Source organism: Nicotiana tabacum, chromosome 19 (assembly GCF_000715075.1).
Source record: "Nicotiana tabacum cultivar K326 chromosome 19, ASM71507v2, whole genome shotgun sequence".
In the NCBI taxonomy this organism is placed as follows: Eukaryota; Viridiplantae; Streptophyta; class Magnoliopsida; order Solanales; family Solanaceae; genus Nicotiana; species Nicotiana tabacum.
In genome coordinates, this window is record NC_134098.1 from 37207729 (window position 1) to 37279817 (window position 72089).

At 38.2% G+C, this 72089-nt stretch overlaps 1 protein-coding gene across 1 annotated transcript; it reads right to left on the reverse strand.

Annotated features, from left to right (window-relative positions):
- Positions 1 to 4039: 4039 nt before the first annotated feature.
- Positions 4040 to 29986, reverse strand: LOC142173430 (uncharacterized). Its single transcript, XM_075239017.1, has 2 exons — positions 29885 to 29986; positions 4040 to 4450 (listed from the first exon to the last, which is right to left on the reverse strand). Exons 1-2 carry the CDS (start codon positions 29984 to 29986, stop codon positions 4040 to 4042), a joined length of 513 nt encoding a protein of 170 aa, XP_075095118.1.
- Positions 29987 to 72089: the final 42103 nt, after the last annotated feature.

Below are 72089 nucleotides of genomic sequence, written 5' to 3' on the forward strand. Positions count from 1 at the left end.
TTGACAAGTTTTTATTAGATGTTAGAACTTGTTGGAATGATTGAACCGGGTCCCAGGGTCTCGGGTGTGATTCGGGGTAGTTTTTGATCATTTTCCCCTTTATTTGGAGTTACTGGTTTTCTGCAGTTTAGCAGTGCTTTGTGATCAGGGAGAAGGGGGAGCTGGCAGGCGGATTTTCTTTTTCATGTTCACGAGGAAGGAGTCTGGTTCACGGAGGGATGGAAGCAGAAGCTTCGTGTTTGCATGCAAGGGCCGCGTTCACGATGAAGTAGCACCATGCATAAGGTTTGACTTTGCGGATAGCGTCTCGCATTTGCGTAGGATTATCTCGGCATGGACCGCATTTGCGAGTGTGTCTTTTCATTCGCAAAGAGGAGTTTTCAGCTGGGCAGATTTTGGCTTTCACGATCGCGATGTGTATACCTGGGCAGATTATTTAAGTTAAGATTTCAGGCCTATTTATCTATTGTATCATATTTTGAGTCATAGACTTCGAGAGTGGGAGATTTTAAAGAGCAAATTCACTACATCATTGGAGGTAAGCGATCTACACTTGGATTTGACTTCATATCATGTTTTTCCATGGATTTCTACACCTAAATACTTGGATTTTAAAGTACAATTTGTGGGGGGGGGGGTAATTGAGATTTGAACCCTGATTTAGAATCGGTTTTGAATGAAACTTGTATATTTGGACTCGTATTCAAATGCGTATTTGGGATTTGTGATTTTCATCGGATTTCGGAATGCGGGATCGGGTTGACTTTTTGCTTGACTTTGTGTATTTGATTAAAAATTTGAACTTTATCGTTTGGGATTGATTTTATGGCTTTGTTTGACGATATTGAGTTGTATATTACTAGATTCGAGCTGTTTGGAGCTGGATATCTAACGATTTGGCATCTTTGGTGATTTTTAGCTTATCGGGCGGAGGTAAGTCTTTTGACTAAACTTGCTAAGAGGGAAACCCTTAGAATTTGACTTGATTGCTACGTGTTTTAGTGTCATGACCCAAAATTCCACCTCGAGGTCGTGATGGCGCTTAGCCGAACATGCTAAGCAAGCCAACTCACAATCACTCAAAGTTCATTTCCTATAATTAACAAAAACATATTTCATAAATTAAGACAATAATGGTCCACAACAGTAGTAATATCCGATAAAATCCCAAAAAAGGACGAAACATGTCCAATACAGCACGCCCCTAAGAATAGGTGGCACAAGTATACTAGCAAACTACGAAAATGAGAACATGTCTGTATACATAACATTTGTCTGAAATACAGTAGACAGAAATAAAAGAAAAGAATAAAGACTCAGGAACTGCGCAATAAAACCATGAAGTGTAGCTCTCCCTAAGTCTCTATATAGTCTCCAAGCTCAAATCTGGAAGCTTTGCTAGGACCCACCCGAGGATTTGCACAAAAAGATATGCAGAAGCGTAGTATGAGTACACCACAATCGGTATCCAGTGAGTATCAAATCTAACCTCGAAGAAGTAGTGGCGAGGCTAGATGCTTCCGAATACTTGCCACACATATGTAATACTAGATTAAGAATTGAAGCAATAAATAATATCATGAATATCAAGGAATCACAAATATCCGCAATTGAAAAGGTACTAAGTATGCTTTTCTAGCACAGAAATAACCCTATCACTGCTAAGATATAATAATAAAAGATAACATGCTCAAATAACCGAATCAGAACTCCCAATTAGTATATAAAAATGTGAAGTAACAATTTTCGGTGAAATAAATACTTCAAAACAATTAAATTATAAGAATGCATGCTCAATCAGTACAAGGTCCATGTACCCTGATACACAATCCATGTATCACATAACCCAATAAAAAATCCATATATCGACCTAGTACAAAATTCATATACCGACCACGCTCACAGGGCCCAAATTAACATGGCTTATCACCTGACTCTGGAGGAATGGATCCAAATCCAAGCACAAAGAGGGGTTTATCCAATATGCCACAATTGTATCTCATCCGCACGCTTATCCTTCGTGCCAAATCCTCAGCCCAAATCACGTATACAATATTCAAAATGTATAAATATGCTCAAGAATTATAGATGAAAGGTGCACATAGACTTAATAATTATGATATGGATATGTGCTCAGGAGTTCTCTATGTGACTACGGGCAATTAAGCAATTTAACATATCCAGAATGAGTTCTCATGCATTTACAATTGATCATAAGCCTAGGCATATTTCTAGAATGAATAAGAGAGCATCACATAAGCTAAATAAATTATGAATCAAATGAGCATATAGTCAAACAAAGCATAAGATATCCCAAATTCTACCCCGGTCATGATATAAACTTGGTAAATGCATATATGCTCTCCATCACATATATACTACCCCAAATACCCTAAACATATAGCAAACAAGTCAATTCCTAGAGGTTTCCCTTTTAACAAGGTTAACCAAGAGACTTACCTCCTCTTGGTAGCCTCTAATCTCCCAAAAAAACCTTTCCTCTCAAATCAACCTACGAACGTGCCGAATCTAGCCAAGTACAACACAATAACGTCAAATAAAGCCATATGAATCGAACCCAAACAATAAAGATTGAATCTTTAATCAATTGCACAAAGTCAACCAAAACGTTAACTCAGGTTCGCCTCCCGGACCTGACAAAAGTCACAAATCCTGAACACATATTCCAATACGAGTCTAAATACATAAGTTTCATCCAAAACGACTCCAAATCGGGATCTAAATCTCTATTGTTTCACTTTAGACAAGTTTTGCCAAAACTCATGATTTCTCTTTTAGATGTCATCAACCAAAGGCCAAAATCAAAGATGGAATCATGAAATCAAATCAAATCTGAGTCAAGAACACTTACCCCAATCCAAGTGGTAAAAAATGCCTCAAAATTGCCACAATCCGAGCTCCCAATCTCAAAATATGATAAAATAAACTAAACCCTCGCAAAGATTACTCTGCCTAGCAATTCCGCTTTTGTGGACAAAAAGCTCACTTTTGCGGTACTGCATCAGCGGAAAATACCTCGCAGATGCGGATTCCCCTTAAGTTCTGCCCTTTCGCTTCTGCGGGCAAACCTCCGCTTCTGTGGACCAAGTAGTGCACCTACGCATTCGCTTCTATGACTAGGCCTCCCGCATCCGCGGACTCCTCCTACCCTAGCCTTTCTCCGCACATGTGACCCCACTATCTGCTTCTGTGGACTCGCACCTGCAGACCCAACCTCGTAGGTACGAAAATACCTACATAATACCAAACAATCTGAAATCAATTGAAAACACACACGAGGCCCTAGAGACCGTCCAATCACACCTACAAGTCCCAAAACCTAACACGAACCTACTCGAGGTCTCAAATCACACAAAATAACATCAAAATCATAAATCGCACCTTAATTCAAGCTTAATAAACTAATCTAACTTCCATGTCTAATTAACTCGGAATCACCTTAAATTTTGCACACATGTTCCAAATTACATAACGAACCTATTTCAGCTCCCGGATAAATAATTCAAACCCGATAATACCAAAGTCAACTCCCGATGAAACCTATCAACCTTCCAAACCTTCAAATTTTCAAGTTTTCCCAGATAGAATTAAATCAACCTAGGGACCTCCAAATCCAAATCTGGACATACACCTAAGTTGGAAATCACCATATAAACCAATTTGAACCATCAAATACCATTCAGGGGTTGTTTACACAAAAGTAAAGCATCGGTAAACTCTTATAACTTAAGCTCCCAACATTGGAACTAAGTTTTTCAATTCAATCTAAGACTCTCTGAAACATAACCAACCATCCCCCCAAGTTACAAAGAAAAACAAATGCGCGAAGCATCAAATAGGGGAACGTGGCTCAAATATACAAAACGACCGGCCGGATTGTTCCATTCCCACTCTTAAACAAGCGATCGTCCTCGAATGAGTTTAGAAACATACCTGGAATGCTAAAAATATGAGGATATCTACTCTGCATATCATGCTCGGTCTCCCAAGTTACCTTCTCGGTCGGTTGACCTCTCCACTAGACCTTCATCGATGCAGTATCCTTTGACCTCAGCTTCCATACTTGTCTATCCACAATAGCCACTGGTTCCTCCTCATAAGCCACGTTCGCATCCAATTGCACTGAACTAAAATCCAACACATATAACTGATCCTCATGATACTTTCGAAGCATGGAAACATGAAACACAGGATGAACTCCCGACAGGCTGGGGGAAAAAGTAAGCATGTAAGCCACCTCACCTACTCTCTCCAAAACCTCAAATAGAGCAATGTACCGAGGGCTCAACTTGCCCTTCTTCCCAAACCTCATCATGCCTTTCATAGGCAAAACTTTGAGAAGCACCCTCTCACCCTCCATGAAAGCTACATTGCAAACCTTCCTATCAGCATAACTCTTCTGTCTGGACAAGGCTGTACGAAGCTGCTCCTAAATCAATTTCACTTTCTTCAAAGCATCACGAGCTAGATAGGTGCCCAATTACCTAACCTCCCTAGACTAAAACCAACTAACAGGAGAATACATTGCCTCCCATTTATGTCCTCATACGGGTCCATCTGAGTACTCAACTAGTAGTTGTTATTGTAGGTGAACTCTGCTAACGGTAGAAACTGATCCCACTAATCCCCAAAATCAATGACACATGCCTTCCACATAATCTCCAAGATCTAAATGGTCTGTTCAGACTCCCCGTCCATTTTTAGATGAAATGCCATAATCAACTCAGCCTGCGTGCCCAGCTCACATTGCACTACTCTCCAAATATGTGATGTAAACTGTGTGCCTCGATTCGAGATGATAGACACATGCACACCATGTAGGAAAACAATCTCTCTAAGATAAATCCGAGCCAACTACTCAGAGGTGTAGGAAGTCATGACCGGAATGAGATATGCAGACTTGGTGAATCTGTCCACAATAACCCATACAACATCAAATCTCCTCAACGCTCATGGTAACCTAATCACGTCCAATTCACACCCTAATTATAGGAATATGAAATAGTCGTTACAATAATAACACCCAACGCGACTCGGAATCGAATACATAAGGAGTTTAGATTGGGTGTTAAGGTCAATATTTAAGAGAGCAACTCAAAATAACTAAATTTAAATTCCAAATAAAAATTGTGTATCAATATTTGCTAATTAAACTACTAAGGATTTTTGACTAAGCTAACAAACGAGTAATAATTGAAATATTTTTGAAGTTTTATCAAATAGAGAAAAGCCTAGGGTTGTAACCTTAACCTAAGTATATGTCATCATCCAAACCGATGGACTATGATGAGTGCCTGAGTCCTACCTGTCGAACACTCCTAAGCATGCGCTTAAATATAAACATGAATTAAGGGTAGGTCATGAATAACATTTGTCAATAAACTGTTGAATCACGTGAATAACATACTTGAGGAAAACATGTCCAAAAAATATATATACATATACATGCAAAATATGGTAGGGCGAGCCGACAAGGCTGCTATAGACAACTATATATCCAAAACTAGAAGCCGACAAGGCCACATATTTTCCAACTATACATGACTATCTACAGACCTCTAATAGAGTGTACAACTGTATGAAGGACAGGACTGGACCCCGTCGTATCCATATCTACATACAAAAATAGCGTACCAAAATCAATAACAACTTCGGATCAAGTGGAGCACACCAACTCTCGCTGATCAAGGATCCTAAAAAGGTGAACCGTCAGTCTGTCAACCAGCACGTGCATGTTACTCCCCATATTTTCGTACGTGAAAGTATGCCATAAGTAAATTGATATAAGCTCAGAAATGAGATGTTACATCCAATATTTTTGTACATTAAAGTTTCGTCGTAAGTTAATTGACGTAAGCTCGGTAATGAGATTATAAGTATTACGCTATTTCAAACAAGTGATAAGCAAATTCGTGAAGGTGATAGGGTAAGCGAATCAAAGAAATGAGTTTTGTCAAAATTTGATAATTTGGGATAAAATATGGTCCAAGCTATAATACCCGGTATTTAAGGACTAGTGCCATACAAAGTACCACATGACCATGATAGTGAGGTGTATAAAGTGTGTTAAAAGTGAGTAGTATTGTAAGTAATTTGAGATAATTCTTAATTATGTGAATAATTAGGTAATTATAAATTTTTAACTGGGAGATTAACTTGTAAATTTAATTTTGTGGATAATTATTTAAATGAGATTTGGATCATTGTTAGGGGGGACAGCATCGACGTGGGATTTATGGAAACTTGGCAGCAAATTACCACCAATTCATAACCTTAAGTAGGTGGTGACAATATTTAAAGTTATGTGCACCTTTATATCATTCTTGTTGAAGAATGCCATCTCTAATCCATAAGGTTAGGTAAATAGTGTATCAAATGGTGTTACACTTTGAGAATAACAAGGTACAGATGAAGCTAGAACAAGAATCCATACAGGATTGCATTATGCATTAGCAACGTGAGTTGCTTCAACCTTTCAAAATCACTTAAGAGAGATACTTGTATCTCAACAAGATAATGAAGGGAAACATCATCAAATTCATACGAAGATGTTATTATGTAATGGCAACATTATTATGTAATGGCATCATCAAATTCATACGAAGAGGTTTTATCGCGATTGACGTACGTTAGAGGGATTGTCAAGAGAATCGACTCAGGTATGTTAAGGCTATCCCTTCTTTCTTTTTGGCATGATCCATACGATACAAATGAAACGAGTAAACACACCATTTTCATAAATGACTCTATAGGGGTGTCTATATTCTTGATTCCCCATGTGAATTATTATCATATATTCTGTTCATGGGTCTCAGAAAAATACGTAGTTGATAAAGTTTATCTGACAGGCATATTGATTTTATGACATTCCGAGAAATCTCATTAACGTATTTCATATGCATTTCATGCATTTATACATGCACATTGACCCATGACTAGATAATGTTATATACGTGTATATATATGTGTATATATATGTAATATGGGATATGGGAAAGGTTACGGCGTTATATACGCACCACCACCTGATCAGTTGGTATACGTTGATGATTTGCCCACAGTGGCCGAGATGATATGATGGGATGCCCTCAGAGGCTTGATGATGTTATGAATGCATATACCTATGCATGGTATGGCATTTATACGCATATGCATGGCATTATAAATATGAAATGATTCATAGAGCTATTCAGACTTACATGTTGAGTCTTTTACTCCATGTTTCTCTCATGTCTATTGTTTACTGATTTTTATTCCTTACATACTCGGTACATTATTTGTACTGACATCCCTTTTGCCTGGGGACACTGCGTTTCATGCTCGCAAGTCCCGATAGACAAGTTGAGAGTCCTCCAAGTACGCTATCAGCTCAGTGGAAGATATTAGTGCGCTCCATTTGCTCCGGATTTGCCTATTTGGTCAGTATGCATTGGACACGTATTGATTGGTATGTCGGGGTCCTATCCCGACTTATGACGTTTATGTACTCTCAGAGGCTTGTAGATATATGTTATGTATATGAAAGATTGTATGGCCTTGTCGGCCTATATTTTGAATGTACACATGATCAAGTCGGCCTTATAGGCCTGTATGTTATGTGCATAAAATTCTATATCATGTTGGATCGTCATACGAAATATACATTACGTTGGTACTCGGTTGAGTAAGGTGCCGGGTGTCCATCGTGGCCCATTGGTTTGGGTCGTGATAAAAGTGGTATCAGAGCAGTTCTATCCTAGGGAGTCTACAAGCCGTGTCTAGTAGAGTCTTGTTTATGGGTGTGTTGTGCACCACGCATATAAGCAGGAGGCTACAAGGAATTTAGGACTGTCACTCTTTATTCTTACTCTATATCATGTGGTAGAGCTCAGTTGTAAGAACTCAATTTCCTAAACTCTATCTTATTCATAATACGATGATGCATGCATCCAAAAAGACAGTTGGTAAGGGATTGCATGTGGTCGTGGAAGAGTTAAGTCAGAGGAACTCGATTTTGCATCATGTTTATGATGAGTAAATGTGAGGTCTTCAGCAGAACATGTGTGCATTAAGACGTGTAAGCTTCTTGATAAGGAGCCTTAAAGTAAGAATACCTATCCACCCATATGGTGAAAAGTAATGAGAGATTCAGAAGGTGGATACAAGTTTCAACAAATAAAAGAAGCAAGGTGAAGAAGGGTACGAGGCGCCCAGTCAATGGAGATTATCAGTATTTACAATTCAGGTAGAAAAATATAAGCCTTTTGAGTTACCTTCAATAATAACAGATGTATGTACAATCGGCCACACCCATCTCAGATATACCCTATGGGAGCTAACATATATGGTTTAAAAGGAGGACGGGATATCAGGATCCGGCTGGCGTTAGAGTAACCCAAAATGATGGATGGATTGTATGCGTTAGTTGACATTTCCGAAGGATATTGCAAATGTACTAATACATCTCCTTGTGAGACACCTAGATGGTGCACTCTAGAATAGTACAGCTAGATATGAATACTAGGATGTTCAAAGATAGGCACTGGAATCCTGAGGGGATAAATATTATCTTAGTATGGCTCCCGTCCCTAGTAGAGAGAGAATGTTAGGCAACCCGAAGAGCCAGTGGATGGAGCAAGGGGAGCTAAAAGCAAAAACATGTCTTGTTGAAGTTTTCAGAATAAGGTGATAGACAGAAATGTTAGCAGGGAAATCAGAAGAGAGTTAATGAAGCATTATGAGTAAGATGTGATACATGGATGACAACGGTAGATCAAAAACAAAATTGAAATTGAAATTGATAGTATTACAGAGTCTATAGTCAAGGGAAGAAAATATGAGAGGTGTCAGGCCTTGAGACAACAAAAGAGTATATGCCATAATTTCATATCCTCATTTCGAAAAATAAGTTCGTGACTCTAACGTGATTACCAGAAGGAAAAGTTAGAACCCCAGAATAATAGAAATCAGTATGGGCTGGTGAACAAGATAAACTAAACATGAATTAGGGACTGAGTTATTTGATAATAGTCGGCATCATGAGAATTTCAGAGATTTCATTTCAGTGATAATAGAATGGACGACATAAGAATAACCCTTAAAGGTCATTCAGGAAGACGCTTCCCTAAAGCAAGCAATGTGAGCAAAGTTAAGCTTAAGGGACTATGTGTGCCAGTTACACTAACTGTCACCCTTGTAAGGAAGGAATTTTGTTATCCTTGGTAAAGAAGGATTACCGCAAGGTGGGTAAGGGTCATCGATGATGACGCCAAAGATGAAGAGGTAAAACATCTATACGTAGATCATCGTAGTACTAAATCTTAGTACTCCCCTAAAGGGGGGAATATGGAGTGATGTGGCATTAAGTCAGAATTAAGTGATTCTAGTAACTATGGAATGGTAAAGGAAGAATGCGATAAAAATGAGAAAAGGGATGAGATTACACTTATTCAAATCCTACAGATTTGCTACATTATGCAAACACGACGTCAAGGAGAGGAAGTAAGGGTTCCTGCCCAGGATGTTATTGATAGATAAGGAGCCAGTGCGAGACGTAAGTTAAGACAAAGGAAAGAACCTAAGAAAGATTACGCGAAATATTGATATGAGAATGGGCCAACAAATAGTAAGCAGTTGATTCAGGAAGAGCCTAGTTATGGGTAGACAAAAGATTACCGACAAATCAGCAGATCGCACAAGATAAACATAGTGAACCCCAACGTAGTGAATCCAGTCTCGCAGATAATGATATCGTGATCCTTGAGAAATATTTAGATAAGGGTTGGGGTAGTTAAAGGTACCATATGAGTGTTATGGAAATAAAAGAGAGTTCCACTAGGAAGACAGTCAAAATATCAGTTAAGAAGCAACCCTACAAGCACAAGGGCGTGAAGGTAAGTAACTACGGATAATTATAGGCGAGGAAGGACATCAAATATTCCGTTGGGTATACGATGTAATAAGCTCGCAACTTTACAAGGGTCAAGGGGTCTTCCCTAAGTACTACAACGAAAGACTAGCTGAGGAAATAAGGAAGAAGGCTTCAACCTAAGCACAGTAACCTAAAGAGGAAATGGTTTTGTGACAACAATCTCACTACAACATTGTATGTACTCCATAAGAAAGTGGCACCTACTGTGGCTAATGAACGGGAAGTAAAATCAAAAGTAATATTTGAGATCATATGAGTTGCACAAAAACTCCGGCATGCGTGAAAACTAAGATAAGCTAAGTATGCATGCAACAAGGGGGCAGCAAAACTAGGAAAGGTAATAGCTTATGTTTAAAGAAAGCTGAGAAGGAATGAAAGGAATTATTCGACCTATGATCCAGAGTTAGTTACGTTATGAACGCACTTAAGAGTTCGAAGTATTATCCATGCAGCATATATGTTGATAATCATACAAAGGATTGAATTGTTAAAAGATTGTATCATGTATATTCCATAGCGCCCATGAAAGGCTAAAGTAATAGCTAATACCAAAAGCCGCAGATCAGGAGATAGCTTAAGCCTACATAAAAGCCGATCAAAAGGAAGAGGAAACTAAAGAGTTACATCAACTAAGTAAATTAGGTGTCTGATTATTGGACCAGAAAGTTATAGACATCATGATTGAGAATATTGCAAAATTACTCTTAATATCAGAGGTACAAGAGAGATAGTACAACAACCATATTTTATGACGGCTTTACGACAAAGCCAGTTAGAAGAGTACCGGCCTCATAAGAAGTTAGTATGAAGCTCTTACCAGATTGTGTATACACCAGAGGTGCAAGTATTATAATAGGGCTTCAAGCTGTGGATATAAATTATACCTGTGTGGAAGGGAGGTCATGAAAGAGATAGAAGATGTCATGCGAGATTTTAAGGTAAGTAAGGTAAAGGTGAACAACGTACGAGATACTCATGTGTAGAAGGTTGTGAATAATCCATACTTCAGATAGAGGGTTAGAAGCGTTGGGATTCAGTATCCAGGAATGATAACGGTGTCATTGGTACCGAGAGGTCTGGTTAAAAGAGTAAAGAAGAGTTTGAGGCGATGTGATGTCTCGCTTGATGTTCCAGAATAACATAAGGCAATCATGGGGCAATCAAGTTTGAAGGAAGGTTGCAAGTAGTATAAATAGATATGTATAGGTCGCGAGCTAAAGTATGGTAGAGCGACAAGGTTTTAGGAAGACAGGAGTAAGGATTAGAAAATGTGAGTGAGAAGGTGACGAGAATGGATAAGTTCTCGGTATTAAGCCCATGAAAACAAGAGAGCTGATGGGTTCTCTAAGTTATAGAAAGCTCAGTATAGCTTGAATGAACTCAAAGGAGTCTAAGACTAGTAGCATTTAGAAGAAATGGAATGCTGCCCTGGTAGTAGAATAAGGGTGTAATTGTGGTAGATAAAGGATGGCGTTTGGGCCTTCGATTGAGTTATGATTTGAAGAAAAAATGGGGATTTCATGAGTTGTACGGGATTAAAATAACCCCCATAGGATGAATCACGTTGGGATGCTATGAAATACGGTGATGGAAGCATGGTATTGCCCCCAAGCGGATCAGTCTAATCATTTCAAATGTTCCACGATGCAACGTGAGCTTTAGTGATTACATAAAAGGTCAAGTTATCAATAGTAGATTATAGATCAATATTGAGGTGAATCAACAATGGATGGATAAAAGTTACAAAGTATGATAAGTGCATCAGTCAATATTCGAGGACGAATTTTCCAAAGGGGGAAATGGTGTTACACCCCATGTTTTCGTACGTGAAAGTATGCCACAAGTAAATCGATATAAGCTCAGAAATGAGATGTTACATCCCGCATTTTTGTACGTTAAAGTTTCGTCGTAAGTTAATTGACATAAGCTCGGGAATGAGATTATTTTGAGATTATAAGTATTACGCTATTTCAAATAAGTGATAAGTAAATTCGTGAAGGTGAGGTAAGCGAATCGAAGAAATGAGTTTCGTCAAAATTTGACAATTTGGGATAAAATACGGTCCAAGCTATAATACCTGGTATTTATGTACTAGTGCCATACAAGGTACCACATGACCATGATAGTGAGGTGTATAATGTTTGTTAAAAGTGAGTAGTATTTTAAGTAATTTTAGATAATTCTTAATTATGTAGATAATTGGGTAATTATGGATTTTTAAGTGGGAGATTAACTTGTAAATTAAATTTTATGGATAATTATTTAAATGAGATTTGGATAATTGTTAGGGGGGACAACATCCACGTGGGATTTATGGAAACTTGGCAGCAAATTGCCACCAATTCATAACCTTAAGTAGGTTGTGGCAACATTTGATGTTATGTGCACCTTTATATCATTCTTGTTGAAGAATGCCATCTCTAATCCACAAGGTTAGGTAAATAGTGTATCAAATGGTGTTACACTTTGAGAACAACAAGGTACGGATGAAGCTACAACAAGAATCCATATGGGATTGCATTATGCATTAGCAACGTGAGTTGCTTCAACCTTTCAAAATCACTTAAGAGAGATACTTGTATATCTACAAGATAATGAAGGTAAACATCATAAAATTCATAAGAAGATGTTATTATGTAATGGCAGCGTGAATTTGCAAATTCCAAGGGAGCCCGGTACAGTCTTTCTCAAGAATATCATACGGATTTTGCACTATTCCGATCTCGCCGTTACGTATTTTATCGCGATTGACGTGTGTTAGAGGGATTATCAAGAGAATCGGCTCAGGTATGTTAAGGCTATCCCTTCAGTCTATATTCTTAATTCCCCATGTGAATTATTATTATATCTTCTGTTCATGGGTTTCAGAAAAATATGTAGTTTATAAAGTTTATCCGAAAGGTATATTGATTTTATGATATTCCGAGAAATCTTATTAACGTATTTCATATGCATTTCATGCATTTGTACATGCACATTGACCCATGACCAGATGACGTTATATACGCGTATATATATATATATATATATATATATATATATATATATATATATGTATGTATATGGGATATGGAAAAGGTTACGACGTTATATACGCACCACCACCTGATCAACTTGTATACATTGATGATTTGCCCACAGTGGCCGAGATTATATGATGGGATGCCCTCAGAGGCTTGATGATATTATGAACACATATACCTATGCGTGGTATGCCATTTATACGTATATGCATGACATTATAAATATGAAATGATTTACAGAGCTATTCAGACTTACATGTTGAGTCTTTTACTCCATATTTCTCTCATGTCTATTGTTTACTGATTTTCATTCCTTACATACTCGGTATATTATTTGTACTGACGTCCCTTTTGCCTGGGGATGCTGCGTTTCATGCCCGCATGTCTCGATAGATAGGTCGAGAGTCCTCAAAGTAGGCTATCAACTCAGTGGAAGATATTGGTGCGCTCCATTTGCTCCGGAGTTGCCTATTTGGTTATTATGCATTGGACATGTATTTATTGGTATGTCGGGGCCCTGTCTGGGCCTTATGATGTTTAGGTACTCTAAGAAGCTTGTAGACATATGTCATGTATATGAAAGATTGTATGGCCTTGTCGGCCTATGTTTTGAATGTACAAGTGATCATGTCAGTATTATAGGCCCGTATGTCATGTGCATAAAATTCTATATCATGTTGGGTCGTCATACGAAATATACGTTACGTTGGTACTCGATAGAGTAAGGTGCCGGGTGCCCGTCGTGGCCCATCGATTTGGGTCGTCACATTGTGGGCATGAAACGCAGGCCCTAGGAAATAGAGGCGTCAGTACGAATAATATACTGAGTATGTAAGGCATGAAAATCAGTACATAAAAGAAATATGGAGTAAAAGAATCTGCATGTAAGTGTGAATAACTTTGTGAGTCCTGAAATATTTATAAAGTCATGCATGTGTGTATAAATGTCATATCATGCGTAGGTCTATATGTAAATAACATCATCAAGCCTATTAGGGCATTCCATTATATCATCTCGGCCTCTGTAGGTGAAATCATCAACGTAAACCAACTGATCAGGTGGCGGTGCGTATACAACTCCATAACCTTTACTCATATCCCATATACATAAAATATATGCGTATATAACGCCATCTGGTTATGGGTCAATGTACATGTATAAATGAATGAAATGCATAAGAAGTAAGTTAATAAGATTTCTCGGAACAACATAAGATCAATATGTCTTCGGATAAACTTTATCAATTACGCATTTTTCTGAGACCTATGAATAAAAGATATAATAATAAGACACATAGGAATTCAAGAACATAGGCACCCCTAGTGCTTCTACGAATAGAGACATTTATGAAAGTTGTGCGTTTGCTCATTTCGTTTGTATCATATGGATCATGCCAAAATAAAAGAAGGGATAGCCTTAACATACCTGAGCCGATTCTCCTGACAATCCCTCTAACACATGTCAATCGCGACAAAATACGTAACGACGAGATCGAAGTAGGAAAAAACCCATATGATATTCTTGAAAAAGATTATACCGAGCTCCCTTAGAATTGTAAGTCACGTTGATGTTGCATTAGATATTTTCGTATGAATTTTTGTTGAAGCTCTCATCCGTTACTTTTGTTGAAGCTCTCATCCATCTCACTTTAATTAATTAGAGAGGTTTCTTATTATAGTGGTTGTGGGCCCCACTTGATAAAGATTAATTTGCAAATATCCCCCAAATAATTCCACCTAGCCACCTAGCCAAAGACTCACCATTAGGTTTTTGATCCATATTTTCACTTGCTGCCACGTAGGGGTAGTGTTTCCACCAAATATTTATCCACTAATTTCTAATTAATTTGTTATTTCCCACTCAAATCAATAATTAACCCATTACCAACATAATTAAGTAATATCTTAATTTACTTAAAATACTAATCATTTTTAACATACTTTATATACCTTACTATCATGGTCATGTGGTACCTTGTATGGTACTAGTCCATAAACATGGGGTATTATAGCTTGGACCGTATTTTATCCCAAACTGAAAACTTTCAACGAAACTCATTTTCTTTGATTTGTTTACCCTCTAACCTTCACGGCGCTTACTTATCACCTGTTATAAATAAAATAATACTTATAACCTCAAAAATAATCTTATTCCCGAGCCTACGTCGATTAACTTACGACGAAACTTTAACGTACAAAAACGCGAAATGTAACATCCTTCCCCCCTTAGAAACATTCGTCCTCGAATTTTTAACTCCCCGGGATCTATATAGATTTTGGTAGAGTCACCTTTGTAATAGTACTACTACCAACCCTTACTGTAGCAAACTCCATAATTCAATGCCACATATTGCCACAATCATCAATAACGATAATAGCCTCACACGACCAATGACAATAACTAACACAAGAATCTATACACGTACCTTAAGGCTGTGATGTCTCAGTCGGATCTTCCTCTAGAAGAGGAAAAAGTGGGGATAGCTAGACTTCATGTCTTCTTCGGCTTCCCAAGTCATTTCTTCCACATTATTGTATCTACAAAGTACTTTCACCGAAGCTACGTCTTTAGTCCTCAATCTCCGAACCTGTCTACCTAGTATAGTAGTGGGAGTTTCCTCATATGATAGCTGCTCTGTGACCTGAACATCATCAACTGACACGACTCTGGAAGGACCTCCGATACATTTACAGAGCATAGACACATGATAGACTGGATGTATAAACTCTAAGTCAGAAGGCAAGTCTAACTCATATGCTACCTGGCCTACCTTGCATATGATCTTATATGGTCCAATGTACCGAGGGCTAAGTTTTCTTTTCTTACCGAACCTCATAACGCCTTTCATTGGTGATACCTTTAGGAATACCAAGTCGTCAACCTGAAACTCCAAGTCTCATCGTCGATTATCCGCATAAGACTTATGACGGCTTTGAGCTGCTAATAACCTTTCCTATATAAGCTTAATCTTCTCGATTGCCTGTTGTACCAACTCTAGTCCTACTAACTTAATTTCCCCAACATCAAACCATCCTATAGGCAACCTACACTTTCGTCCGTGAAGAGCTTCGTATGGAGCCATCTGAATACTGGAATGATAGTTATTATTATATGCGAACTCAATAAGTGGCAGATGATCATCACAACTACCCTTGAAGTCTATCACACAAGCCCGTAACATATCTTCCAGTGTCTGAATAGTACGCTTAGCCTGTCCGTCTGTCCGTGAAGACTGTTTTGAGTCCCCAATCCTTTTTGGAAGGACCTCCAGAAATTAGCTGTAAACTGAGCTCCTCTATCCGAGATAATAGATATAGGGACACCATGAAGTCGTACTTTTTCCTTAATATAAAGCCTTGCATAATCCTCTACGGAATACGTAGTCCTAATAGGCAGAAAATGGGCTGATTTTGTAAGTCTATCAATAATCACCCATATAGAATCGAACTTATGCTGGGTACAAGGTAAGCCTATGACGAAATCCATAGTAATCACTTTCCACTTCCAAGTTGGAATCTCTATAGCCTGCAATAATCCACCGGGTTTTTGATGCTCAATCTTAACCTGTTGACAGTTAGGGCACTGAGCAACAAACTCTGATATATCCTTTTTCATTCTATCCCACCAATATATTTCTCTGATACCATGATACATCTTTGTTGCTTCTGGATGGATAGAATAACTAGAATAGTGAGTCTTTCCCATAACCTGTCGGCACATCCCCTGCAACATTAGGGACACATAATCGTCCTCGATATCTAAAAACTCCATCTCCTATAATCTCAAATGGTGTCTTCTCCTTCTGAGGGGTTGTATCCCTGTAATGAGCTAACACTGGATCCTTGTACTGGAGTTCCTTCACTTCAATTACTAAAGAGGATGTTGTCGTGTCCTGAATAGTAACTCTGGTATCACCTGAGTCCAGTAATCGAACTCCAAGATTAGCTAGCTGATGAATGTTATGGGCTATCCCACTCTTCTCTGGTTGTAAATATGACATGCTACCCATAGATCTACGGCTGAGGGCGTCGGCTACTACATTCGCCTTCCCCGGATGGTATAAAATATCAATGTCATAGTCTTTTAATAGCTCCAACCATCTCCTCTAACATAAATTCAATTCTTTTTGCTTGAAGATATGCTGAAAGATCTTATGATCCGTATAAATATCAACATGAATTCCATACAAATAGTGCCTCCACATCTTTAGTGCATGAATCATCACGGCTAACTCTAAATCGTGGGTTGGGTAATTCTTCTCATGCTTTCTTATTTGTCTAGAAGCATAAGCTACAACCTTACCGTGATTCATCAGTACACAACCCAATCTAACGCCCGAAGCATCACAATAGATAGCATAACCATCGGTTCCCTCTAGGAGTTTAGAACCGGTGCTGAAGTTAATCTGTCCTTCAATGCCTGGAAACTATGCTCGCAAGCATCAGTCCATTAAAACTTATTTCCCTTCTGAGTCAACTTTATCAATGGTGGTGAAAGAGAAGAAAATCCCTCTACGAATCTCCTATAATAACCTGCCAATCCGAGGAAGCTACGAACCTCTGTCGATGTAGTGGGTCTAGCCAAGTCTTTATTGAACCAAGTTCTAACTTGCACTTTCCAAGTCTTTTCTTCTTCTAAACACATCAACCACAATAGAAATATTATTCTTACATTATTTCAACTGATTTCTAACCATAAAATATAAAGAATTCAACTCCAAAATTATCCAGTAACTACAATACTTCAATCATGAAGTTCAACTTACTTCACAAGTTTCCTTTATCAAATCAACTAAATATACACGGATGATCTTAAATACATATAGGAGAAGTTAAACCTTACCTTGGCAGCAAGAATACTCATCCAACTAAGCTTTACTTCAAGCTCAAATAAGCTTTTTACCCCAAACCACAAAGTAGAGAGATAACTAGGTGATCTTGATCTTCCAAGAGAAATCATCTTACCAACTTGTGGATTTGGTCTTGAACCCTAGGATAACTTTGAGAGAGATCTTGGGCTGATATTTTGGAGCTTCTTCACGTTGCAATAGAGAGAGATGGATTATGAATTGTTTTCTAAGTGCAATTGAGATATATTTATGTTTATATGGCCCCACTAATGGACTTGGGTAGATGGGTCTTAGGAAAGCTACATAATTCAACCAGTTTTCACATTTAGAGAATTTTGCATACAACTTCCCCTTTTTTTTAGAACTCTGAGCACAGTACGCAAATGATCTGCATGCTCAGTCTCTGAACGGGAATAACCCAATATATCTTCGATAAATACAATCACGAAACTCAAAGTGCATGTATCTGGTCCTGAATGCTGTATTTGAAATATCTTTCTCCTTAACTCTTACCTAATGGTATCCGGACCTCAAGTCTATCTTCGAGATACATTTGGCACCTTGCAACTGATCAAATAAATAATCGATCCTCAGGAGCCGGTACTTATTTTTGATCGTCACCTTATTCACCTATCTACTCAACTGAGCGCCACGTACCTTATCCTTATTTATTATCAAACTTATCACAGGCCACATATATATATAAGTAACAATATTAGAATTTAACTCGCATAACTAATTCAAAAAAGGTTTATTTAGATACATAGGGGCCGATAAGGTTGTAAACATGGCATACCCAAAACTATACATATGATACTGTCTGCAAAACCTCTAAGAAAGCATGACCATAATATATATAAGTCGGGACAGGGCTTTCGACGTCCTCATAAAACAACATAACATATACATAACCCTGACTTGGTAATACTTAAGGAAGAAGTGGAGCTCACTAACCAAAAGTTGATATCTGGAGGCAACCTACAGTATAGGGTCCTCGCCTCGTCCTATATGAGAGCCTCGATCGGACATACTTCGAAGCGGAATCTTCATATCCTTATCAGCTACCTTCCTCATTTTGGCTCGACTACTCTCCTCTTCCTCTACATAGCCCATGACATACATAGACGAACCTTGAATGGCGGACTCCCAAGACTGTGGACTATCTAGAACCTCCGAATAGCTGGTGTCTGTAAATATCTTGACATAGTTTTGAGCCTGAGGGAAATCCGGTTGTTCCAATCCGTGTACCACTCCTATTATACCCTGATCAACGGGCCCTGATAATGAAACTAAGGGCCTTGGTGAGGTTGGAACTCCTCTCACCCCATCTGCTATCGGCAAAATCGAAACTACTCGAACGGATGACTCATATGGATCATAGGAAGGAAGGATCCTCCTCAATATAACCCATGATCTTCGATGGGTATGACTCCATAGTGTAGCTTATATCTCCTTTTATCTTCGATGGCGCCTGTCGTCTAGTAGTAATAAATAAGGTAAATATTAGGAGTGAATAATTACGACTCAGTTCTATTGCACAATCTAGATTAAAAAGAAAATTAACCATCCTAAATATCATGTAGCCTCCTGTCTATAAGTGTAGTTCACAACACACCCATAGGCAAGACTCTACTAGACAAGGTCTGTAGACAATCCTAGGATAGAACTGCTCTGATACCACTTTTGTCACGACCCAAACCGATGGACCATGATGAGTGCCTGAGTCCTACCAGTCGAACACTCATAAGCATGCGTCTAAGATGTAAACATGAATTAAGGGTAGGTCATGAATAACATCTGTCAATAAACTACTGAATCACGTGAATAACATACTTGAGGAAAACATGTCCAAAAGACATATATACATATTCACGCGAAATACGGTTGGGCGAGCCGACAAGGCTACTATAGATAACTATATATCCAAAACTAGAAGCCGACAAGGCCACATATTTTCCAACTATACATGACTATCTACAGACCTCTAATAGAGTGTACAATTGTATGAAGGACGAGACTGGGCCCTGTCATACCCATATCCACATACAAAAATAGCGTACCAAAATCAATAATAACTCCGGATCAAGTGGAGCACACCAACTCTCGCTGATCAAAGATCCTAAAAAGGGGAACCGTCAGCTTGTCTACCAGCACCTGCGGGCATGAAATGCAGGCCCCAGGAAATAGGGGCATCAGTACGAATAATGTACTGAGTATGTAAGGCATGAAAATCAGTACATAAAAGACATAAAAGAAACATGTAGTAAAAGAATCCGCTTGTATGTCTAAATAACTTTGTGAATCCTGAAATATTTATAAAGTCATGCATGTGTGTATAAATGTCATATCATGCATTGGTATATGTGTACATAGCATCATCAAGACTCTGAGGGCATTCCATCATATCATCTCGGCCTCTGTGGGCGAAATCATCAACATAAACCAACTGATCAGGTGGTGGAGCGTATATAACGTCGTAACCCTTTCCCATATCCCATATACATATAATATACATGTATATAACACCAACTGGTCATGGGTCAATGTACATGTATAAATAAATGAAATGCATAAGAAGTAAGTTAATAATATTTCTCGAAACATCATAAGATCAATAGGTCTTCGGATACACTTTACCAATTACGCATTTTTCAAAGACCCATGAACATAAGATATAATAATAAGACACATGAGAATTCAAGAACATAGGCACCCCTAGTGCTTCTACGAATAGAGACATTTATGAAAGTTGTGCGTTTGCTCGTTTCGTTTGTATCATATGGATCATGCCAAAAGGAAAGAAGGGATAGCCTTAACATACCTGAGCCGATTCTCTTGACAATTCCTCTAACACACGTCAATCGCAACAAAACACGTAACGGTGAGATCGAAGTAGCAAAAATTCGTATGATATTCTTGAGAAAGGTTATACCGGGCTCCCTTAGAATTGTAAGTCACGTTGTTGTTGCATTAGATAGTTTTGTATGAATTTTTGTTGAAGCTCTCATCCGTTACTTTTGTTGAAGCTCTCATCCATCTCCTTTTAATGAATTAGCGAGGTTTTTTATTATAGTGGTTGTGGGCCCCACTTGATAAAGATTAATTTGCCAACATCCCCCAAATAATGCCACCTAGCCACCTAGCCAAAGAGTCACCATTAGGTTTTTGATCTATATTTTCACTTGCTGCCATATAGGGGTAGTGCTTCCACCAAATACTTATCCACAAATTTCTATTTAATTTCTTAACTTTCCACTCAAATCAATAGTTAACCCATTACAAACATAATTAGGTAATATCTTAATTTACTTAAAATGCTAATAACTTTTAACATACTTTATACACTTTACTATCATGGTCATGTAGTACCTTGTATGATACTAGTCATAAACACGGCGTATTATAGCTTGGACCGTATTTTATCCCAAATTGAAAACCTTCAACGAAACTCATTTTCTTTGATTTGTTTACCCTCTAAACTTCATGGCGCTTACTTATCACATGTTATAAATAGCATAAATACTTATAACCTCAAAAATAATCTCATTTCCGAGCCTATGTCGATTAACTTACGACGAAATTTTAACGTACAAAAACCCGAAATGTAACAGTATAAACCTAATAGGTAAAGTAAATTTATGCTTACTCGGTATATCGGGGTTGCTATGGCTCTCAATACTCAAGTACTCACTCAATAACTCCCGGTTAAGGAGTGATTATGCGCAATTTAGCTCTTTCGAGACCAAATGGGTAGCTATAAATGCAATTGAAAATGTGTCCAAGTTAGATTATCCCTATATCGGGTTCAAATCCTTTAATTAAACTAATCAATAACTTTACTAGTTTAATTTCTTGTTAGCCAAGTTTACCTAGACTAGATTCCTCTTTCTCAAGTAAGAACAAAGTCAAATAGGCATGAATCAATATTTGCAATCATCAATTCTAACTTTAAAGTATAAAAAAGGTTAAATAACACTAACCCAATCAATAGAAAGCTTAATATTAAACACCCATAAGTTTTACACACTAGAGTTAGATCACAATCCTAGATAAAAATCTAGCTACTCATGTTAATAGACATGGAAAAATGAAAAGAAGAAGAAATTAAAGACACAAAACTAAAATAACTGGAAAGAGTAGATGATCCTCTCTAACTGTAGCTCAAAATTATTCCAAATGGCTAAAAATAACGAACTACCAGCTGCTACAATGAAACGATGCCCTAAAAAAGTCATAAAGTCCTATTTATAGGGCTCCCGAAATCTCTAATAAAATTTCCCTTCGAAAGGTTCTGCAGCCGCACTTCAACTTCTGCAGTCCGCACTTTACTGGGTTAATATTGCATGCGCTTTCAATCGGAGACGTTCTGCGGCCGCGCTTTAGCTTCTACGACCGCACTTGAATTTCTGCGAGCTACATTTGAGGAGGCTTCAAACTTGTTCGATTGCTCATTCTTTGATCATTCAAGCTTATTGGTGCGAACCTGTTTTGCGGACCAAGTGTGACCGTATATTTTAGTCTGCGGACTACACTTCTACCAAAAATCCTGGAAGCTTCAGTTCTTCTTCTGCGGCCGCATTTCATCTTCTTTAGATTGTACTTGCTTTTGTTGCCGCAAATGGAATTTTGTGGACCGCACTTCTCTTAGCACTTCTTTACTTTGTTGAACTTGGTTAGAACATCTCCTTTTTGAGTCATATTTCTTTATTGAGCTTACATTCTCCAGCACACCTGTACTTCAACCATCTTTATTAGATTCGGAGACAAAAATCAGTACTTTCGGACTAAAAACTATAGCAAGAAGGTACTAATAAGTGGTTAAAATCTACATTTATCAACTCCACCAAACTTAAATCTTTGCTTGTCCTCAAGCAACTAGATTAATGCCCTCCTCCACACATTGTATGATCATTTTAAGGAGTCACCCACAAGTCATTTATACTCAGTTGGGGCCAATAATTACCTACAACACTCATGCATTCTAAACAAGGTGTCAAATTTTTCAAAAAGGTGAAACTTGCTCATCTTGTGTAACATTTGAGCCTCATGAGTTAACTTCATTCATCAAGGATTCTTTTTCTTTCATGTAAATCATGGTGGAATCCAAACCCTTCCTCTTCTACCTTCCATTTGCATTGGTCACTTCAAATTTCAACACTCAATTTCTAATGCAACAAAAGTTCACTCTTCTCTCACAAAGGAATGTCACAAGTTAAGCTTCAAGTACCATAGGCTTGCCCCTCATGAAAATCTCCATTAATGTAAGCATACTCAGTTCAAAATCAAGTAGTACTTCATATGGGTTTTAATGAAGGCTTTTGGTCCGGGGTAGGATACCATATGGGATACAAGTGGTTACACCCTTCCGTAAGCACTTAACATCTCATTTCTTGGCTCACATTTGTCAAACCCTTGGAGGTATTCCTTATTCTTGGAGGCTAGAGAGACTTGCCATCACTCTTTGTTGACAATTCCATTATTTTTCTCCCTTGATTTTTATACTAGATATACTTGGCTTACTCTATCTTGATCAATCTCCCTTTTTGGGCTTCTTTTTGTTCACATTACTTTCTTTTCTTTCTTTCTCTTATCATTTCTTTTCTCTGTTTCTATTGCTTTGGTACCTCATTTAGATTTCTCAGCTTTTCCCCCCAAGCTTAAGGTTTGAGCCACATACTACATATGAGTGCTTAGAAGGCTTCGAGTGCCAGGAGAAGATCATGTTCAAATGGTGAAAGACTTATAGCAAGGTTACCAAAAGAGAAAGGCTAAAGGCTCAAAGGGGGTTGATTAGGGATAAAAAATGTAGAGTGGCAATTGAAAGCTCAAATGATCCAAGGAAAGCCTACAATCATCTTTCAAAACAAGAAAAATCAAATTTTTGCCTTGAAGCACATTCAGTGCATGTTCTAGACTATTCACTCAAGCATTTGGACTAACAATTTTTTTTTATCTCACCTCTAATGCAAATAGATCGTAAAAGAAGATAGAGTCTAAAATCTACAATAACCACAATCGAGTCAAAAATCTCTATGATTTACACAACCACCTAATTATTACCAAAAAATAACTCAAGAGCCTCAAAGTCACTTTACTAGAGTTACTTTTCTAAAAAATGATTCACAACAACCTTGTCTCAAACCATAAGCATGCGGTTAAGTATGTTAGTACCACATGAAGCATAAATAACCCGTTTTTATAGAAGAACTTGATTGGGACTTTTATTTATTACTACTTACGACTACTATTACCTAAATATGTAACAGACTTATTCCATTAAGAAAGTTGTCACACTATCCATCATCTGAAAAAAGTCACACAGTTTACACAAGAAACTACCTTTGGAAAGAACCGTGGCATTAAGAAAACCAAAGGCTTTTTACCAATAACAAGAAAGAAAAGCATAATATTTACACAGCCAAAACAAACAAAATTATAGATTACTACTAAATGTATCAAACTACTAAAATAAAAAAAATAAGTCATCCAATTATTACATCCCGGTATCATCAAATGTATCAATTAATCAAATTCTTCACCCCCCCAATAAAAATAAGCATTTCCCCCAATGCTTAACAAGACAAAATCAAAGAGTAGAGAGGGGCGAAGAAACTTCCTAAGCATCCTCAGTCATCATGGTATCACCAGTAGGGTCAGTCCGAGCCGGATCAGCTACCTGGATGGTATCATCATCGTCCATGGGAGCTACCTAAGATATGAACATGTCACGCACTGTTACATCTCGCGTTTTGTAGGTTAAAGTTTCATCTTCAGTTAATCGACGTAGACTCGGGGATAAGATTATCTTGAGGTTAACGTATTTATGCTATTTATAACAAGCGATAAGTAAGTGCCATGAAGGATATAGGATACACGAATTAAAGACAACGAATTTCGTTAAAGGTTGTCGATTTGGGATAAAATACGGTCCGAGCTATAATACCCGATATTTATGGACTAGTGCCATACAAGGTACCATATGACCACGATAGTATGATGTGTAAAGTATATAAAAAATGAGTAGTATTTTAAGTAGTTTGAGATAATTCCTAATTATGTGGGTAATTAGTTAATTATCCGTTAATGGGACATTACCTAGTTAATTAATAAAAATCATAAGATAAGATTACCCCCCCCCAAAAAAAAAAAAAGAAAGATGTGGCAGCAAGCCACATATTAAAAGAATGACTCTTAGTCATTTTTGGATTAGGTTGCACCTAATTAACAACTAGAAGACACTTCATTCTCACTTTTTGAATAACAAGTCTTGTAAAAGTATTTTGGATACAACACTTCATAACAAGAACGTTAGCACTTCCTACAATCAAAAGATTAGCCATTCCTACAAACAAAATATTAGACATTCTTACAATCAAAAACGTTAGCCAGTACTGGATAATTAAAGAACACTACAATCAGAATCCACACCATATGATTGTCCAAACCTAGATAATCAAATCATTGCATTTTATCTTTTTGTAAGCTACACTGTAAAAGGGAGTAGTACTCTTGTACTTAATTTTCTGCAAAAGTTTTGGTGACGCTAACTGTACAGAGGAGTCATCCTCCTTAATTATAACGTGACATTTCTGCTTCAACGAGAATTCGAGAAAGAATAGCATACAAATATTTTTCTACTCCAGGTATGTTAAGGCTAAGCCCTCTTTTCTTTTGGCATGATCCATACGATATAAATGAAACGAGCAAATGCACAACTTCCATAAATGATTCTATTCATAAGAGTATTAGAGGTGCCTATGTTCTTGAATTCCCATGTATGTTATTATCACATCTTCTGTTCATGGGTCCCAGAAAAATACGTAGTTGATAAAATTTATCCGAAAGGTATATTGATCATGAACATCCAACAATGAAAGATAATGTCATGAACATACATAACATGGGACGACAAGAATGTCAAGAAACTATATATAAGGTACGAGCTACCATGCTGCCATGAAAGACTATACAACAAAAATTAGTCGACAAGGCATTCTAAACCATACATAAGTCGACACCTGTCTATGAGCCTCTAAAGGAACATAAGTGCTACAACATTGCCGGAACAGGGCCCCGACATACCCATAATGTCTATAACAAAAATGCATACCAAGACCATGGCAATTCCGGAGAAGGGATCTCGCCAATAACCGCTGAACTGGACAACCTACTGTGGTGGGGGAGCTGCGTCTACCCGTCTATCAGGACCTACAACACGACATGCAGTGTCCACAAATAAAAAGGACGTCAGTACGAATAAAGTACTGAGTATGTAAGGCAGGAAAGCATAAGTGAGAACAGTAATGTAAACAGGGATAGAGAATATACAACCTGTGACATCTGGGTACCTCTGAGGGCTACTGACATGAAATACATGATACATACATATATATATACATAAAATTTTAAAACATACGTCTTTGTGGGCATCACCATCATCATATCGTACCCGACCGTAATAGGCTCGGTAAAATGTACCCGGCCATCATAGGGCTTGGTAGAATCGTACCCGGCCACATGGAGCTCGGTAAAACCCAACTGATCAATGGTTGCACAATAGGTGCCATACCCGGCCGACTATAGTGTGGCTCGGCAGAGTAAAATAGATACATATATATGATGCATGCTGGACTCATTGGAATCATATTTTGAACCTTTCGGAGTGACGTAAGGTCGGTATCCTTTGTACACGTTATTAGGATTAACTCTTCATCAAGAATCTTATAAGAATAAGGAACTACCAACAACATTGATAATATAAGAATAAGAGAAGTAACATCAATATCAATCGTTTCATAAGAAGGGCAGCAATGTAAGTACTGCTAGCTTCTAAGAGTAGAGTATCTTTGGGAGCTCGTTCATTACATTATGTACAATCGGAGTCGTGCAAAAGAATGAAGGGGATAGCCTCACATACCTTGTATATACTGCCCAACCTCAAGCTATGCAAATGTCACGACTCCTTAGTCTACAATAAGAGAAATGACACTATCATTATCGTTTAAGCGTCGTAACTATTATGTATCGACCGCAACCTATTTTACGATGAAACGGACAGAACCTCCCCTATTTATATGACTTCCCACAAGTCAATACAATCACCAAACAGCCCAAACAACATCATTAATAATCATATTGAGCCTCCAAAATAGTCTACCAACTAACAACATTACTACCAAGCCTTTCGATATATATTTCACAAGTTCTAGCTTCAACGACTTAGCCACAACTTGGATAATCTTAAATATATATAGAGTAAGAGGTTCCTTACCTTTAAACAGAAAGAACAACTCCAATTTGACCTTAATTTTCCACGAAATATCCCTTCAATTCTACCACAAGAACAAGGAAGCGAAACTAGCAATTAATTCGGGTTTTTCGGCACTAGAATTACTTTAGAAGACTTGAAATTACCTAGGGTTGATATTAAAAACTTGAAGGTGTATTCACATAACATAAAATACTTAAAACAACCTCCCACACGAGCTGGAACAATACAAAAATCAGCAACACAAAAATCCCATATATATATATATATGGGATATGGGAAAAGGTTACGGCGTTATATACGCACCACCACCTGATCAGTTAGTATATGTTGATGATGTTTCCCACAGTGGCCGAGACGATATGATGGGATGACCTTAGAGGCTTGATGATGTTATGTACACCTATACCTATGCATTACATGACATTTATATGCACGTGCATGACGTTATAAATATTTCAGACTATTCAACAAAAATCAGCCGACAAGGCATTCCAAACCATACATGAGTCGACACCTGTCTATGAGCCTCTAAAAGAACATAAGTGCTACAACATTGCCGGAACAGGGCCCCGACATACCCATAATGTCTATAACAAAAATGCATACCAAGACCACGGCAAGTCCGGAGAAGGGATCTCGCCAATAACCGCTGAACCGGATAGCCTACTGTGATGGGGGAGCTGCGTCTACCCGTCTATCAGGACCTGCAGCACGACATGCAGCGTCCACAAATAAAAAGGACGTCAGTACGAATAAAGTACTGAGTATGTAAGGCAGGAAAGCATAAGTGAGAACAGTAATGTAAACAGGGATAGAGAATATACAACCTGTGACATCTGGGTACCTCTGAGGGCTACTGACATGAAATACATGATACATACATATATATACATAAACTTTTAAAACATACGTCTTTGTGGGCATTACCATCATCATATCGTACCCGGCCGTAATAGGCTCGGTAAAACGTACCCGGCCATCATAGGGCTCGGTAGAATCGTACCCGGCCACGTGGAGCTCGGTAAAACCCAACTGATCAATGGTTGCACAATAGGTGCCATACCCGGCCAACTATAGCGCGGCTCGGTAGAGTAAAATAGATACATATATATGATGCATGCTGGACTCATTGGAATCACATTTTGAACTTTTCGGAGTGACGTAAGGTCGGTATCCTTCGTACACGTTATTAGGATTAACTCTTCTTCAAGAATCTTATAAGAATAAGGAACTACCAACAACATTGATAATATAAGAATAAGAGAAGTAACATCAATATCAATCGTTTCATAAGAAGGGCAGCAATGTAAGTACTGCTAGCTTCTAAGAGTAGAGTATCTTTGGGAGCTCGTTCATTACATTATGTACAATCAGAGTCGTGCAAAAGAATGAAGGGGATAGCCTCACATACCTTGTATATACTGCCCAACCTCAAGCTATGCAAATGTCACGACTCCTTAGTCTACAATAAGAGAAATGACACTATCATTATCGTTTAAGCATCGTAACTATTATGTATCGACCGCAACCTATTTTACGATGAAACGGACAGAACCTCCCCTATTTATATGACTTCCCACAAGTCAATACAATCACCAAACAGCCCAAACAACATCATTAATAATCATATTGAGCCTCCAAAATAGTCTACCAACTAACAACATTACTACCAAGCCTTTCGATATATATTTCACAAGTTCTAGCTTCAACGACTTAGCCACAACTTGGATAATCTTAAATATATATAGAGTAAGAGGTTCCTTACCTTTAAACAGAAAGAACAACTCCAATTTGACCTTAATTTTCCACAAAATATCCCTTCAATTCTGCCACAAGAACAAGGAAGCGAAACTAGCAATTAATTCGGGTTTTTCGGCACTAGAATTACTTTAGAAGACTTGAAATTACCTAGGGTTGATATTAAAAACTTGAAGGTGTATTTACAGAACATAAAACACTTAAAACAGCCTCCCACACGAGCTGGAACAACACAAAAATCAGCAACAACAAGAAGAACTATATATGTATATGGGATATGGGAAAAGGTTACGACGTTATATACGCACCACCACCTGATCAGTTGGTATATGTTGATGATGTTTCCCACAGTGGCCGAGACGATATGATGGGATGACCTTAGAGGCTTGATGATGTTATGTACACCTATACCTATGCATGACACGACATTTATATGCACGTGCATGACGTTACAAATATTTCAGAATTCACAAAGTTATTCAGACTTACAGATGGATTTCTTTACTCCATGTTTCATCTATGTCTTTCATGTATTGATTTTCATGCCTTACATACTCAGTACATTATTCGTACTACCGCCCTATTTCCTGGGACCTGCGTTTCATGCCCGCAGGTGCAGGTAGGCAAGCTGACCCCTTCTTAGGATCCTTGATCAGCGAGAGTTGGCGTGCTCCACTTGATCCGGAGCTGCTTTTGATTTTGGTACGATATGCTTGTATACATATATGGGTATGACGTGGCTCAGTCCCGTCTTTGTACAGTTGTATTTATATTAGAGGTCTATAGACAGTTATGTATAATTGGATAGTATGTGGCCTTGTCGGCTTTCAATTTTGGGTATATAGTTGTCTATAGCAGCCTTGCCGGCTTGCCCACTGTATTCCGCATGTATATGTATATATATCTTTTGGACAGATTTTCCTCACGCATGTTATTCTCGTAATTCAGCGGATATTATTCATGTTTATATCTTAGTCGCATGCTTAAGGGTGTTCGACAGGTAGGACTCGGGCACTCGTAGTGGCCCATCGGTTTGGGTCGTGACACGCACCACAGTAGTAGTGTTAAATGCAAGGCAATGATCCTCAGCCTGAGCGGTAGTGGCATCCTTAGAAGTCTGAGATGGGTGAGGCTGGGCACGTTCAATCAACATGTTAAATGGCAAGTTGTCTGCCTCAGCTATCCTAGTCACTTCAGCCAGCAACAACTCAACTAACTTGTTGCTGGCTTGCGTTTCTTCATCTTCTTCTTCACCTGCTTGGTCAACTTCTCAATCACTGCACCATGATGAACAAGTGTGTCCCTAATCACCTTCTAATAGTCCAAGACCTTAGTGAGCTTCCTATCAATGTCATAGGAGTCTGGCAGAGTAGAGGGCTTCCCCGCAACTGCACTAGATAGCTCAGACAACTTTGACGTAGCTGTTTGCATTAAGTTGTTGAAACTCACCAATGTCTGAGAAACCCATAAGGCAGATAGTGGTCCAATAGGCATAGAAATCGGCCATAGAGCTGGTATAGGCAATCGAGCAGGGGATGATGATGGCTCAAGAGAAGTGTCTCTGGCAAGGGTAGAAGGCTCAGCTGAAAAGGAAGGGATATCAGAGGGATCGAGAACTGCTACTACAGGCTCATCAGACTGGCTAGTAGTAGTGGAAGGCTGGCAGGTCTTCTTTGGGTTCCTGGGGTCTTCCAACTTGTACAGATCAAAGGGGACGGTTGGCTTAATTTTTGTATAAAATGGTATGTACTCCACTTTGGCATATGTCTGGTACTCCATGATGGTGTTAGGTTAGGGGTAGGAAGAGTTACCATGTTGTGTTACTAAAGTGATATTGGCCAACATTATGGCACCCACATTGATTGGGTACCCGACCATGATAGAATCCACTAGCAATGCTCTCTCCAAAAATAAGTTATTTTCATATTTGTTACACCCCATACTTTTGACGTCGATTGCATCGTTAGTTAGCTAACGTAAGCCCAGAGAGTTTAATATCCATCCAAATGTTTAAGAGAGTTTTATTGAGGTGATAATTAAGTTTCGTAAGAATTCATGGTTATACAAATTAAAAAAAAATACTTTTCGACGAAGTTCGCCAAAGGGAAGTGGATTGACATAGACGTACTTTTGGGGTATGAATAAGGGTGCTTAATATGATAATAATATTTTGTTATAAGGTATTTGAATATTACAATATCCGAATGTTAAGCTTTGAAGACAAGTAAGTTTATAAACAAAAAATTGCTAAAGTTGTCGCAAGATACGTTCATAATCTTGGTGAATTTTGGGTCTAATGTTACTAAGATTTTCTCTCAATTTACTCAGAGTTATGGGGTGATTCACCCATCAAATTAAATCTCTACGAGTCTAGTTTCCAACGCATTAAATCGTTAGTCAATATGATATTGGAATAGAGAGATATTCATGTTTTTGTGAGACTGCACATGCAGCTCCCTATGGGACCCACTTTGGACGGTGGAAATATTCAGATATATTTATCAAACGCCTACAGCCCATTTTCATTCTTATTTTTCACTATTTCTAGACTCAAAATACTCCCAAACCCTCTCTAAGAGTTCTCATATGATCCGAGGCCAAAATCAAAGGCAAACCAAGTAAATCCAACGTGAATAATCACGTGGTCGTCGACTTATCGCTTTTCTCCTTGTTGTGCTGATTTTGAAGACTCCTTGGAAGTGAAGTGATCTCTAAATTTAAGGGATTCTTGTTCTTGTAGGTAAGTTCCATCTTCTCCTTCTTGTTCTTAAGTTTATACAAGTTTTAGGAGTGTTATTACTAAGAGGTTGTAAAGCAAATTCTTGGAGGAACTTGGAATTTAGTTGTTTATTTGTGAGTTTCTCGTTTGAGACTGTATGTTGGTGTTACATTTCTAGATTTTGTTGGTTGTGTTGCTAAAATGTGATATACCTAGACGACTTTTAGGACACGTTAGGGTCATTGTGAGGTTTTGGTGATGTCATTTGGTTTGACTAATTCTCCAGCGATATTCATGGATTTAATGAACCAGGTGATAAAGCCTTATTTGGAATTTTTTGTGATAGTGTTTATTGAGGACATCTTAGTGTACTCTCGTAGTAGAGAAGAACATGAGAAACATTTGAGGATCGTGCTTCAGACCTTGAAGGAGAAAAAGCTTTATGCTAAGTTTTCTAAGTGTGAGTTTTGGTTGGACTCAGTTGCATTCTTGGGTCACGTACTATTTGGTGATGGTATCAAGGTTGATCCTATGAAGATTGAAATAGTTCAGAGTAGGACCATACCTACTACACCTACAAAGATCAGAAGTTTCTTGGTTTTGGCAGGATACTATTTTTAGTTTGTAGAGGGGTTTTCATCCACTGCATCTCTATGACTAAGTTGACTCAGAGGCGTGTTCTTTTTAGACGGTCTGATGAATATGATGATAGTTATCAGAAGCCCAAGGTTCTTTGACTACAACCCAGTGTTGGTGTTGCCCACATATTCAGGTCCGTGCATGGTGTATTGTGATGCTTCATGCATTGGTCTTGATGCAATGTTGGTGCATGATGGTAGGGTGCTTGCTTATGCGTCATGACAACTGAAGCTCCATGAGAAGAATAATCCAATTCATGATTTGGTGTGGGCGGTGATTATTCATGCACTCAAGATTTTGAGGCATTACTTGTATGGTGTGTCAAGTGAGGTCTATACGGATCATCAATGTCTTCAAAATTTGTTCAAGTAGAAGGATTTAAATTTGAGGCAGTGGAGGTGACTTGAGTTGCTTAAGGTTATGATATCACTATCTAGTATCATCTGGGCAAAGCAAGTGTAGTTGCATATGCCTTGAGTAGAAAGACGGAGAGTATGGGTAGTTTAATATTTATTCCAGCTGAGAAGAGACATTTGGCAAGCCTTGGCCAATAGATTTGTGAGATTGGATATTTCTGAGCCTAATAGAGTTCTTGCTTGTATTGTTGAGTAGTCGTTCTTATTTGAGCGCATTAAGGCTGTCAGTATGATGATCCTCATTTTTTAGTTCTTAAGGATACAATGCAACAAGGTGGTGCTAAGAAGTTGGTTATTGGAGATGATAGGGCTATGCGACTTCAGGGTCAACTTTGTGTTCATTGATGGTTTAAGGGAGTTAACACTTTAGGAGGCTCACAGTTCGTGGTATTCTATTCATCTAGGTGCTATGATGATGTATCGTAATTTGAAGCAACACTCTTGGTAGTGAAAGATGAAGAAGGAAATCGTTGGTCATGTTTCACGGTGCTTGAATCGCCAGTAGGTTAAGTATAAATATCAAAAACGAGGTGGTTTGACTCAGGAGATGGTTATACTGGAGTAAACGTAGGAGCGTATCACTATGAACTTTGTGGTAGGGTTACCACATTTCTTGAGATAGTTTGATACTATTTGGATCATTGTGGATAGGTTGACCAAGTTTGTACACTACATACTAGTGTTGACTACTTATACTTCGGAGAAGTTAGCTCAGATTTACAACCGAGAGATAGTTCATTTACATGGTGCCTATTTCTATCATTTTAGATCATAGTACTTAATTTACATCTCACTTTTGGAGATCAGTACGATGGGAGTTAGGTATGCAGGTTGAGCTAAGCATAACGTTTTACCTGCAGACTGATGGTCAGTCCGAGCGGACTATTCAGATTCTTAAGGACATGTTGTGAGCTTGTGTGATTAACTTTGGAGGTCATTTGGGATTATGTTTTTCCTATGGCAGAGTTTTCTTACAATAACAACTATTAGTCCAGCATTCAGATGGCTCTATATGAGGCTTTATATGGTCGACGATGCCATTTTTCTATTGGTTTCTTTGAGCTTGGTGAGGCTAGGTTATTGGGTACATACTTGGTACGTGATGCTTTGGAGAAAGTGAAGTTAATTCAAGAATGATGTAGCATTCATGGAGGGTGAGAAGGTCCTTCTAAAAGTTTCACCTATGAAGCGCGTGATGAGGTTTGAGAAGAAGTGCAATTTGAGTTCAAAGTATATTGGACCATTTGAGGTGTTGGAGAGAGTTGGTAAGGTTGCTTATAGGCTTGCTTTGCCTCCTATCCTAGCAGAGGTACATCGAGTATTTTATTTTTTTATGCTCTGGAGCTATAATGAATATAAGACACATGTTTTGGACTTCCGCACAACGTATATAGATGAGAATTTAGACTACATAGAAGTGTCGGTAGCTATTTTAGACAAGCATGTTCGGAAGTTAAGGTCAAATGAGACTGCTTCAGTGGAGGTACTTTGGAAAGGGCTACCGAGAGAGGAGGCTACTTGGGGGACCGAGTCTATTATGTGGAGCAGATATTCATACCTTTTTTTTGCAGACTAGGTATATTTCTAAACTCGTTCAACGACAAATATTTGTTTAAGAGGTGGAGAATGCAACGACCCGATAGGTCGTTTTGAGTTCTAGAATCTCATTCTCCCATTTGATGCTTCATGTAGGTTGATTTGATATTTTAAGACATCCCTGTATGTATGATTTGTTTTTTGAAAGGTTTGGGAGTGCTTTGGAACACTTAGTTCCTAACTAGAGGCTTAAGATTGAAAGAGTACCAAAGTCAATATTGTTGTCAAATGACCCTAGATTGGTGATTTAAAAGTTTCAATAGGTTCATATGATAATTTTGACTTGTACGTATATTTGGTTCAAGTCTCGGTTGGCCTGAGGTTGATTCAATACTTCTAGTTGAAAGTTGTAATTTTGAACTAAAGAGAATTTGAGAATTTTGGTTTGATGCTTGATTCTTTGTTTTGATGCTGTTTGTGGTATTTTGATCCTTTGGACAAGTTTGTATAATGTATATGGACTTGTTAGGATGATTGGACGAGTCTCGGGAGGCTCGGATGAGTTTTCAGGTGGTTTCGGATCATTTTGATCTAAGTTGGAAATTTCTGGTGCAATCGCACCTACGATGCTATGTTTGCACCACTGGTCATGGTTTCGCAGCTGCGGAAAGGGATAGGGCTGGCCAAGGTTTCACATGAGGTGCTATGTTCGCACCTGCACTATTGGGTTCATACCTTGCAAGCTTCGCACCTACGGTGCTGGATTTGCTCCAGCCGTGGTCGCCTGTCAGATTCACTTATTGATTTCCCAAGTCAGGATTTTGCCCATTTGTACTATTTTTGAGACCTAGACTTCGAGAACATGCGGAATTTAAGGATATTTTTACCCTAATCTTGAGGGTAATTAATTCTTACATGGATTTGATTATATATCTTGATTTCCCATGAAATTCTACACTAAAATGAGTAATCAAAGAGTGAAATTTGGGGGCTTTGTCTAAAACTTAAGAGAGTGTATTTTGAGGTTTTGAATACCGTTTGGACTCATATTTGAAAATTAATCATATATTTAGACTCTTGGAGTTATGGGTCAACTGGATCTAGCCCAAGACTTGGGTTTCGACCATGTGGGCCCGGGTTGACTTTTGAGATTTGATTAAAGATTGAAGCTTTAATATTTTGAATTTGTTTTATGACTTTATTTGACCTTGTTAAGTATTATTTGGCTAGATTTGAGTATTTGGAGGTCATGGATAGAGGAAAATGGATGATTGGAGGCTAAATCTCGTTGGGAAAAGGTAACTATCTTGCGTAATCTTGAATTGAGAGAGAATACCTTAGTATATATACTAGTGCCATATTCTATTCATGCTCAGGTAGAGTATAGGCTTCTTATTGCCTTGTTTATTTGTGTGTTCTTTAAGCCTAATTATTTAAGCTAGGGTTCATGTTTAGGCTTATGATATCTTTATTTGGCATGATGGTCTATTCTTGAGATGTTGATATATTTGATTTAGCCGTAGTCATAACTTTCATCTTGAGCATACATCTGCACCTCTATTTATTATGTCCTTGTACATATTTGTTATCTATTGAGCATATGAATATATCCTTGGAGATGGAGATCTTGATATAGATTTGGTATGCTCATGGAACATTGGGCCTTTATGAGCGAATTAATATTATTATGAAATAAGATTTGGCCGCCCTCCCATGTTTCTCTCTTGGATGCATACACGCAGAGTTTGTGAAATATTGCTGAATGCCAAACTATGATGATGTCGGTTGATGGGATGGACGTAAAGTTAGAAGCTTTATTTACCTAAGTGAATCCGTTATATCATATCATGCATTATACATGATATCTTTGCATATCTTCCATACATACTACTTGATTCCCCTGTTACATTCAATAAATTTGATAGACGAGAAAGAAGGATTCAAGCTTACATCTCTGTTTTGTGGCTATACTCTCTTGTAGTTTCGTACTTTTCTCTCTAATGCTATGTTATATATATGCATGAACTAAACAGATTTATTTGTTAGTGAGTATCATGTGACTCGAAACTCGCTACTACTTCGTCGAGGTTAGTCTTGATACTTACTGAGTACATTGGATAAGTTGGACTTATACTATACTTTTGCATATTTGTGCAGATTCTGGTATTGGCAGTAGTTGATCTCAGGAGGATGCCCAATAGTAGACTTATTAGACTGGAGGTAGGCTAGTTAATCTACCGAGGACCCTTGAAGTCACCTTCTTCTCATTATCATACTGTTTATCTTATTTCAGACAGTACTATTGTATTTTATGAGACTCAGTTGTATTTCATCTTAGTAGCTCATGAATTCGTACTACAAGGTTTTAGTAGTTGTTGTAGCATATTCGCTTTAGTCAATCAAGCACAATAAGGAAAGAAAATATCACATGCAATCAATAATAGAACCAGTAAAGGGGAAATCAGAATTCAAACCCTAATTGCAATCAGACTCAGGGCAAATCGTTCACAAGCCCTAATCACGACTGAATCAACGAAGATGTGCCATAAGCAAGAAGAAATTTACTCTTTTTGAGTGTATAGAACCACAATCGCACCCAGAACCATAGAATCAAAGCCAAATCTGTGAGAATCAAATTTTCCATAAGTATAAAGGTAACGAAAGTTACCATATAATCATTTTCGGTCATATGGGTTCACAAATATACGTAGTTTATTCTGAAAAGTAATGCAAACAATAATATGCGCATTCTAATCTAGTCCTTGACTTAGGGGAGAAACCTCAACTCGCCTTTAATCGATTGTTCAAGTTTCCCCTTTAATAATCCTCGTAGCCAATGCTCCAAATTCTATATTTATGGAGTTTAAAACCATTAACTTTAATTTTCTTATTCAACTCATTTTCTTCTTCAAGTTCATATTTAGCCATTAATGGATTCCCATCACCTTTTGTCCTCAATTATTACATATTCCACAATATCTAGTCATAATCCATCGTAAAGTTACTAACTTTAAGTCTAGGAAGTAGCAAAAAATACCTTGAACAATACCTCCATAAACTCTAGGTTTGGGTATTGAAAAACTCTCTCAATCTTTGATGAAGACCTAGGAATTTAGAATTTTTAGGTGTTAAACAATGTTAATATAATATTTTTTACTTGAAACTTATTGAAAACTCATCTTGGATGACGTGGGATGATCTTGTATTAATATCTCCTTGAACATAATATGTCCTAACTCTTGAGGGTATTAATAATGATAAAAATATCGTTTTTGGACGTTTTATAGGCCTGGGATAACCATAGCCACGGTTGAGATCCATTGCCATAGTTTGCCTGGTCCCTCAGGACTTCCTTCTATGCTACTGTCACGATCCAAAATCCACTAAAGATCGTGATGGCGCCTATCCTCGCCGCTAGACAAGCCATCGGTGAATGATCAACTCAATTATCCTTTTTTTGTATTTAGAAATCATAATTTTTCCTTCATTAAATCGTATGAATAGAATTTACACAACTACAATAACGAACAACCCTTAAGAACCCTCAAAATTCGGTGTCACAAGTGAATGGGCATTTTCTAAGGAGTACAATAATGATACAATATATATCCCGAATGTAATAAGACATAATAAAATAAATAGTACAATGGAGACTTGGTGGACTGCGATGCGTAGCCTGAAATGCAGCTCATGTGAAGTTTCCTCAACAAGTGCGCCTACGCGCCAAGGTGATTATCGATGAACCTGTCAGATCCTGCACATTTAGTGCAGAAGTATAGCATGAGTACGTAAATCAACGCGTACCCAGTAAGTATCTAGCCTAAGCCCGGAGAAGTAGTGACGAGGGGTTGACATCGACACTTACTAAAGGTCTAATAAAATATTATAATGAAACATAAGCAGATATGAAGTATACGACGATGATGGGATTAGTCTGTAAATTACATAGTCTTACAATTACTTATTTTAAACCATGAATTTCTAAATCTTGTGTTCTACCTTAACAACTCAGAAAATGTCAAGGGTTGATATCAATTAAATAAGGAATACCATATAAAGTGTCGGGCATCAGGGGAAAGGTTAGCTCGTAAATATTTGGACTACTCGCGATATAACGCACGATTCTGCCAAGGTCGTTCGACCCGATCCAAAATAATGTGTACACTGCTGAGGGTCAAGTGGCACGAACCATAGATGCATCTATATACTGCCGAGGCGTTCGGCCCACTCAACAAAAAAAAGAAGGAAGTTACTGAATTACGAGACACGTATTTACAATACCGTACATGGGTACAAAATGGATATAATCTTTACCATTTTTTCAAATAACTCGCCCATAACTCAAAGTGTTTAGGCTTGGCCTAGTATACGTATATTTATTTCTAAATCAGTTTCATTTATAGCTTCAATTTAGCCAGCAACATGAGATCAAATAATTCCAATATTATATAATAAGATCCTAAGTCTACCCGGACATAAACATGTTTTATCTACGTACAGACTCTCATCACCTCGTGCGTACGCAGCATCCACAACTAGTTGCACATAACAATAAATATCACCTAGGGATAGTTTTCCCCTCACAAGGTTAGACAAGAGACTTACCTTACTCTGAAGTTCCATAACCGGCTCCAAGGCCTCTCCAACGCCTCAAACCAATACCCGTTGAACCAAAACAATGCAACCAAGGTGCAAACCAATCAAAATATACTCTAACACCTATAATTAATCAATTTAATAAATTTCCAACTCCGCTCGAAAAGTCGATGAAGATAACCCTCGGTCCCACATGCTCGAATTCCGAATATTTTCGAAGATAAACATTACCCATAATCTTACGAACTCAAATATATAATTTATTCCTAATTCCATATCCAATTTCGTGGTCAAAATCCAAAATTATCAATTCTAGGTTTTCTACCAAAATCCCACAATTTTCCTAAATCTTTCTTCCTTAAATCCACATATAAACCTTACATTTAGCTCACAACAAGTGTGAAATTAGTTACCTTATGTGACATGATGAAAACTCCTCAAAATCTCCCAAGAACCGAGCTCCAAAAATCCAAAACGAAATGAGGAAAAAGACCAAGTTGGATCCCTTAATAATCTGCCCAGTTTCGCTTCTGTGGCCACATTAGCCGCTTCTGTAGCACCGCATTTGCGGTCCGTCCTTCGGATCTGCGGAGTCCACTAAGCCGCCCAACCACTTCTACAGTCAGGTCCCCTCTTCTGCGAGCGCGCATCTGCGCGAACTAACCTGCTTCTTCGGACCAGCCTCATCACCACTGCTTCCGCTTCTGTGACCCTCCAAGCGCATGTGCGAGTCCGCACCTGCGGAATTACTGCTACATCTCTGCTCCACAATCCCTAGTCCATTTCTCCGCATCTGCGCAACACATCCCGCACCTGCGATCAAAGCTCCGCAGGTGCGGTTACACAAGTAGAGCCCAATCTTTAGCAAATCTCACAACTTCAACGTTTGATCCGTTAACCATCCGGAATCAACCTGAGGCCCCCCCGGACCTCAACCAAACATACCAAATAGTCTTAGACACAATACGAACTTAGTGGATCCTTCAAATCACATCAAACAACGCTAAAACCCCGAATCGTACCCCAATTCAAGCTTAATTAACTTTAGAACTTCAACCTTCTATATTCGATGACGAAACCTATCAAATCAAGTCCGATGGACCTCAAATTTTGCACACAAGTCATAATTGACATTACGAACCTATTCCAACTTCCGAAATCGGAATCCGCGCCCGATATAAAAAAGTCCACTTCCGGTCAAACTTCCCAACAGTCGTCCAAATTTCCAACTTTCGCCAATTGAAGCTGAATTTCTCCCGGGTGATCCGACACTCTACCCGAACATACGCCCAAGTTCAAAATCATCATACGAACCTATTGGAACCATAAAATCCCGATTCTGAGGTCGTTTACTCAAAAATCAAACTTTAGTCAATTCTTCCAACTTAAAGCTTCCGAAATTAGAATTTTTTCTTTCCAAATCAACTTTGAACTTCCCGAAATTCAACTCCGACCATACCTGAAGTGAAGCTACTCAAGGCCTCAAACCGCCGAACGATGCACTAGAGCTCAAAACGATCGGTCGGGTCGTTACATTCTCCCCCACTTAAACATACGTTCGTCCTCGAACGTGCTAAGGGCTGCTCCGGAGTTGTCCAAAATCATTGTTTAACACCTCGTGCACCTACCCATGCCACCACATTCCAGTTGAATACATTAGTTCGAGCTAAACTGAAAATCCTCCCTATAACCTTAGCTAACAAGCTTTAGAACCAAGTTCCAAATTCCGAATTTCTCTACAGGTCCTAATTCTAACATACGAACATAGTACCAATCACCACGCACTGTACCAAAACATGATCATGCACCTATGCTAAAATCACACCATGCCCCGCATATGTCGGTTGCCTATAATAACATCCTCTGACCACAATAGCTAAATTTCCTAAATCCGATGCGCGCAATACATCTCATGTCGCATATAAATCCTATTCCAACTCTCGAAATACTGCCACGACAAAAGAGACATGTAGAAACTCATAACCACCTACTGAATCAATAATTCAGGGAGTCTCTCCTACTAACAAGAACCATTACCTCATTCTGAACTGCATAACGATATCTTCTCTTTAATGTACCTTATATAAATCTGATAACACTAACTTCAGATCCAAAAATCTCATCTCACCCAGTACAAGCCACTCAGGCAATAAATCATCCCAGACACTGCCAAAAAAATCTTGTATGTCGCCCACAACGCGCCAACAAGCTACAACTCAAATGTGATACATAAGGAAGAACGATCTCTGAGGAAGGACTACCCAGTATGCGTAACGAGTAAAATGTCCGAATAGATGCCGTGAACCCACCTCAGGGGTGAAAAACATGACACACAAAATAAGTGTAAGCAGTTATGCTCAACATCTCGCTGTTGCGGCGTGCAAACCGATCCGACATGACACTGTTGCGGCATGCAACCCGATCCACATAACATGCCTGTGGTGGCGTGCCACCCGATCCGCACCTAGTAATCACGAAGAAAACACACATACCAAACCATAACGCTTATACTTATGAAATACCCGAATATCGACCACAGGCACGCCAAGGGCATAATACCAAATCCTAGGGAGACAGATTGCGCCATATGTTACGAACCCCAAGAACATCTAAGGTTGCAATAAATGACCTGCATCTCGAGAGCCATCCTGCTCACATAACACCACAAGCTACACGGGACCTCAACACGTGTGTGAATAATCAAACCGACTAATAACCCACATGGCAAAATAGAGATTTACATGGAATAGCTGACGACAGAAATAACATCCAATGATCGACGACTCCTCCGTAACCAATGCTATGACGACTAAACACATCTGACCGTACGCAGAGCACACACGCACATTAAGCCCACCAACGGACCTCACATCGATTCTGATCATACCATACTGGCCAATAACTTTCCAAAGATCTATAATGGCCATATTCATGACACATAAGGCCAACTGCTCAATCTGGGACGAACTCACACAGTCCACATCCCAAGGAATAGAACATCTCTCAGGCATAAACTCTCGCATTAACGATAGTACCATAATCTTCATGCTTGGTTTCAATCCTTAACAATCAAGTGACTAACATGTCACACTGATACAGATTCCCCGTGGAATACTCTCCCACGACCTCCCGCTCAGGTGGAAAGGTTTACACATCCATACCACCAACCGTACAAATTTTGCAAGGCAAATCACAATCCACCAGTCAATACACAATACCTCTTCCACAGAATGCCATTCTCAAGCGACTCTTAAGATAACGCCAGTTCACTCTAGACATATGAATTCTTCCCTGATCATCCGAGCTCGTAACATTCCTATGAACATCGGACCGCAACCTTGATCCTCAACTTCCAATTCCCATGCCACTCACTGCACCCATCATGCCGCTACGCGATAATACACGCATTCACCATAACCCTGGAACTACTAGTAGATTAACCACTTCATTGGATAGAAACCTTTCAATTAGCTCATTTCAGAAGAATCACTGCAGCACGCAACTGAATTCTCAAACAGCAGAAAATACAACCTTAAGCCATGATCTAAACCGTCATAACTCTCTCGGAATCCATTTACATAACAAAGCCATCGAAATCAAATACTTCTAAAATTAATCAGGTCATGGTGGCTGTTAAGCCCGTACGTACAACAACAAACCACATGTATGACTTCACACACCAAAGGAACTGATCATTGCCACAATCATGCCAAGTCAACCATTACTAACCGACCCAACTTCTTTCAATGTTCTCTTGACCTGACTTAGAAACATAATAGTTCCATTCACAACATAACGAACTCAATCTGCACTCATCTTGAGTGACCCGAATCGTGAGACCACATTATCTCAATACCCATGAATCATCTCATACCCTCTTCAAGCACACAATAGCATCTCTAATTGGTACACCCATTTTGCAAGACCTTCCGCGAAACCAAAGTTATTTTTTCCTTTCCTCCAATACTACACCGCACACCCGATGATAACAAGGAACATTCCAAATACCGTCTGTAATCCTCTTTGAACACTTGATCCTTAACCACACAACAGACCCGAAATCCTTAGGGACTGCACTTAAATTCTTGAACTCACTAGAACCATTGCTGATAGTCACCCATTCTGACCTGGTCCTGAATATCACCAACTTCAACGCTCTACTAGCATATGAACACACTCTCAAAGAAGCAACCGGCTGGATTCTTTTCCTTGTACATCACATCCACAAAGCATAAACTCTGAGTCTTCCCAAAACCTGCACCTGAATCGATAAGGCAAAGTATAACACACCTCCATTAAGTTGTTCGAATTACTCCTGATATTTTATTTTCTTAGTCATAAATAATCCACCAACGCATTGACAACTAGAAACCACACAAGCAGACAACTATGTGATCCAATCATAGACGGTGGTGCTCCCCTACTTAGCTTTAAGCTACCATCCCATAGTGTAGATCCCACAACGATTCCTCCTCCTCAATTACCATGATCCCGTAATGTTAACCCGCCAAATTTCCCGAAGTCTTTTGTTAAGCTTTTCCTGAATCATCAGTCACAGTCATACACTCGACCTCATACCGGGTAGCTAATAGTATTCTTCGCTGAAGCTTCCTCAACATCACGCAACCGCTAACCTGCTCACAGGAGATAACCCACCCGTGGAATTCCTTACCGACATCTTCCAACGATGCTGCATTGGGTACTACTACCACAAAATTAGTAAATCCTCCTGAACTCATGCTCGCCCACCAGCTGAATATGTCTGCTCCTTCCCCATTGACTTCAATTGAAAGTTCAACAATACCTTTCGAACTCAAGTCATACTGCATCTGAAACGATACTCAAATCTTTACACCCCTCTTCATTTCAAGTAGCTCCCTTCTGCCATATTCAACCTTTCTTCGTACAGTGACCACCATTCCGAATAAAATTCGTAGGCCAAATCACTTTCCATCACGATTTCCCCAATCCGTTCTACACTTTCTCTAGGCACGTGGCTATCCTACCACGGAATCCATATGCTAATCTGCCACTCTTACTTCGATTAAACCATCTCCTTTAAGAAACTTCTCAATCTCTGCTCTTCATACTTGACCTACTAGTACTTCAACAACCGCGAAACATTTCCCGCCATGTCTCCCCTCATACTTTGCTACCCAAATATTGCATCAAATAAAATTCCATCTCTGTAGCACCTGAACTAATAAATTGTTACCGACTCTAAACCTCTTCGAAGATCATCTCCTTCCAGCCATCAACATTAGAAACACTCATTCGGCAAACCATAATGCATTCAAACAAGGACGACAAAACCGCATCACAATGAAAATTCCACCACGCTCGAAAATCTCAAGTCTCGTTACTCCATCAAATAAAGCCTGAACATCCATAGTCCAATTGCCTTTCCTTTGTTGGAATTAAATGTTGAACCTCTAAATCATGCATTGAGAAGCCCTCATTTCAAGTCATTCACCGCCTCGATACATAAATAAGCACCCTACCATTATACCAACACCGTGCGATAACAACGCAAGAACATCATAGCAATCTGTGCATGGTCTCAAAACCATCGTAAATGCAGCTACTGAGGTTAAATGGCAGAACATCCTTCCGCAAGGCGACGATAATAGCCTACCTGAACACGCAGAGAGAAATATCCCGCACCACGTCTGCAGTACCAGTACAACTCCTGGACGTCCAATTGATAACAAGCTCTTCATGTCGCATAAGATTGAGTAAGAATGAAATAAAGGCACAAGCCCCAATGGAATCAAACCGCATGATGAGGAAATCAAGAAGGGAAGTGCTCCTAACAGCCCTGTAGCCTCTCGAAGATAAGTACAGACGTCTCCATACCGATCCGCAAGACTCTACTAGACTTGCTCATGACTCGTGAGACCTAAGTGAACCTAACGCTCTGATACCAAGTTGTCACGACCCAAAATCCACTAAAGGTCGTGATGGCGCCTAACCTTGCCGTCAGTCAAGCCATCGGTGAATGATAAACTCAATTACCCTTTTTTTGTATTTAGAAATTATATATTTCCTTAATTAAATCGTATGAAATAAAATTTACACAACTACAATAATGAACAACCCGTAGGAACCCTCAAAACCCTTTGTCACAAGTGCATGAGTATTTTCTAAGGAGTACAATAATGATACAATATATGTCTCAAATGTAATAAGACAGAATAAAATAAATAGTACAATAGAGACTCGATGGACTGCGATGCGTAGCCTGGAATGCAGCTCACATAAAGTCTCCTCAACAAGTGCACCTACGCGCCAAGGTGATCATCGATGAACCTGTCAGATCCTGCACATTTAGTGCAGAAGTGCAGCATGAGTACATAAATCAACGTGTGCCCAGTAAGTATCTAGCCTAACCCCGGAGAAGTAGTGATGAGGGGTCGATATCGACATTTAATAAAGGTCCAATAAAACATTATAATGAAACATAAGCAGATATGAAGTATACGACGATGATGGGGTAAGTTTGTAAGTTACGTAGTCTTCTAATTACTTCTTTAAAAGCATGAATTTCTAAATCTTGTATTCTACTTTAACAGCTTAGAAAATTTCATGGGTCGATATCAAATAAATAAGGAATGCCATATAAAGTGTCGGGCATCTAGGGAAAGGTTAGCTCGTAAATATTCGGACTACTCGCGATATAACGCACGATTCTACCGAAGTCGTTTGGCCCGATCCAGAATAATGTGTACACTGCCAAGGGTCGAGCGGCATGAACCATAGATGCATCTATATACTGTCGAGGCGTTCGGCCCGCTCTACAAGAAAAATGAAGGAAGTTACCGAATTACGAGACAAGTATTTACAATATCGTACATGGGTACAAAATGGATATAATCTTTACCGTTTCTCAAATAACTCTCCCACAACTCAAAGTATTTAGGCTTGGCCTAGTATACGTATATTTATTTCTAAATCAGTTTCATTTATAGCTTCAATTAATTTAGCTAGCAACATGAGTTCAAATAATTCCAATATTACATAATAAGATCCTAAGTCTACCCAGACATAAACATGCTTTAGCTACGTACGAACTCTCTTCACCTCGTGCATACATAGCACCCACAACTAGTTGCACATAACAATAAATATCACCTAGGGGTAGTTTCCCCCTCACAAGGTTAGATATGAGATTTACCTCGGTCTAAAGTTCTATAACTAGCTTAAAGGCCTCTCGAACGCCTCAAACCAATGCCCGTCGATCCAAAACTATGCAACCAAGGTGCAAACCAATCAAAATATACTCTAATACCCATAATTAATCAATTTAATAAATTCCCAACTCCACTCAAAAAGTCGATGAACACAACCCTCGAGCCCACGTGCCCGTAATACAAAATTTTCCAAGATAAACATTACCCATAACCTTACAAACACAAATATATAATGTATTCCTAATTCTATGTCCAATTTCGTGGTCAAAATCTAAAATTATCAATTCTAGGTTTTCTACCAAAATCCCAAAATTTTCCTAAATCTTTCTTCCTTAAATACACATATAAACCTTACATTTAGCTCACAACAAGTTGGAAATTACTTACCTTATGTTACATGATGAAAACTCCTCAAAATCGCCAAGAACCGAGCTCCAAAAATCCAAAACGAAATGAGAAAAATGACCAAGTTCGATCCCTTAATAATCTGCCCAATTTCGCTTATGCGACCACATAAGCTGCTTCTGTGGCACCACATTTGCGGTCCGCCCTTCACATATGCGAAGGCCATTAAGCCGCCCAACCACTTCTACGGGTGCGCATCTGCGCGAACTAACACGCTTCTGCGGACCAGCCTCATCACCCTTGCTTTCGCTTCTGCGACCCTCCACGCGTAGGTGCGAGTCTGCGCCTGCGGAATTCTTGCCACATCTGCGCTCCACAGTCCCTAGTCCATTTCTCCACATCTGCGCAACACATCCCGAACCTGTGAGCTCGAACCTACGATCAAAGCTCTGCAGGTGCGGTTACAGCAGAAGAGCCCAGTCTTCAGGAAATCTCGCAACATCAACTTTTGATCCGTTAACCATCCGGAATCAACCCGAGGCCCCCCGGGACCTCAACCAAACATACCAAATAGTCTTAAAACCTAAAACACAATACGAACTTAGTGGAGCCTTCAAATCACATCAAACAACGCTAAAATCATGAATCACACCCCAATTCAAGCTTGAACTTTAGAACTTCAACCTTCTACATTCGACGCCGAAACCTATCAAATCAAGTCCGATTGACCTCAAACTTAGAACACAAGTTATAATTAACATTACGGACCTATTCCATCTTCCAGAATCATATTCCAACCCCGATATCAAAAAGTCCACTCTCGGTCAAACTTCCCAACAATCGTCCAAATTTTCAACTTTTGCTAATTGACACTGAAATGCTCCCGGGTGATCCAACACTCAACCCGAACATACGTCCAAGTCCGAAATCATCATACGAACCTATTGGAACCTTCAAATCCCGATTCCAAGGTCGTTTACTTAAAAGTCAAACCTTAGTCAATTCTTCCAACTTAAAGCTTCCGAAATTAGAATTTTCTTTCCAAATCAACTCTGAACTTCCCAAAATTCAATTCCGACCATACGCACAAGTCATAATACCTGAAGTGAAGCTACTCAAGGTCTCAAACCATTGAACGCCGTGTTAGAGCTCAAAATGACCGATCGAGTCGTTACAGCTACTAACTGAAATTTGCCATGGTTCAATCGTAGCCACGGTCGGCCGTCGCGGTTTGAACTATTGGTCATAGTTTGCTTAGGGGTTAGGTCACTATGATACTACCCTTCAATAAAATATTATAACATTTTAACGAATTCCAGAATGATGAAGGTATTGAAGTTCTAGAAACTAGATTCAAAGAGATTTCATTTGATATATTACTTATAGCTCAATTCATTATACTTTGGGTGATATGATCATTTGAAGATGGGGAATGTATAACTAAAGTAATTTGCATCCCTTAAACAATTCTAAATTTTTCAAAACTAATTTTCCCTTCTACTTAACATCCCTACGACTTTTCGAACATAAGATTTAGGCGCTACACACTTTCACCACTTTTCAATTTAGTGATAGATTACTACGAGGCCTTATAGGTCTGTAATGACCCGACCGGTCATTTTGAGCCTTAGCATTTTGTTCGATAGATTGAGATCATGAGTAGCTTCGTATGAGGTATTGTGACTTGTTTGTGTGGTAGGTTTTGATTTCTGAGCAGTTTGGTATGGATTTGGAAAAGTGATTTTCATTTTAGAAGCTTAAGTTGTAAGAGTTGACTGGAGTTTGATTTTTGTATAGACGACTCTGTAATAGAGTTTTGATGGTTCTAGTAGCTTCATATGGTGATTTTGGACTTAGGCGTATGTCTGTATTTGGATTTGAAAGTACGTAGGTTGGTTTGGTGCTTTTTGGCGAAAGTTGGAAAGTTGAAGGTTTGGAAGATTGAGAAGTTTGACCGAGAGTTGATTCTGTTGATACCGGATTTGGATTTTGGTACCGCGAGTTGGAGTAGATCCGTTGTGTTATTTATGACTTGTGTGAAAAATTTGAGGTCATCCCAAGGTGTTTAGGCTTGTTCATTGTTATTTTTAAATTTGAAAAGTTCATTAGTTCATTCGGCTTGAATTGAGGTGCGATCATAATTTTGATGTTGTTTGGTGTGATTTGAGGCCTCGAGTATATCTGTGTTATGTTTTGGGATTGGTTGGTGTGTTTGGACGAGGTTCCGGAGGCCTCGGGTGTGTTTCGGATGGCCTACGAGCTATTTCTTCATGTTTTTGAGTTGCTGGTTTTCTGATGCCTATTATTAATCGTGTTCGCGGAAGGATGTCCGCGATCATGAAGTGTATTTTGGGTGGCTGAGGATTTACTTATCATGTTCGCGATGTTGTGTTCGTGTTCATGGAGCATTGATGATTTGAGTTCATCGCGTTCGCACCTGTGATGTCGTGTTCGCGTAAAGTGAGGGCTAGACGGGGCAGCCAGGTGTTTGCCTTCCACGTTCGCGTGTTTCCCTCCGCATTTGCAAAGGCCAGGGCAGGCGTGGGTCCTGTTTGCGGTCTTCATACCGCGTTCATGAAGGAGTGTTATTTGCATATTTTGACTTGTTCTTTGCGATCGCGAAGAGAAAACCCTAGGCAGTCTATATAGTACTCTATTTTGAGGGGTTTTGTTATTTTATTATTTTTTGAGTTAGAGAGCTCGGTTTCGGATGCGTTTGGAGGGGGTTTTTACGATTTGGATCGGGGTAAGTATTTTTTACTCGTATTTGTCCATTAGCATGATTCTATCTTTTTTTTATCATTTAATTAGTGATTTGAATTGGAGAAATTGGGGATTTTTGTAAAAACATTTCTAAAACCCAAACTGATGATTTGAAGGCCGATTTGGAGTCAAATTTTAGATGATTTTGGAATGGTTGGACTCGTATCCGAATGGGTGTTCGAATTTTGTAAGTTTTGTCGGGTTCCGAGGTGCCAGCCCGGGGTTGACTTTTTGTGTTGACTTTTGAGTTTTCATTAAAGATTGAAGCGTTATTATTCAGAATTATTTCCTATGGCTTTTATTTATGATATTAAATTATTTTGGCTAGATTCGAGCCGTCCGGAGGTTGTTTCACACGGGAAGGGCTTTTAGAGTATCGATTTAGCTTCTTTGAGGTAAGTTTCTTACCTAACATTGTGTGAAAAAACTACCCCATAGGATTTGGGTTATTGCACTATTTGAATTATGTGAAAGGTGTGTACATGAGGTGATAAGAGTATACACAGGCTTATATGTAGACATTGACCAGTTTAGCCTTTTAGTCATATGCAATTAATTGAAGTTGTTTCATATTTTATCTTTCGTTGTTGAGTTTATTCTTATATGCATTGATTGAAATTGTTATTGTATGTTATATCTTTCATTGTTGAGGTTATTCGTTTATTTTAATGTGTTGTTGAAATTCTTGTTGATTTATTTTTCGTACTCTTGTGTTATTGTTGTCGTTATTAATATTCTTTGTTGTTGAGTCGTGGGCTATATATGTTTGTGGTATTGGTATTGTGGTTTTGGCAATGTTGTGGTATATGAGAAAGTGTAGTGCGAGTTGTTATGTTGTGTTTTTGTGTTTTGGCACATGTGGGCATGTTGAGCGGATTATTGGGGTGTTTGCATGAGGTTTCTGCCGTGCTATTGTTATTATTGATATTGCACATGTGGCGAGACAAGGCGGGCTATATACATATGTTAGGTTTGCGCAAGTGGAGAGACAAGGTGGGTTAATTGTTAATGCGCTTGTGATGAGATAAGACATGCATTTTCTATATTGTTGCGCATGCGGCGAGACAAGGGGGCAATGTCAGGGATGATATGTGACAGCCTAGGGGCACATTATTGATGATATCCATTTGGTGGTGTGAGTTCCTTGTGTGTGTGTCATGCATATTACATGATTAGTTATGTTGTTTCCAATGTGCTACTCTGTGTCACTGTTATTTACTTATTTATTTGAGCTGTAATAGGACGCTTACACATGCATACACCGTAACATGACTTTTATATCAGTCCAAGAGTATGATACTTGATGATCATTGACCTTGTACATGCATTCTTGTATATTTGCTTCCTATGTGATATAGCCGGACTGGTAGCCTGTGACCACGCCGGGCGGTTTGTGATATTGAGCATGTGACCACACCGGGGTGAATCTCATTGTAAACTTTGTAGTAGAACAGTTTGATTATTTGGTTGTCATTTATTTTCCTTAATTGGTTTCACTGGTACTTAAATTGTGTTCTGGTTACTTTGCTGCGTTATCATCTATTCACTCCTTGTAGCTATTTGCTACTTCTGCTTTCCCTTGCTAGCGTTATATTGTTGTTCTTTCCATGTGTAGCTTTATATTGATATCATTCCTTTGTTAGCTATATATTAATACTTTCCACAAGTTATTATGTCTAGTAGGTATCTTGACTTGTACCTCGTCATTACTCCATCTAGGTTAGTCTTGATACTTACTGGGTACCGATTGTAGTATACTCATGCTATACTTCTGCATATTTTTGTGCAGATCTAGGTTCTTCAGAGCGTGCCAGACATTAGTTTGCTGCTTGGTTTTTGCTGCGGAGACTTCAAGGTATACCTTCCATGGTGTTCGGAGGCCTCAGAGTCACCCTCTTATTTTATTTCTACTATTATATATTTCAGACAGTTTTGTAGTTAAGATTAATCTCGTGTTTTCAGTTAGAGCTTGTGACTCTGTACCACCTAGTTCTAGGTATTATGTTAAGTAATTGTTGCTTCGGCCCGTATTACTCTTATTTCCTCTTTTATGTTAAACATCGTTTTCATCATTTCATGCTTTAATTATTTTAAACAATGTTGAGAGATTGGCTTACCTAGTTTGGAGACTAGGTACCATCACGACTCCAAAGGAGAGATTTTGGGTCATGACAAGGCCCCATCACCCTCGCCGCCGCAAACAACCCCACTATCCCACCCGTAACACCCCAAAAAAGTTTTAGACTAATATTTGCATTCTCAATTGACCATCTTTATAATGAGGATAGATTTTACTTCGCACTTCCTAAACGTGAATTTGACGATATATGAAAATTGCTTACTTTAGATTGTGTTAATATTTACAAAGTAATTTTATGATGTTGGTATGTTTAACACTTAATATGATTTTGATAAATTGTTATGAAATACAATATATATATATATATATATATATATATATATATATATATATATATATATAATATTTTTTAAAGCAAACCTTCCATATTAATCCAAAGATATTTAGTAGTTTGGGCAGCTACCTTTTTTCATATTTATCCAAAGTTTATATATATTATTATTGTGACATGCTTTTCCATAACCTCCTCTCATTTTTCATTCCTTCGTGGCAAAGAAAACCCCAATCATCTCTCCTTCTTATCATATGAAATACTACATGAAAACCACCATAATATTTCACTAAACCAACCAGCCAAACTAATTTGTAGTGAAGCACAAGTTAATTCTCTATTTGGTGGTAAGGTTGCTAATCCCGTTTTTGCATTGCACAACTTTAGTATTTATAGCATATATCCTTGTGTAAAATTCCGTTTTAAGTGAACCAATATGTTATGGAAAGCTATTTTATAGTAATATAACTTTTGTTAAATCTTCAAATCCTAGTTTTGCTTATATTTACCCAAAAATGGGTGATGAAGTATATGGCAGGTGCTACCTAGATTTTCTATTTTACAACCTTTTCATGTACTACTGTTAGTATTTTGAGCATAATATTTTATAAGAAATGGATATGGGGCGATTCAAGGCTACCTGGAACCCTAAGACATATATCTACTACTCTCATGAAGACTATAAAGTCTAGTCTTTCCCTTTACCTCCTCAAATCTGAGTCAAAATACAAGACAGTGGTACTCTCCAGAATTTCCGTTTTGACAATTTAGCGTGATTTTTACCGATATCATGTTTAGTTTGACATGCTAAAATTATTTAACTTAAATATATTATGTATTAAAGGTATATATACCCTTGTAAAATCTAAGGGGAAGTATTTGAGGTAGTGGACGGATTTGTTTTGTCTATGGCGTAGACGATTCGAACGTCCTCAAGTTGTGGTTGAACTGTTTTCTGGTAAACACACCAAGGTTTCTGTATAAACTTGAAGTTGTAATCTCTTTACTTGCTGGAATATTTTGAAATAACTTGAGCTTTTGTTTTCCTTGTCTTCAATTTATATAGTTGTATTCGTGTTAATCAAGTATTGCGAAATATTGGCTAACCCGCCCACTTATACAGATTGCTTGATCATTTTGTATCCTTGTTGGGACTTTGTCCTTCTTGTGGTAGTGACTTTTTCATTCATCTCAACATGCCTCTTGATTCGGATCTTTTATCATCTTGACTTTGTATTTGTGGTTCGTCTTAAATTCTTTAATATGGTTCTTGATTCTCTTGACTATTGGGTTTCGACCCTACTTGATTTAGGGATTCGGTCCATTTTGATATCTGACTATGCTTAGTGTGATGGCATGACGTACATATTGGGTGAAACTTGATATTTGGCAAACTCTCTTGAATGGATTTTATAAGCTTTCTTTATACTTGAGCTTTAAATATTCATGTTCATATTTGTAAATACTTGAAGGTTTGACATTTAGTACTTTTGATATATTTTTCTTCTTGATTTATCTTTATGCCTTATTTGAGCTACCTATGACATCGAATGGAATTGGAGAATTTAATGGCTCCAAGCCCGAAGTTTGTACGCCACTAAGCTTTACGCTTAGCAATAGTTATTTTCTATCGTAGGTAATGTACGAGATGAGATTTGAAGACGGCCATTTGAAGTAGACTTTTTGGGAGCTTTTGTGGAGATCACATTTGCATATGTATCTAGGTTTTGTATAGTTCGGGACTTGTACCTGATCTATATATCATACTTATGTATGTAATTTTGGAGGCTTGTTGGATCTCAAGATCATAAGCTTATAACTTTAATTAGATGACTTGTTTTACTGTTTTAGGGAGTGTTAATAACCCAAGTCTTGTAATATACTAAATTTATACTTTGTCTTTTAAATATGTACAAAGGAGAAGCCTATTTTTCCTTTTGTACTTGCTAGTTTGAAATTCATGTACAATATGAACCTGAAGTGATATTGAACAAAAAGTATAATTTTGTTAGGAAGTTACTTTAACGTGTTTATTTTTCAAGAAGAAATTGTATCACATTATCTTGATACTTTGATATTGTATTTTATTTAAGGAATTTTACAAAGTGTATTTCCAAAAATAAAAATATAGCACATTGAAACCTTTCTCGCATAGGCATATTTCTGCTACTAAATTATTGTGAATTTCTTTTTAAGTCAATCTTTTCTGAACGTTGTAAGTTTTAAATTAGCTTTTGTCTTGTAAGTGACATCCTCCCAAGGAGTTGCTACAAGTTCTGGTATTAAAGTTTTAGGTTTGTGATTCTAGGACTTTTGTTGTAACTTGTTAGTGTACTTTTTTTCTTCTTAACATGATTTGTTACGCATATTGTGCATATGCAACATGTACATGCCCTTAATGCAATGTCATCTCCCTTATGTAAGACTTAAGTTATGGCCTCTTATTCTACTAGACCTGTGGAGGCAGCTCGTGAGGGTTCAAATAATCTATTGTCTAACCTTACTTACAAGAAGGGGTTAGAGAATATTTTTCTAATCTTAATTTTTCTCGTACTAGTGGATCTGAAGTGGGAAATAATCTGTGTGCAAGAGTTGGGCCACATCCTCATATAAGTCATAGTACTCATGTTACAAACCCTCATTTTCAACAGATGGCTAATTTCTTTCATCATTTGGCCGGAAAATTGTGCTATCCTAATGAAGTGAACATCGAGAAAATAAGGAAAATGAGTGGAGTTGGGTATGAAGACACTATTGATCCTACTGATGCTTAACAATGGCTTGAGAGCATAGAGAGAGTATTTGAGCAATTAGAGTATTCGGAAGCTGCCAAATTTAAGTGTGTCATCTCATTCTTACAAAGGTATGCTTATGAATAGTGGGTATGTGCACCAAATGCCAAAGCAAAACCCTCGATGCTTACTTGGGATGATTTTGTCAAAGAATTCCGCATGAATTATGTCCCACCTGCTTATTGTGATGCAGAGAAAAAGGAGTTTTTGTATTTAAAGCAAAGGGGTATGTCTATTTCTGAATACAACAAAAGTTTCTCAGGCTTTCTCGTTAGGGTGGAGGTATTATCGATGATGAAAAAAATAAGTGCATGCGATTCGAAGATGGTTTGACTGATTATATCCGAAAGTCTGTGGCGGTCCTGCAACATGAACATTTTTCCAAACTAGTTATAACTGCTCTTACTTGGGAAATAATTGACAAGAAAAAATATAGTAGAAATGAAAATAGGTTCGGAAAAGATAATTCAGAATATGACGGTCCATCCATAAGGGAAAAGTTTGACAATTCCAAGGTTGGTAGTGTTCACAGGCCAGCTCAATGTAATAAAACTAGATCAAATATTTCTACTGGTATCACTCCATATTATAGCCGAGGAAAGACTCGTATACCCACTTGTACAGAATGTGAAAAAAATCACTATGGTACTTGCAGGAGAGCTTCTGGTGCTTTTTTTAATTGTGGGAGCTTCGATCAAAAACTGAAGGATTGTCCTAATCCTAACCCTATTTCTTCTCCACGTACTGAAGGCTCAGTTCAGAAACCTACTACCCCTCATTCTCAAGGGAATAGAGGTGCAAGATCTAGAAATATCCAAACAGCAGGTGCATGTGGAGCTAATCAAGCTAGTGGGTCAAGAGCTACAACACGAGCTTATGCTATGAGATAGAGCTATGACCAAGATGGGGCATACGTGGTTGTTGGTAAATTTTACTTATTTATCTTATGTGTTGTTACACTATTTGAACCTGGTTCTACACATTCTTATGTTTGTTCATCACTTGTTTTTCCTGAAAATGTGAAATCTGTGAGACTTGATCGTGGTGTACTTGTCAAAAGTCCTTTGGGTCATCAGGTTGTTTGTAATCAGATCTATCGAGGTTGTCCCTTCATGATTCAAAATCTAGCCTTCCCTGCTGATTTGATTGAAATGCCTTTCTAAGACTATGATTTCATTGTTGGTATGGATTAGCTTCATAGATACTATGAAGTAGTTGATTGTAGGTCGAAGCGTGTGACCTTTAAAGCTCCTACAGTTTCACACATTATTTTTCAAGGTGAAAGATCATTGACATATACTATTATCTCTGTGGTTGTGGCAAGAAAGGTGATTAGTCAGGGTTGTGAAACTTATCTTGCTCATATAGTTGATACACACCTAGAAAGTCCAAGCCTTAAAGATATACCAGTTGTATGTGAATTTCTTGGGTTGCCTGTGAAAAGGAAAGTTGAATTTCCTATAGAGGTTATACTTGAAATGTTATACTCCATATTTTCGTACGTAAAAGTATGCCATAAGTAAATTGATGAAAGCTCGGAAATGAGATATTATATCCCGCGTTTTCGTATGTTAAAGTTTCGTCGTAAGTTAATCGACGTAAGTTCGGGAATGAGATTATTTTGAGATTATAAGCATTATGCTACTTCGAACAAGCGATGAGTAAATTCATGAAGGTGAGAGGGTAAGAAAATAAAAAAAAATGAGTTTCGTCGAATTTTGTCAATTTGGGATAAAATATGGTCTGAGCTATAATACCCGGCATTTATGGACTAGTGCCATACAAGGTACCTCATGACCATGATAGTAAAGTGTATTAGGTGTGTTAAAAGTAAGTAGTATTTTAAGTAATTTGAGATAATTTTTAATTATGTGGATAATTGGGTAATTATTGGTTAATGGGGGATTAACAAATTAATTAAGGAATTAAGATCCTTGGATAAGGATTAACCTCCCAAATGTGGCAGCCAAGAGCAAAGTTAAAAATGACTCTTAAATTCACATAAAAGGTGGCAAAAACTTGGAGAAGTCTTTGGCCAACTAAGCCACTAAGTGGGGGCCACTCCCAAGGGATAAGATAACCTCTTTAATTCATTTTAAATCTCTACATACAAAGAATGTTTCAGCAAAAATTTTAAGAGACTTTGGTCCCTACTTTCTTTGGTTTTCCAATGGCTTCAAACGTGAAAGGCTCTCTAAATTCACAAAAATGAAAAGGCTTATGACTTCAAAGTGCGGATGAGGCTTCAGCAAATTCGTACAAGATCCTATTATGCGTGAGATGCAATTCTATGTAAGCACGGTACAATTTTATCAAGAACATCATACGGATTTTAACGTACTTCGATCCGCCGTTACGTATTTTTGCAAAAGACATGTGTTAGAGGGATCATCAAGAGGATTAGTCCAGGTATGTTAAGGCTATCCCTTCTTTTCTTTTGGCATGATCCAAATGATACAAATGAAACGAGCAAAAATACCCAACTTTCATAAATGACTCTATTTATAGAAATACTAGGGGTGTCTATATTCTTGATTCCCCATGTGTCTTATTATTATATCATCTGTTCATGGGTCTCAGAAAATATGTAAGTTGATAAAGTTTATTTCATGATATTAATTAAAGGCATAATGGTCTTATGACATTCCGAGAGATTTTATTGATGTACTCTCATGCATTGCATTCATTTACATTGACCCATGAACAGATGGCATTATATACATGTATATATTTATATTATATGTATATGGGATATGAGAAAAGGTTATGGCATTATATACGCACCACCACTTGATCAGCTCGTTTACGTTGATGATTTGCCCACAGTGGCTGAGATGATATGATGGGATTCCCTCAGAGTCTTGATGATGTTATGAACGCATATACCTAAGCATGGTATGATATTTATACGCATATGCATGACATTGTAAATATTAATGATTCATAGAGTTATTCAGACATACATGTCGAGTATTTTACTCCATGTTTCTCTCATGTCTATTATTTACTGATTTTCATTTCCTTACATACTCGGTACATTACTTGTACTGACATCCCTTTTTCCTGGGGACGTTGCGTTTCATGCCCGCATGTCTCGATAGACAGGTCGAGATTCGTCCAAGTAGGCTATCAGCTTAGCGGAAGATATTGGTGCGCTCCATTTGCTCCGGAGTTGCTTATGTGGTCAGTATGATTAGGACATGTATTGATTAGTATGCGGGGCCCTGTCCCGACCTTTATGATATTTATGTACTCTTAGAGGCTTGTAGATATTTGTCGTATACGTGAAAGATTGTACGGCCTTATCGGCCTATGTTTAGTATAATTTTGATCTTATTGGCCCTATGTCACACGTATAAGTTTTTATATCAAATTGGGTCATCTTATATTGAGTATTCCCTTATGTTTATTTTGGTTAACCCATTTGGCCCATTTTCCAATAACAGTACGATAAGAATGATATGTAACGTTGGTACTCGGTTGAGTAAGGTACCGGGTGCTCGTCGCTGCCTATCGGCTTGGGTCGTGACATGAAACTACTCTTATTTCTATAAATCCTTACCGAATGTCTCCAGCAGAATTGAAGGAGTTGAAAATTCAATTGCAAGAACTTCTTGAGTAAGGTTTTATTCCCCCGCGTGTTTCTCCTTGGGGAGCTCCTGTTTTATTTGTGAAAAAGAAACATGGCACACTTAGGCTTTGTATTGATTACCAAAAATTGAACAAGGTAAAAAATTAAGAATATATATCCACTACCTAGGATCGATGATTTATTTGACCAGCTAAAGGGTGCTAGGTTGTTCTCAAAAATTGACTCGAGGTCTATGTATTAGAAACTACGAGTAAGTGAGCAAGATGTTCCTAAAACTGCCTTTAGGACTTGGTATGGCTATTATGAATTTTTGGTGATGCCATTCGGATTGACGAATGCTCCTGCGGCGTTCATGGATCTAATGAATCGTGTATTCAAGCCTTATCTTGATCAATTCGTGGTGGTATTTGTTAGATAATATTTTAATATATTCCAAGAATAGTGAAGATCATGACAAATATTTTCGGATTATTTTGCAAATTTTGGAGGGAAAAAAACTCTATGCTAAGCTTTACAAATGTGAATTCTGGCTTAGTGAAATGGCTTTTCTGGGACATATTATATCAGCTAAAAGTGTGAAAGTTGATCCTAGTAAGATCCAAGCTATTATTGAATGGAAACCGCCTAAAAGTCCAACTGAAATAAGAAGTTTCTTGGGCTTAGCGGGATACTATAGAAGGTTAGCTTCTCCATTATAGCCTCTCCTTTGACTAAACTTTCGAGGAAGGACGTCAAGTTCGTCTGGGATAAAAAATGCCAAGAGAGCTTTGAAAAGCTCAAATCTTTATTGACTAAAGCTCTTATACACACTATACCAACTGAAGGAAAATAGTATGTGATATATAGTGATGCTTCTCATCATGGTTTGTGTTGTGTTTTGATGCAAGAAGGGAAAGTGGTTGCATATGCCTCTCGAAAATTGAAACCACATGAGTTGAATTATCCTACTCATGACCTTGAGCTTGCTGCCATAGTGTTTGACATAAAACTTTGGAGACATCACTTGTATGGAGAAAAGTATCATATATTTATACATCACAAGAGTTTGATTACTCGGGTACATAGAAAGAGTTGAATCTGAGACGGCGTAGATGGCTTAAGCTTATTAAAGATTATGACTGCATAATTAACTATCATCCGGGTAAAGCCAATGTTGTTGCCGATGCTCTAAGTTGAAAATCCTTTGTCGGTTTATCTCTATGTCCTTTGCCTTTGTTTCTTGAATTATGAGCCATGAATGCTTGTCTTGCATTTAAAGCTAATGGTTCTATTATTTCTAGTTTGCAAGTCATGCAGGTTCTGCTTGAACATGTAAAAGAAGCAAACACCAGAGGTCTGAATGAAGCACATAATTCTGAATGAAGCACATATGACAATGCATCTTGGGGGTACTAAAATGTACAAAACCATCAAAGAACAATATTGGTGGAATGGTATGAAGAAAGACATTGCAGAGTTTATCTCTAAAATCTTAATTTGTCAACAAATAAAGGTCGAGCATCAAGTCACGGCTGGTTTGCTACAAGCCTTGTCGATACTGGAGTGAAAATGGGAGAGAATAATGATGGACTTTGTTTCTGAGCTTCCACGCACTCAAAAATATCAGGATGCAATTTGGGTTATATTTGATAGGCTAACCAAGAGTGCTCATTTATTAGCAATCATAATGGACTACTCACTTGAACGCTTCACAGAATTATACATCAACGAGATTGTGAGATTGCACGGGATCCATGTTTCTATTGTATCTGAACGGGACCCAAGGTTTATATCAAGAGCTTGGACTAGCTTGTAAGAATCTTTGGGTACCATATTGACTTTTAGTACTTCTTTCCATCCTCAATCAGAAGGCCAGTCTAAGAGGGTAATACAAATCCTGAAAGATATGCTTTAAGCCTGTATTATGGAGTTTGAGGGTAGTTGGGACAAACACTTAGCCCTGATAGAATATGCTTACAATAATAGCTACCAATCATGTATAGGCATACCTCCTTATGAAGCATAATATAGGAGAAAATGTAGAACTCCTCTTTGTTGGAATGAAGTTGGTGAAAGAAAATTGGTTAGTCCTTAGATTGTACAACAAATCGAAGATAAAGTAAAAATCATCAAGGATCGTTTAAAAATTGCTTCAGATAGAGACAAAAGTCTTATGCTGACCTTAAGAGGCATGAAATTGAGTATCAAGTAGGCGATAAGGTATTTTTAAAGTTTTCCCCATGGAAGAAGATTATGAGATTTAGTCAAAAAGGGAAACTTAATCCTTGATTTGTTGGACCATATGAAGTACTTGAGAAAGTTGGCCCAGTCGCATGTAAACTAGCTCTTCCACCAGAATTAGACAAGATCCATAACATCTTCCATATTTTTATGCTTAGAAGATACCTCTTAGATTCATCTAATGTTCTTCCTGTTGAATCTACTGAGGTCAATCATAATTTAACATATGAAGAAGAACCTATACAAATCTTAGCGTGTGAGATAAAAGAGCTTAGAAATTAGAGAATCCCCTTGGTGAAGTCCTTTGGAGAAATCATTCAAGCAAGGAAGCTACTTTGGAGCGAGAAGAGAATATGCGACTTCGATATCCACTATAACGACCTGGCCGATTGTTTTGAGATTTAGCGCGTTGTTCGGCAGTTTGAGGCCTTGAGTAACTTCACTTTATCTATTATGACTTGTACGTGTAGTCAAATTTGAATTTCAAGAAGTTTAGAGTTGGTTTGGAAGGAAAATTCTCAATTCGGAAGCTTTAAGTTGAAAGAGTTAACCAAGGTTTGTGTTTTGACTAAATGACCTCAGAATCGGGATTTGAAGGTTCCAATAGGTTGGTGTGATGATTTTGGACTTGGGCGTATGTTCGGATTGAGTATCAAATGGTCCGGGAGCATATCAGTGCTTATTGTGGAACGTTGGCATTTTGAAGATTTTAGAATTTTTTAAGTTTTATTTGAAGTGGACTTTGATGGTATTGATGTCCATTTGGGATTCAGATCCTTGGAATAGGTTCGTATTATAATTTGTGACTTGTACGTAAAATTTGGCATCATTGAGGAATGTCTAAGTGGGATTCGGATGCGTTTGGCGAAGCATGAAGGTTTGAAAGTTAAGAGAGTTTAGGGATTGAGTTTGATCTTTAATTCTTGGTTTTGATGTTGTAATTCATGTTCCAAGCCTTTGAACAAGTTTACATAGGGTGTATAAACTTGTTAGAATGATTTGACGGGGTTCCTCGGACCTCGGGTGAGTTTTGGGGTGGTTTCAGACCACTTTTAGGCCCTTTTGAACTGCTAATATCTTATGGCAGGGGTGTGAATCGCGATCGCAGAGGTCTGGGCCGCGATCGTGAAGATGAAAGTGCATTTTTGGCCTTGTGAATCGCGATTGCGAAGAAGGAATTTCTATTGTGTGTGGTCTGACTTCGGGAGCTTATATCTTGTATTCTATAAGGAATTTTGAAATGATCCAAACACGAAAGTTGTAGCCTTTGAATCTAGTTTTCGAAAAATCAAACCATTTGTCATTTTGAATTTTTGTACAAAACGTTATGGACATTATACCGAAGGGTGTCTGTGAAGAAGAAAGCATAATTTGTACATCGCGATCGCGGGATTTTGGCCGCGATTGCAATGAAGGAAACTATATTATAATTTTTATTAACTGTGATCGCATGGCTAATGACCGCGATCGCGAAGAAGGAGGCCCGGCATGTGTATTAAACATCTAATTTCGGGAATTTGAGCTCATTTCTTCACTTTTATGTTTTGGACCACATGTAGGGCGATTTGGGGTGATTCTTGAAGACCAGTTTCACCATATATCATAAGGTAAGTTATTCCTACTCATTGTAAGTTATATACAACTATTATATATCGATTTAAACATGGAATTTTGTAGCAATTGTGAGATTTTTGGAGAAAACATAGACATGAAAATCTTGGATTTTTACTACGAAATTGGACATAGAATTAGAAATAAATTATATATTTGAGTTCGTGGTAATATGCATAATGTTTATCTTTAAAAATTTTGAAATTCCGGGCACATAGGCCAGTGGGTTGACGTTGTTGACTTTTCGAGCGGAGTTGGAAATTGTTATAAATTGATTAACTAAGAGTTTTTGGGTATATTTTGACTGGTTTGCACATTGTTTGACTAATTTTGAATCATTTGCCATTGGTTGAAGAGTTAGACAGGTATTGGAGTCGGTTATCGAAATTCGAGGTAAGTCTCATGTCTAACCTTGTGAGGGGAAAACTACCCCGTAGGTATTAAATTATTACGTGCTACTAGTTGTGGGTGCTATGTAAGCATGAGGTGACGAGAGTCTGTACGTAGCTAAAAGCATGTTTATGTCCGGGTAGACTTAGGACTTTATCATGCAATATTTGTGTTATTTGAACCTAATTGTTAGTTTAATTACTTGAATTTATAATGAAAATTGATTTGGGATTATGTTAGACCGAGCTTCACTGACTTGAGTTGTTTGGCGAGATATTTGATAGTTGGTAAAAGTCGTGTTTACTTTATGCTCTTGTTCTTGTGTTGCAATCACATGGCCCGTAATTCGATAAGTTTCTTTTCTTCCTGTGGATCGAACAGAATGCCTCGACAATATATTGAGATTCATCTATGGTTCGCGTCGGTCGACCCTCGGCAGTGTACACAATATTTTGGATCGGGTCGTAAGACCTCGGCATAACTCGTGCGTAATACCGCTAGGAGTCTGAATATTCATGAGATTCTCCTTTTGATTGAAATATGGTTGTTATATAATATGCCTTGTTTGTTTGAGATAGCGCTTGATATTCCTCACTATTTCTTTGGGGTTAGGCTAGATACGTACTGGCTACGCGTTGATTTATGTACTCATATTACACTTCTGCACTGATTGTGCAGGCATATTTGGTGGTCATCCGGGTGCATAGACGCAGCTGCTAGGGAGACTTTGTGGTGAGTTGCTCCTTATGTTACGATCTGCAACTCACGGGTCCCCGTCTTATTCATTATTTGTATTTTATCTATTTTCTATTTTAGACAGTCGTGCAACAGTACTGTGTATTTCTGTAGATGCACATGCGCTTGTGATACCAAATTTTGGGATACTCTAGTAGGTGTTTATGGTTTGGATTAATATTGTCACCTTTCTATTTTATAACTTACTACAATTGTATGTACGCATGATTCTTAACGCATTAGTTTCTTTATTTAATAAATTTATGATTTTAAAAGTAATAAAATGAATAATTAATTTGATAGTTCATTGTTGGCTTGCCCAACGATAACATTGGGTGCAATTACGGCCTACAATGGGTTTTGGGTCATGACAGCTTGGTATCAGAGCTCTAGGTTCACATGGGTCTCACGAGTCATGAGCAAGTCATCTAGAGTCTCCATTTCCTTCCTACTCATTCTTATAAGATGTTGAGCGCCTTTTATCAATTGGGCATTGAGGAGTTGTAGTGGTGCTACAAATGTGGTGCATGATATTTTTCCCTGCGTATTATTGTCGCGTTGTAGAAGGGTGTTCTATCGTCTCAGCTCAGTGGTAGTGTTCACTATGGTTCGAGGCTATGCACAGTGTTTTGTGATGTTCATGCGTTGTTATCGCACACTGCTGGTGTAAATGGGAGGATGCTTAAATATGTGTTGCGGCAGTAAATGACTCGATAGGAGAATTATTCGATTCATAGTTTAGAGGTTCAGTATTCAATTCAAGCGGAGGAGAGGCAATTGGACTACGGATGTTAAGTCTTTGGTTGACGGAGTAGCGAGATCGAATATTTTTTAACTTTGTGGAATTCTTGTTTGTATTGTTGTGTCTTTGTCCTTGCTTGAACGCATAAAGGCTCATCAGTGTGATGGTCTTCATTGGTTTGTCTTCGGGTCTAGGTGATGTGAAATGGTACCTAAGAAGCGGTTGTCAGAGATGGCGGTGTGTGGCGGCTTCAGGGTCAAATCGGTGTTTCTAGTGTTGATGGCTCGAGGAAGATGATCTTAAAGAGGATTAGAGTGATGGAAATCAAAATGTCCGGATGCTACAGAAATGGATCGTGATTTGGAGGGGCATGACTGGAGGCGGATGATCAGAAGGGACATGGTAAGAAAATGTCTCGCGGTGGTTAGGTCGCTAGTAGGTCAAGTATGAGCAGCATAGGTTGAGTAGTTTGCCTCGGAAGATGGTTAACTCGGAATGGGAATGTTAGCGTATTGTATGGATTTTGTGATAGGATAGCCACATGCTTTGAGAAAGCTTGGTGCGAATTTGGTCATGGTGAACAAGGGACTAAGTTTGTTTATTCCATTTGAGATGGTTGCTTCTGTGCTTAGGAAGTTTGGATATGACTGAAAGAGTTTGCTTGGAATGTAGAGGAGCGTGAATGCTTGATTATCATTTCCGGATGCAATACAACTTTGAGTTTCAAGTGTATTGTTGGGGCTTTAGTTGATGTAAATGGAATGAACCGATTCTTACGGTTGGCGAGTGAGTGTGGACCTAGGAGAATTAACTGATTTTGTGGTGGTTGTAACCAGGGCATTGTTGACGAGCTTGAATCACACACCTAAATTATGCTCGCTAATCAAATATAGTATAGTCTAATATCGTATCCACATGGATTGGATTTAAACAGTATTCTCGTAGTTTCTAGCTTGGTTGCTATCCAAGATGATCAACAATTGAGATTTATATGATTTCTAACTAAAATTAACTAAGAGTTTAAAGCTATTGACTAATGACAATCAAAATAAGGAACAAGCAAAGAAGGTTATCAATGGGAGAAGATAAGGGTTTGATAGGATAGGTGCAAGATAATTATTTGGGATCTAACTCTAGATAATTCACTTCTAATGTTTAAGTGATTCTCTCGAATTCACTCAATTATTAGTTCAAACGTTCAGCAAAACCCCCTCTCTAGATTAAGTCTTAACCTTACAATATGAACCAATTTAAGAGCGTGAAGATATGCAAGAATGCATAGTGGATTGGTCTTTAAGAAAACCTCTTCCGATTATTCTCCTAACTAGGTTTAATCAATGATTCAACTAGCCTATTTTGATTACTAAGAAGAATTAATGAGCTCAACCAATAATATAATGCAAAGATATCAAAAGTTATGCCTCTCTCGATTACATGAACTAGTGAATATAGATGCAAGAATTTAATCATCCAAAACTGCTTCAATTCATAAAACTAGAGTTATAATCCACAAACAATCATCACTACACCAAATCCATCAAACCCTAAAGAGAACTGCTCCAAAGATATGGAGCAGTTCATCACTAATAAAATTAAAGTATAGGAAAACATAAATTCAATCCAAACTTGGGTCTTGAGTGAGGAAGGAATGACAAAATCCTTGTGCTTTTGCTCCTCCAACTCCTCCTTAGCTTCCTTAGGTCTAAAGTATGTCAAAAGTCCAGAAAAATAATATTTTTCCATATATTTATACCAAGTATGGTCGGCCCCAGACGAACTCACCTTCTCCTAGTCGAAATAGGACATTGGCTTTGTAAAATTTACATGGACGCGCCACATGGGGCGACGCGCCATGCGGGGCATTAGTGGGAAAATCTAGAGAGCCAAAATCTGTCAGGCAGTAGGAAATAGGCAGCCGAGGCTCCCCACGCGTCGAGGCAGTGGGGTTTTCTTAGAGTACTGCTCAAACTTCAATTTTTGACAACCAGACTTAGTTGTCGACCCCCGAACACGATTCCGGCTTTATCCCTTAGGCTTTTACTGAGACTTCAAAGCTCCAAATAACTCGAATTAGCTCCGCAACATCTACATGGCTCGAAAATACTCCTACAAGGCATAAAACACACAATAAGTACAAAACACTACCAATTAAAGCTAAAACACAAGTAAAGTACAATGAATTAGAGTGCAATAAACGACAAAAACATGTAATTATAGCCTACCATCAACACCCCATACTTAAAACCATTGCTCGTCCTCGAGCAATCAAACTACATTTCATATAGACACGACTTGTGGCTACCATCAATAGCCCATACTTAAATCATTGCTCGTACTCGAGTAATCAAACTACACTTCATATAGACATGACCTTTTTCAACAATACTCATAACTCATCATACCAAAAATATTTAAAACAGATTAAGTACAATACCGTAGCATCCTCACCTCAAGATTTGACTCAAAAGCACCATGCAAGTTTTCACAAAACCGCTCACTTACTCTGTCACGACCCAAACCGATGGGCCGCGATGGGCACCCGGTACCTTACTCAATCGAGTACCAACATAACGTATCTTTTCATATCATACTATCATAAATAACTGAGCCGAAGAGGCTGCCGTGAGATACATAAGACATACATGCCTATAAGACCAAAATAACCATTCGTACACTGAACATAGGCCGACAAGTCAATACAATCTTTTACGTACATGACATCTGTCTACAAGCCTCTAAGAATACATAATTGTCATAAAGGTCAGGATAGAGACCCGCCTTACCAAACAATACATGTCTAAATCATACTGACCAAACAAGTAACTCCGGAAAAAATGAAGCGCACCAACATTTTCCACTGAGCTGATAGCCTACTTGGAGAACTCTCGACCTATCTATCGGGACCTGCGGGCATGAAACGCAGTGTCCCCAGGCAAAAGAGACGTCAGTACAAATAATGTGCCGAGTATGTAAGGAATGCAAATCAGTAAGTAATAGACATGAGAGAAACATGGAGTAAAAGACTTAACATGTATGTCTGAATAACTCTGTGAATCATTTCATATTTATAATGTCATGCATATGCGTATAAATATCATACCATGCATAGGTATATGCGTTCATAACATCATCAAGCCTCTGAGGGCATCCCATCATATCATCTCGGCCACTGTAGGCAAATCATCAACGTATATCAGTTGATCAGGTGGTGATGCGTATATAACGCCGTAACCTTTTACCATATCCCATATACATATAATATACGCGTATATAACTCCATCTGGTCATGGGTCAATGTACATGTATAAATGAATGAAATGCATATGAAATACATTAATAAAATCTCTCGGAATGTTATAGGACCATTATACCTCTGATTAATATCATGAACTAAAATTTATCAACTTACGTATATTCTGAGACCCATGAACAGATGATAGAATAATAGGACACATGGGGAATCAAGAACATAAGCATCTCTAACATTTCTATGAATAGAGTTATTTATGGAATTTGTGCATTTTCTCTTTTCGTTTGTATCATATGGATCATGCCAAAAGGAAAGAAGGGATAGCCTTAACATACCTGAGCCGATTCTCTTGACAATCCCTCTAACACCCGTCAATTGTGAAAAAGACACGTAACGGCGGATAGAAGTAGGAAAATCTGTATGATGTCCTTGAGAAAGATTATATCGGTCTCCCTTAGAATCGCAAATCCCGTTACTATTACGTAGTATAACTTCGTATGAATTTCTTGGTTAGAGATCCGTCACTTTGTAGATTAGAGTAAGCACCACTATTTTGTGAAGTAACTCATGTTACTAACAATTTTGTTTTGCTGAAGCAATGTATATTGCTATGGAGATCGTTACTTGGAGATGGGTGGAGGTGAGCATCTCTATATTGTGAATTTTTTATTATAATTTTACATGTCTTTTGTTGGATTTATGAAGCTTTTATGGCTTAGCCAAGAGGTCCCTAAAGGTTCCATCTAGTAATTCAATTCAAGAGTCACTAATTTGAATAGTGGGCTGCCACGTTGGGCCTTTTAAGCCTTATCCCATAATCAATTATTCATTAATCTTCTTGATTATCTTGTTAATCACCCATTGACCGATAATTAACCAATTATTCACATAATTAAAAATTATCTCAAATTACTTAAAATGATACTCACTTTTAACCCGCTTTATACACCTTGCTATCATGGTCATGTAGTACCTTGTATAGCACTAGTCCATAATACGGGGTATTATAGCTTAGACCGTATTTTATCCCGAAATGTCAAATTTTGATGAAATTCATTTTCTTCGATTTGCTTACCCTCTCACCTTCACGAATTTACTCATCACTTGTTCGAAGTAGCATAATGCTTATAATGTCAAAATAATCCCATTCCCGAACTTACGTCGATTAACTTACGACAAAACTTTAACATATAAAAATGCGGGATGTAACATCTCATTTCCGAGCTTCCATCAATTTACTTATGGAATACTTTCATGTATGAAAATATGGGGTGTAATATCTCTAACACAGAGATCAACGACATTACCTTTCCTTCATGACTCAAGTGTCCTCACACAACAATAGAGAGTAATTCCACACAATAAAATTTAAGAACACTTAGGAACTCAAGATAGAAAGAATTCACTCACCCTCAGAAGTAACATTCATATGCCACAAAAGACGTACCATAGGCTTGCCCGTAGTATACTACTCTATTAATTGAGCTCATTCAGTCAAGGTTCAAGTAGGACTTCATTTGGTTGTAATGCAGGTTACGGGATGGGTAGGATACATTTGGATATAAGAGTGACTACAACTCCCTAAGCACTTTAATACATACAATTACCCATTCAAAACCCTCACACTTATGTCAAACCATAACTCCACCTTCACATCAATATACATTAACTCCCTACTTCTGTAAGCACATATACATCAAGAGTCACTACTATCAAGGAATATTATTTTTTTCAATCATATACTTATTTTTTTCTCTTCTTTTTTTAATTCAAGTGGCTCTTACTTTTTTCAAAATATTGCACCTTTCTTCTTATTTCAACAGTGCCACTCAAAAGCCAAACCACCCACCCCACACTTTAACTTTTACAAAGTTCATAACAAATTCAAGTGCTCACGAGAAGTACAAGGTTCAAATAGATAGTCAATATAAACAAATGGGTAATGCGTGTAATGTGGTTGCCAAAAGAATAAGATTATAGGCTCAAAGGGGTTAACTACAATACACAAAAATTAGGTGGGTAAAAGCATATAACTGGCTCAACAAAGAAACACCTATGTCACTTCCAAGACTGACTAAAACTACTATTTTGCTTTGCAAACACACGGGGCAAGTTCTAGACATCAAATGCAATGTACAGAATAACACAAAACCTCCCACACACATGGCACACAACTCACTCAGGATTGGACTATCAAGACACTCTAGTGAAAGCAGTTAAGTAAAGTTAAGATCATACAATTTAAGGTACTTATACAAGAGTCAAAAACTGAGCCTAAGCGTCACAACTAAAGCACTCACTATTCTAAAGGTATAATAAAGTTAAGAGCTATTGCCTTCAATTCAAATCAAAGCACAAGGTTTCCTACTCCTAACAAAAATAAAAACTAACTACATCCAGTTCAAACAAAACCCTTGGAAAAGAACTGCGACACAAAGAACAATCAAGGAGGAATTATTACACTACCTACAAACAAAAATCTTTTTTTTCTTTTTCTTCTGACTTTTATCCCTCAAGAAACCTGTTGATGATATCAATCATCCGAAAAAATTGAATTTTTTTTTTCAACCAAATTGTTTTCTACTATACTCACAAAAAGAAAACAACTAATATACATACAACATATCCCCCACCCCACACTTTAAGTTGTGGCATGTCCCCATGATACACAATTAAAAAGCATAAGGTAGAGGAAACTTCCTTGAACATCTAGTCGGGGTCTGAGTCGAAGTCGGGCTCCATTCCTAGTGCCCGAACTAATGCACACGTGCATGAATTATTGGGGAATACCCCACACTTATCTTTCTCGCTCACTGCGCCCTTCACTTTCCACTCAATACTTGCAACTGGTTTCCTTTTTGCACCCCATTTTCTATATCCATCTTGAGAGTCACACTCTAATCACCCACTCTAAGCATGAGTTTTCTCTCGTGTATATCCAATATAGCTCTACCCATCGCTAAGAATAGTCTTCCTATGATGAGGGGGACCTCCTTGTTTTCCTCTATATTCACCACTATAAAATCCACAGAAAATACAAATTTATCTACCCAAACTAACACATCTTTCACTATTCCCTAGGGTATTAGAGTCATTTGGTCTGCCAGCTACAAAGATATTGATGCAGACCTTATCTCTCCGATCTCCTTCTCTAGTTTCCTGTAAATAAATAGAGGCATTAAATTAATTGAGGCACCAGAATCACATAAATACTTATCAAAATTAATAGTTCCTAAAGAGCAAGGTATAGTAAACACTACTAGAAATCCGGGCTAAACCATAAAAAAAACATACCAAAGTTGGTCGGTAAAGGCCAATAACCGTCCAAAACGCGACCATTTACGTGTGGACGGTATTTTGAAGGTCGGAAGGGCATACCGACCAAAGTTGGTCGAAAATTACCGACCAACTTTGGTCGGTAAGTTAAATTCAAAAAACAAAAATATTGCCGAAAAAATCGACCAAAGTTGGTCGGTTTTTTCCGACCAAAGTTGGTTGGTATTTTAATTATCTAATTAAAAAATGCACCATCCGGGAATTGAATCGGGGTCTGTACTGTGGCAGGATACTAGTCTATCATAGACCATTGGTGCATTTTGTTTTAAGACTGTCTTTTATTTCATTTATACTCTTTAATGGTATTTTCGCATGAAAATAACCGACCAAAGTTGGTCAGTTTTATTAAAAAATAAAATTACCGACCAAAGTTGGTCGGTTTTTTAAAATAACCGACCGAATTAACCTACCAATTTCGGTCGGTTTTTTTAATATTAAATTTAAGTTATTTTAAATAAAAAACTGACCAAAGTTGGTCCGCTTCTTGAAAAATAAATTTTGCGGGACTCAAAAATAGTTTTCCGCATTTTTGCTCCGAAGAAAACCGATCAAAGTTTGTCGGTTTCGTAAAAAAAAAATTAAAAAATAAAATAATTTGAAAAACCGACCAACTTTAGTCGGTTTGTTGGCCGGTTATTTGACCGATCAAAATTGGTCGGTCGACCGTGGTCGGTTTTTGCCCAATTTCTAGTAGTGAAAACTCCCTAGATCTCCACACTTTTGTGGGAGTTTGTTTTGCAATATCACGCTGCAATGCTCTGTGAGCTTGGCCACTGAGGTCTCCTCTATCTTCCTCTTCTTTGTAAGGATCTCCTTCAAGAATTTGGTGTAAGCAGGCATTTGTGAGAGCACTTCTTTGAATGGTAAGTTTACATGAACATGTTTCAGCACATCCAAAAATCTCCCAAACTGTTTGTCTAGTTTTTCTCTATATAGCCTTTGGGGGGAAAGGTAAAGCAGACATATGCTCGCTCTCATCATGTTCCTCCCTTCTCGAAGTTTCTCCCTTCTTCTTTTTCTCAGCTTTCATCTAGCCCTTCTTCTTTTTATCAACATCATTCTTCAGTTGTTCCCCACTTTCTTTTTCAAGTATCACATCTTTTTGGATCAGGGTGTGGTCTTTCAACACTTGCCCACTTCTCATAGTTACAACATTTACTGTTTCTTTTGGATTTCTCTCGGTATCTGCCGGGAGAGTTTATGGAGCCCTCTCATATAATATTGTTGCAATCTGTCCCACTTGTCTCTCCAGGTTTCGAAAAGATATGCCCAGTTCTTTGATAGCTGCTCCATGGGCGTCCATCCTCTCATATGTCTTGATAATGAAGGTCTTCATTAGATCCTCTAGCCTAGGTTGAATATGTTGTTGAGGCTGATATTGTTGCCTCAGCTGATTTTGGAGTGCTGGAGCTCCTTGTCCCTGGGGTCTATAGTTATTTTGTTGCCAAACATTCGCGGTACCCCCAGGGAACTCCATGAAAAATCGGAGTGCCTCTGACCCATTGCATCAAAATTGTAGTTTTCCACAGCATTCACTTCCTCAATTGAAGCTTGACACTCATGAGTAGGGTGTCCTCTTCCACATATATCACAGGCTTCATGTGGCACATTTTCTATCGAGGCTAAGGTCAACTTTCTTATTTCTTTAGCCATAGCATCAAGATGTACCTGCACAGATGTGTTAGAATCAACTTAGTGAACACCAGTTGATCTTCTTCTCGCAGCACTCTCAGAGGGCCATTGATTTACATCTTCAGACAACTCATCCAGAATTGTGACTATCTCCTCTAGAGTCTTCTTCATCAACGGGCCTCCAGCTGCATTGCTCAATGTTCTACGTGAGGCCGGTGTCAATCCATCCCAAAAGTCATGGAGTTGTATCCAGAGTTCAATTCCACTATATTGACACTTTCTAACAATCTTCTTAAACCTCTCACATGCTTCAAAAACAGTTTCAGTCTCTTTCTAGTAAA

What these genes read in the sequence shown, in the direction of transcription:
- LOC142173430 (XM_075239017.1), bottom strand. Translation starts at nt 29,986, where the DNA reads ATGTTGATTGAACGTGCCCAGCCTCACCCATCTCAGACTTCTAAGGAT. An exon ending in CATTTAACACTACTACTGTG is followed by an intron (nt 4,451 to 29,884) that starts GTGCGTGTCACG and finishes AAATTGATTTAG; the next exon opens with GAGCAGCTTCGTACAGCCTT.